Source organism: Pezoporus occidentalis, unplaced genomic scaffold, assembly GCF_034315485.1.
Source record: "Pezoporus occidentalis ecotype Australia unplaced genomic scaffold, CSIRO_AGI_Poc_V1 ctg34, whole genome shotgun sequence".
In the NCBI taxonomy this organism is placed as follows: domain Eukaryota; kingdom Metazoa; phylum Chordata; class Aves; order Psittaciformes; family Psittacidae; genus Pezoporus; species Pezoporus occidentalis.
In genome coordinates this window covers 929574-994336 of record NW_026915376.1, presented here as the reverse complement: position 1 = coordinate 994336, position 64763 = coordinate 929574, and the positions used below count along the sequence as shown (strand labels likewise).

General features: G+C 43.1%; 1 protein-coding gene across 1 annotated transcript; it reads left to right on the top strand.

Moving 5' to 3' along the window:
- Positions 1 to 25373: 25373 nt before the first annotated feature.
- On the top strand, positions 25374 to 50243 carry SRD5A2 (steroid 5 alpha-reductase 2). Its single transcript, XM_062629474.1, has 5 exons — positions 25374 to 25863; positions 45725 to 45888; positions 48264 to 48365; positions 49187 to 49337; positions 49904 to 50243. Exons 1-5 carry the CDS (start codon positions 25580 to 25582, stop codon positions 49968 to 49970), a joined length of 768 nt encoding a protein of 255 aa, XP_062485458.1. The 5' UTR covers positions 25374 to 25579; the 3' UTR covers positions 49971 to 50243.
- The last annotated feature ends 14520 nt before the right edge of the window (positions 50244 to 64763 follow it).

Genomic DNA, 64763 nt, shown 5'->3' with positions numbered 1-64763 from the left:
CTAAAGGCAAAAGCTCATGCTAAATGTTTTTAAACACATCAGAAGCAGGAAATTGGTAGTTTACATAATAAAACTCATCTGCACACTCATGAAGGAGCACAGAGGGACTGGGGTGCATAAACTACTCTGCTTGGGTTCTCTCAGGCCCATCAGCTGTCAAAGGCCCATCTCCACATGCCAGGGGAGCATGTGGAGATTCTCCACCAAGGAAAGGTGGGGAATCTAAATTAAGGACTCCAAGGAAAGGAGACTCTGCCCAGTCCCCTCCTAGGGCTGTCCCAGAAGGACCTCAGCTCCAGGGTCCAGCCTGAAACCCATCACAAGGTGACATTGGGAGCATCTCTCCAGATCTCCTTTTGGACTGTGTGGGTCACTGCTTGGGGCTGAAGGACACATTGTGGGGTGCTGGGGAAGAAGAGTTTGAGTTAGTATGAGATGTTTAGAGGAGGAACGAAAGGTGGGAAAAAGCAGAGATTTAGGTGACTTGGGGAGCTCTGTGTGCGTGTACCTACTAAGAATATATTTTCAGCCTCACTCTTGGTTTGACCCTAGGCATGGAGCTGTGGCAGCCTCACTTCTCTTGAGCTGTCAGATCCAGCACGATGTAGTTTTCTCTTTGAGAAACCAGCCAAAATTCTGCTGCACTGATATGATATCAAGGAATAAAAGGAGCAAGACAGGTGGCAGGCCATGGCAATAAGGTTAGCAGAAAAGCTTTGATGTCCATTGTGTTGGACTTTAGCCTTTATGTCAAAGAAGCTTCCTGAAACTGAAGAATGAATAGATGACCTCAGAGATGATAACATGAATAGTGGCTGGTTGGCAGGGCCAGAAGGTATTCACACCAGAATTCTGAACACAGCTACAATTCAGATATAAAGCCAGGAAACTACTAGTTGGATCTATAATCCATCCAGATGTAATACCTCAGCTGTGGTGCCACAGGAATGGAAGACAGATGTAACACTAATTTTTAATCCAAGAAACACATGCACAATCCTGACTTCCACTCAGGGACATGGCAGAGTCTAAGACTAGAAGTAGTCATATAGATGAACATGTCATGTTGGGAAAGGTCCCATACTGTGTAGAGAAAGGTCATATGTGCTACACTGCTTTAAAGCTTTTAAAAAAAGAATTCATTTGACAGGGGGTTAGAGGGAGATAATTTTATCTACTAATGACTGGTTGAATAATAGAAAACAATGTCCTTTCTCAGTGGAGAAAGGACATCAGTCCACAATCTCTCAGGAATCAGTGGTTGGGCCTATGCTCTTTGGCATAAAGAAGCAGTCAGAAGCTTGTGAACAGTGAGGCAACAAAGTCTGTGGATTATAACAGCTGTTCAGATGCACTATGCCCATATGAGTTCAGTCAAGGTTTTCAAGGCACATAATAATTTACAAGCAGATCCTTAACAGTAAAAATGCACAAAGTCAGAAAAAGTTCAAGATGTAACCAAAACAACCCAAGTGCAAAACATAGCAGCTACAATCTGGATTTATAAATAGTCTCATCTATGTTATTTTCAAGTAAAATCATATACAAACCTGATTGTAGTACTATAAATCAATATTATAAGAGCTGCCTATTGTAAATTATCCTGTCTCTTTATACTGGAGACTATTGCCACGTGGGCTGGCTGAAAACCGCTGTCAGATGTTAGCTGAAATTGGACAACTTCACAGGCTTCTAGAAATAAAGGCTGTAAAGGGACTTCTGAGACCAGTCAGTTCATTGCCTTAAGGCTGCCTCATGTGTACTTGAACCTTTCCTGACAGACTCATATTTCAAAGACCTGCAGCACTGGGTAACCCAAAAACTCCACTTTGTAACCCTTAATATTGTAATGTTTTCCTTAAGGTCTATCTTGAATATCCTTTGCAGTAACTAAAGCCTATTGTTTTTCATTGTGAATATGGGAAACAGATTATTCCTTTCCTTTATTCAACCTTACATGTCTTTTCTTAAGAAACATTGCATGTATGTAAGGATATAATCAATTTTCCTGACTTCTTCAGTCTTCTTTCCCTTTTTCCTTTGAGAACCCAGTTCATTCAGTCTTTCTCCTTTGGTTGTATTTTCAAGATCAGTAGTCATTCATGCTGCTCTTCTCTTGACTTTCTCCATCTGCAGGGATGTAAGCCAGACCAGCACAGGCAATATTCCAGCTGAGTTGTTACCAAAAACTAAGTATAGCAATATGGTCATTTCTTATGTCTTTCAGTCTATAGTCCTGCTTTTACAAGAACAGTATTTGCTTTATTGCCACCAGAACAACACTGTTGATACAAGTTCAGCTTCTTCAATTGCCTTAATCCTCTCAGACTGCTTTCTGAAGAATGCTTCCTAGTATTGCTAGCTATGATTTCTGACTCTGGAGACCTATTTACTTTTGGTTCATTACCTAGTGACAGAGCAAACCTGGAAGGGATTCCAAAGAAACTATCTCTGTATGATTTGCATTTTAATGTTTTGTACTGGCCTCATGGTAGTTTTGTGTAAACTACCATTCAGAAATTATTGCCTTTAGGCTTTGATATGAGATACCTTTGAGGGGTTTCTGAAATATAGCAAAGAGAAGTAGGTATTCTTTCAATAATTAAAATTTACTGTGGAGGACTGTGAGCTTTCTCATGGATCCACACTGATCTATGTTAGATAAGAATGAAAACCACTCCTTTAAACCCTGCTTCTCTAAGCTACAATGAGAGTATCAAAAGGAACAGCACTAAGGAAGGCCTGGCTAGAATTGTGGAATGTGGAAACTCCTGCTTTTGCTCTTTTCACATGACATGTTATCCTTATTGCAGAAGGAAAGTAAATTGGTTTCACATTATTTATATTTCACAAACCTATCTTTGCTGATACTCATCTTCTTTGTCACCCAGATACGGTTTGTTCAATGTTTTCCATCAAGATTTTTCCAATGAAAATTTCCTTTGTTCATTGATATTTTCCCATTTCCATTTTACTCTTTTTAAAGTTATCCACTGCATTTTCACTTTTTCATCTTCAGGCCACCTTGATTGCCCACTGTGGGTTTGCAGAGGTTGCATCATTCTGAGGTTACTTCCAACAGGTCTTCAGGCTGCAGTTTATCAGTCCTAGTCCACTTGAAAATGCCTACATTTTCTGAATGATTTCCAACTCACTCTTTGCCTATTTTAGATCGAAAACTTTTTCCTTTGCAGCTGGTACCGATCTTTCCATATACCTGCTTCAGATGGAGGCTAAAGTGAGCAAAATGAAAAGGCCAGAAAGGCAATTTCACAATATTCCTAACCAAAACTCAGTTAAAAACAGACTGTGATAGTTCAGTGAGAGCCAAGCTTTGTCTCATTTCCTAGGCATTATACAATAAATGAACATGGCAGACACATGCAGGCTTTACTCCAGAAGCACCTGGAATACAGACCAAGAACACTCAATCTCTATAATCAAAGCAGCCACCATCAACAGAAGTGAACCTGGTGGAAGAAATGGGTTTGTTTTAGGCAAAAGCTTCTCTCTTTCTCCAGAGAGAAAACCCAGCTAAGAACAAAGGAGGAATGATGAGTGTTCATAGCCAAACCATGCACAGTTTGCAGTTTATTTGTCAAACTCTTTGCCTAAAGATGACAGCCAGAGAAGAAGCAAAACCCTTCACTGCTTCATTCCCTAGAGGTTCCTCTATCTCTCCTTAAGCCCCAGGATAAAGGCTGTGTGATAACTAAGTGGCAAAACTTTTTCCCAAGCCACTTTCAAATGGCCTGAAAAAAGAGACTAACAGATCTTGCGAAACTCAAGTGGCAAACCACTAGTGCTGGGTGCCACCCTGGGAACCCAGCTGCTTGAGTCAAGGGTCGATGTGGAGAGACTCAGATGCTGTCCAATCCCCACAGGTCCAAAGCTGGGATACTGTGAGGGTCTTGGTGAGACCTGGTGAGTCACCAGTGGGCACAGACTCTGCAAAATGCAGGCCCAAGAAGAGCTGATCCCTCCAATGCCCTTGACACTGTCATTTGTCTTCTGTGTCCCACACTTTAGCCCAGAGCAAGGCAGTGGGAGCTGGTGTGGAAATCTGGGGGGGCAGAAGGGGGCAGGAGCCAAGCCCAGACCACTTAGCCCAAACTTCATCATCCCGCATCTCCTATAGGATTGGGTTTTTGCTATTTTGTACTCTTGGTAGTGCCGAGGTTGGCATTAAAAGGGTTTTTTGTTAGCTCTGTGGATCCCAGAACTTCTCCACATGGTGGCAATGACCCAGGGCTATCTAGTCTATGTGTTGCTTATAGAAAATTAATATGCACTTTCCTGCTTCCCAGCCTTGCTTAAACAGAGGAAAAGCCATCCCTCGAAGCAAACCCATCTCTTCAGGAGAAATCCCAACAGCACCACAGTTACATGTTTTATATAAGGTGAGTCTTAGAAAGTCATGGGAGGAAAAGGTTTGAAAGAAAACATGAGCTATGAAGTACCAGTTCAAACTCTTCTCCACAACTGTGTTGTAGACCCTCTGACAGTAAAGATAGAAAACAAATTATATGTGATTGCATCAAAACCTGTCCAATGGGCCACAAAGAGCGTGGCACTGAAGTACTGTGATCTATACTGTCTTTACTTGGGGTGGAAATGTCACCAAACATCAGCCAAGACTAAATCACTGAGCAGAGAGGATGCAGTTCCAAATGTTTCCTGTATAATGTCTAGTTAAGATTGTTTCAAATCACTCCTCCAGAATAAATGGTCAGTCATTAAACAATTTGCCAAAAGAACAAATTATCCCTATGGAAGAAACATAAACATTGATTAAGGAAAAGATTAAGTTGATCAAATGAGTAACTCAAACCACCAATAAATAACCTGGAATAACTTCCTGAACAGAAATCAAATCAAGCCAGAGCTGCAAGCTCTACATCACAACAGAGAAAAAAATTCTTCCCTTCTTCAGTCAGTGTAATCGTCTTTGCCCAAGTGCGCCTCTGGCACCAAACATAAATCTATCATCTCTTGGAGCATGCACTATGAAGAGTCTCTCTAAAGAGACACATCTGCAGAGACCCACACTTTGAATTGTTCACAGACATTTTTACAGAGACTAAAAAGATGCCAACTGTCAAGCCTCAGACAAATTACTGAAACTAAAAGAGGTGATAGTCCCTTATCCCTAGCTTCATCACTGGCCCAACACACACAGCAGTTATCATTCTGTTTAGCCTGTATCACTTTCAGTTGCCTGGCTTTAGGTATAGAGACTTGCCCCGCAATACATTGATTAGTCAAGTAAAACAAGACAAAATCCAGAAACAAATACCACCCCATCCCTTCTTCAGATTCATCCAAAAAATTCAACTGAGCATATCCTCCTCAGGGCATGATGAGACGAAAAGCAGTGCCAATTCCCTGCTCCCAAGCTCAGAGATGTAACCCTCTGCCAAGATGGTTGTCACTCAGACCAACAACTCACAACTCATACAGAAATTAGACACTGCGTGAGCACATGTGGAGAATACTTCAGTCAACATTAATTGCAAGAGAAGTTTCACAAGCAGCATCCTTGGGCCTTGCAACTGAAATCAGACCCCCTGCATCTCCCTGGGGAGTGGGAGGGAGGAGTGCCAGTTGCAGGGTTTCTCTGATGCACCCAACACCAGCTGCTTTTGGAAGCCAAGGAACTCTGGACCTTCTTCCCTGTGGCAATTTCTGCACTCCTAAGTAAAGTATTGAAGATCTGCTGTGGAGATCTAGATAAGACATGGCACTGGTTGTTGGCTAAAACACAAAGCTGCCACGTTGGTACAAGGATTTGCTTAATCAAATTAATTTTATACAGTGTCATTGCAGCAACAAGTAAATTAACAGCTCTTAAATCCATGCTCAGTGTAACTTTTTCTGGAATGGGTTTGAGAATGACCACATGCTTCAAGGTAGTCCCTCAGAAACACTGAAGTGAGTCAGAAAGAGGGAAATGTAAGTGCTGTCACCAATGCTGTTCCTCCTGCCAGCCATGACCTGTTTGTTGTTTGGATGATGATCCTTGGCAGATAAACTGATGTGGAAAGGTATTATCACATACAGGCAGGGAGAGTATTGATGAGCTCCTGATCTGGCACCAGGAGGCCATTATCACTGGTGGAGGACTCATGCTATGAAAGCATGAGGATTGGTATACGGCTAGAGCTTGGTGCAGATGGATAAAAGCCAAGTGGGACCGACAGGCACTCTAGAGAGGGAGGAAGACATCTAAAACCTATGTCTATTTGCTGTGCACAAGCCCATGAGGATGCTATGTGTAAAATGGCAGCAGACACCTATGTTTAAGGACCTGCATCCCAGCCTTCCTGGACTTCCCAGTTTCCTTTAACCTCAGGTGATATCCTGAGGTTATCCTGTTACCCCATCTCTGGGCATGGGTGACCCTCTCAAAACCCCTCTCTCACTCTGGCTGCACACTGTGACTGCCCCTGCTCTGTTTCCACTAGTATTTTGGCAGTAGATCAAGTCTCTTCCTAAGGCTATAGCTGTCAGGACAGCTATTGGGGTGCCTCTGACAGCTTTGCTTTCAGAAAACTTCACAAGGTGTTGTTGAGAACTGTTTGCTGTCACAAAGCACAGCGTTTGAGCGACATGAACTCTTCTGTAGAAACCTGGGATGAATTATTGAGACACAGCGATGCCAATACAAAAGACAAGCAGGGCACAGTCAAATCCTGAGGGTCTGAGCAGTCACTGCAGAACTGTGTTTACTTTTCAGTGAGCCTGTGTGTATCTACAGGGTGTGTAAGTGGGGCTTTACAGTACAGTGAGGTCTCCATCACAGCTCTTGCCGTGTCTCCTGTCTCAGACTGACAGACAGTGATGAGACCTGCTGTGGGGACATCACAGCTCAGGATATTTTTATGTATAATTTCCTATGATATTACACTGGCAAAGTCATCCTTTGTTGCACTTGCCTTGCATACATTTTTACTCTGTTATCCTAGAGGAAATAAGTCTTGAGATGTGTTCCCATGTATAGGTGGCTCTCCAAGAAATGACAGTAGGCAAGAAAGTCACTGTGTGACCTGTGCCGGTACTTTCAGTACCTGGGAGAGCTTGAATGTGTTTTTTCAAATCCTAAGGAAAGGCTGGCAGAAGATGCCCCAGAACTGAAATTGGGGATGAGCTATAACTGCCTTCCTTCTGCCTAGAAGCACATAGACCCTCACTAAAAGCTCCTCAGTGCAGCAGATGGGTATTAACCCAGGTTCAGGCAGCCGGAGATGAAGATAGTGCATCTGTCTGGAGACTGAGATGAACTGCCGTCAGTTCTTTGGAATACGATGTGTGATACAAGACCTGCTACTGTGATGATTCAGCTGTGATCAAATTCTGAGCTTGTGAAAGGAAGTAATTCAACCCCAAGACAAATTCTTGCATTTAGAATCTTGCTTTCACTCTAATTTAGGATGAAAAATCAAAATCTGAATGAATAAATAAAAGCTAGAATAAAAATTCAGAGAAAGAGAAAAATGTACTCAAAGACATAGAAACCACCTTATAACAGCATTTCTGACATAAAAAATGCCTGCAATGTAACAATGAAAGGGAAATGAGAAGGCTGAAAATAAATTGAGAGTTGGACTGCAATCTCCCATTTTGATTTTAAGTCATTCCAATTTCATTCTTTTGAAATTTTGCATCAGAATTTGCACATTCCCATTAAAAATGAAACTTCAGGGAAATTAATTTGTCATCTGTTTTGAAAATAGTGGAGAAATCACAGTCTTTAGTTGGTAATAAGTGATAACAAAGAGTTCTCACCAATCTGGTCTTCAAACTTGCATTTAAAAATACTGCATGGATGAAATAAACTCTTTGGGAGGAACTGATTTGCATTGAGCAAATTCCTGCTCTTGCCAGCTGAAGCCATAATTTGGGTCAGATGTCTGGGCAATTCACAGCTGGGAATAGATGAAGAATTGTTGAGATTTGCTTTGAAACGCATGATGGGGTGAATTTCAATTGTCAGATTCTTGTAAAGCTGAAGCAGGGTAGGTTCCTGCTGACTAGATATTCATGGCAAATAGCTAGCAGCAGAAGAATGGAAAAAATGAGTGGCAAAATGCAAACCAGGGAATATAGGAAAAGCTTGAACAGGAAGCCGAGTCCTTGAGAAACATTTTGACACCCAGAGTATGAGCCTATCTTCAGTGGGATCTGTTGTCCCCACATTGTAGGCCCTGGGCACTTTCAGAGCAGCAAGGGTTTTACTTTGTAATGCGTGAGGAACATGTTGTCGTTCCTTGAGGCAGCACTGTTCCCATTCTAAAAAGAGAGACACAAATGATTAGAGACAGTCTGGAGCCTGCAAATGAGAGATGGACAGCCTTTGCTGGAATGTGTGGTGACAGCTGAGTGCTTCTTGATTTTGTAATTGTCTGTGATTTTCCAAGGCACCTCGAGCGGTTAGGTAACCCGCTTCTCACTGGCATCCACTGGGGCTATGGCACGTTGCCTTCCTGTGCTCCTTTCAACATTGTTAATAGTGATGATCACAAAGAGGCAGTTCGTTTTCTGAGGGGGGGAGAATTGGTTTCCTTTAGACGTGGGAGGGAACATTGACTTGAAAATACTCTCATCAAAGAGGGGTAAAGCCACATGGGTCTAGACCAGCTCGGCACCCAGCGTGCCCCTGATCGAGGAGTCCCCAGTGTCCACTGGCCAGAACGGAGGGCTGTGGTCACTGCATTATCCCACATCTGTCCCTGCACCTCAGACCTGGGCAGCCCTGGGACCCCACAACCCCCTGGAAAGGTCACCCACTGAGAGGTTTGCAGGGAAGGAGTCCACAAGGTTGCCACCAGAGCCCACATGTTAGAGGTACATGTGAGTTGCTGCCCCAAGCAACAGGAATACAAAGCTGAAGCACATCAGCACCTCATCCCACACAGGTATCCCTGCTGGACTCAGGTCAGACTTCCTCAGAGTTTGCTAAGAATCCAAAAGAAAATATTTTGGAAAGCACTGTGATTCCAGAAACAAACAGAAGCTGTACAGTCATGCTGTGTTTAGCATCTGCCAGAGCTAGGAAGTCTTGTCAAGCCTTACTTCAGCTGCCTACCGTACACATCACAGCAACTACTGCAATTAGAAAAATTAGGCGTGCATAGGAGGAGGAGCTTGTTTAACATTTGACTTGTACCAGTGACAGTTAGGTGCCAGTTTCTCAAAAAAGGACAATTTCTTCGACACTTTTCAAATGAGCAAAGAGCATGGAAAAATACAAAAGGAAACCCTGCTCGGTCCATGCTGGCAGTGCTATGGTAAGAAAAGAGTCTGCACAAACCCAGAGTAAACCCAAGTTTATTTTCCAAAGTAAAACCCACTATTACCAGCCACTGTTACATAAAACAAAGAAATTCTTCCCTGAAATTGCAGCTGAATTTAGAACACATTTGAAATTTGAAATAAAAACAATTTAATTGCTTCTTTGGCACAACAGCCTTGATTTTCATCCAGTTCTTATTATCTTGTGAACCTTTCTGCTGCACCATTCCTTTACTGCCAAATCTGCTTTTCTTTCTTCCACAAAGGAAAATGCAGGAATGTGGTGATGTTTTAATTGCTTGCTTGTACTACTGACAGAAATGGAAATTCAGTGACACTATAGCTGAATATATGTAGAATTTGGCCTTTAAGAAATGATGAGAAAGCTTTGAACTTAACTGTGCTACAGCAGGTGCTTAGACCTGCTATGATTTGTTCTTACTAAGTTTTGCACCTAGAAAGAGAAAATGATTATTTGCCAACTGATCCACATCTTAAAATTAATATATCAATGATAATATATTTATCTTGAATGTTTTTAGTGTACTTTTGTGCTGTCTCAAAAGCTAATAGCATAAAATCAGCAACCCACACTGGCTGAAGTTGCTCAATACAATAATGTATTATAGAATTGACTGCTGTGTTTTTAAAACCTAATTTTGGTAATGTAGAATTATTTTTTGATGCTAACATCTATGTTGCTTTTTTACACAGAATCCTGGTAAGGAACTGTTATTAAAGAACATAGCTGAGAATAGCTGCTGCCCAAGCAAACAAGCACATCTATGTAAAATAGCATCTTCCACCTTGCATCTTTTCATCTAGATTCAAAACAAGTGAAAAAATCTTGTTTTTAATCTAAAAGGAGAGGTGCAGAATGAGACGAAGATGATAAGACGGAGTGTGCAAAAGTACAAAAAAAGGTGTTAAAGCTGAAACAAACTAAACAGAAAATGTCATACAGCAGCCAGCCTGAGAAAGAGCTGTACAAATAGTTGATTAGTGGCTTTTCTTCTTCAGCAGAACAAAACCTGGGCAGAATAGGATTAATTTTGTTTTAAGTTTGGGTGTTACACTGTCTTATACTTTGTAGATTTCAGCAGGTTTAGTATTAATACTATTTTTTTCAGATTTTAAATGAAAACATTCTTTGAAATGCATGATTGGCGCATATTGACTCATTTTTTCACTTCATTTGCTTCTCTAATATTGAAATGTTGAACTGAACCTGAAAACATGTTTCCAGATTCCTCTCCCTGAGTTGCTTTAAGCTACATGGTCTACGAAGTACTGGAACAGTCTCTGATGCCAAGATGTTTCAAATCTCATTTGGTTGCATAAATTTTGCTTCCCCCAGCACACCTTTCCACAGCCCCATATTGTAGACATTAAATGGTATGTTAATAATACTGTTATTTTGAGAGCTCTGATTTTATCTGCTCTCAGGGTGATTGACGTTTCAGTAAGTGGAAATCTGAGAAAAACATATTCTGAGCTACAGTCCCAATCACTGAAGAGTGACCATGAGTTCTGGAAACTGGAAAGAAAAATGGAAACGTGTTAGGGGATGGATTGAAGCATTCGAGAAACTTCTGCCTTGTGTTACCAATGCATATTGTGGTTTAAAAGTTTCTAAAGGCAAATGCCTGCTCACTGGGTGGAATAGCAGAAAGCAGTTTCTAGCAAATGGGACTGCTCAGTGCCTCCGTCAGCTGGGCAAGTGTGTGGAGGCACTTTTATCTTCAAAAACAGGGTGCAGGAGAATTAAATGTGTCCAATACCTCTCCATGCATCAATTCATAAAAAGCCTTCAACCCTCTTAATGAATTTCAATAGACTGATGTGGCACATTATTGATTTTGAAGCTGCTGTACATGTGTTGTTAATATGCTACGGTATTTGGAACTGAATACGACTTCCTGTGACATTGAAAATTTGAATGTCCATCCCAAAAGACATCCACATGTTTTATGAAGCAGAAGTGCATTTCAATAAAACTTTTAACTAAGAACATATGCTCAATAAACAAAAAGCTTTTATTGATTTCATAAATAGCGAGACAATGTCAACCCTGAGCCAAGCAAACTATTGCACAGCTTACTAAAGTACTATGGTGCGTGTGTAATGGAGAATGGTGGTTATATGACAGGGAGACCATTACTGATCTCCTTGTCTTGGGGCTGGACCAGTGTGACAGCTGTCTCTGCCCTCAGCTCTACATGAATTGCAAAGGATTCCCTGCACAGGAACAACAGCTATGGAGGAATGGGAACAAAAATGATCATGTTTTGCATCTTTCCTTCATGTCCTTTTCCTTGTATAGTCACTGCATAGATATTCTCTTGACAACTTTTCAATCATCCTGCTGTTCTTATGGTTCTCATCCTTTAGCGTGTGTCTTGTCTTCCAGTCTTTTAGTCATGTTTGCCATCTCCTGGGAATGACTCATGAGATCAACAAGTATTTCTGTATAGGCCATGCCCAGGCAGGGGTTACCAGAACAGAGAAACCACATAGTTACATGACATAACAATGTTAGCCAACTGCCAGCATAGAGAAAATGTTATTTTCCCTTAATTTTTGTCAGTTTGGGAATTTAATTTCTTTTTGCTTTTTGCCATTGTGGGGAGTGCCTGAAAATGGGAAGGCATTTTTCCAGTTAAATCTCCTGGCAAACTTCTTGTGCCATTGTTATGTGTCCTAATTTACACTCCTTTGTCAGATGGGTTCTACTGGAGATGTTCTGATGATGATGATTCGGTGGCATTATCCTTATTTTTCTGTACAGACTTAATGCAGTTCACAGCAAGAGGTGCATTTCAGGAGTGAGTATTTTTCCACATATAGTTTACTGCTCTTGATATATTTTAGTGTTCTGTGATTGCTGGGAAGATGATAATGGGGAGGCATGTTTCCATGGAAAGACCCTTCAATAAGTTGTTATGAGAGAGTCTCGTCCTCCGTAAGTTCCTCCATGAGCTCTTTGGCATATGCCAATAGCATTCAAAGAAAAGTGAGACATTCAGCCCAGGCTGTGCCAGAGCAATGGGACTAGGCAGGCCAAGCCTAGTACAAGCTAAGGCCTTGTGGAATGGCAGAGGCTGGAATAATTGCAGTAGCAGTTGCTCAAGCTTGGATATACATCAGCATGACATTTTTACATATTTTGCTTTCAACTCCTAATAAAGGATCAAAGTTCTTTCCAACTATTTTAAGATAAAATAAGGATTAAATTGGCAAAAAAAAAGGACAATATCAGTGAAAAAATCTTTTTTTTCTTACAGAAAAAACAATACACCGTTACTACTGTGTTCCTTTTTCATTGCCTGTAACACTTCAGCAGTATCTCTTCCCCATTCAAATGTTCATATTATAACACAGATGAAGAAAACCAATTTGCCTAAGTAAAATAAAATAAGCATAGTGAAAAAGCGGATAAACAGACCCAGCTTGTTTCCACTATTCCAGAAGCCATTGTAAGCAGTACTGATAATAGTGCCTCTGCTTAAAGCTGCTGACACTTCCTTATTTTCTTTCTTCCTATATTTTCCCTGCTTGGTATCTGCCTAAGAGTGATTAAAAGAATAGGTGAAATGTTCAGCCCTTTTGGGGGCATCACTCATATGGGAAAAACAATACATTTTCATCCACTTTTAGGAAAACCAAAATATTCTACTTAAAATATAGTAACTTAAAGTAAAATAATTTAAGAAATCATTTAAAGAAAGAGACCAGCCTTTCTGAAAGTGAGGCAAAGAGGAAATTAATGTCATCCCTCACAGAAAATTCTTAAAACTTGTTCATCAAGTAGAGAAAAAAAGCTCCATGTTCTAGAGTTGAAAGTTTTCACTTGGCAGTGATTTAACCAGGTGCCAATACCCACTGAAATATAGTGAAATGTGCCCCAATCTCACATTTTAGGTGACTTAAAGTCATCTATAAGACGACTTAAAGACTTTAGATGACTAATAGTTTCTATGGTCTTTAGAAACTACTTAAAATTTGCTGGCTAGTCCTCCAAACACCTTTCTGTAATGAGTATGCCTAGTCCCTCCCAGCAGGCTGAATGCACTGGATCTCCATCCACCAAATAGCTGAACAGCCTCCACCCCGTGCCTGAAATTAAGTAGGATCTTTCTCATGGAGTTTCTCAAACTTCTGTGGTTTGTGACAGCAGTGCGGGTGCCTCCATCCCTCCTCAGCAGGCAGCAGGTCAGCATTGAAAGCAACCTACTACTAGTAACACTAGTTCCACCATCTCAAGCAATGAAAGCACATTCAGTTACTGCGGCTCTTTAGGTCCTGATAGTGCTGAATGTGTTTGCAGCAGCTCAGCTCCATGTGAAAACATTTGTCTTTTTCGGTGTTCAAGTTAGAATGTGAGGTTTAAATCACATTTTCTTCCTGAAGGCTTCCAGTCAGTCTTTTCATTCCAGAGTAATGAACTGGTTAGAGTTCATGTTCTATACTGTGTGCGGATCAGTTCTCATTCAGTTCCTAATGTAACCAGAGCTATCTATTAGCTATGTGCATTAACTGAACTACAGCTGACATACACAGTCAGACAGCTGACTAGTGACTTAGCAGCCCTGCTGTGCCTGTCCAAGAAAAGTAGGTGTTTCTGTATCCAGTTCTCTCTTATAGCAAGGAAAAGGCATGGTTTCACACCAAGTCAGTACAGCAAGGCCACTGATCAGTCAGCCTGATAACAGTAAACAGATAAATTCAGTGGGACTAACGGGATTTATATTAAAAGCGTCACATAGAAACACACATTTACAATTTCATGTATGTTGAATTACCTGTGTATTTGTAAAAATATGTGCTACTTTGATATATAATATGGGAATTCAAAATGTTTTCCTACAATTGAAGTGTTTATTCTAGTTTTAGAAATACAGTTTTAGTCCATTTGAATTCATGTTCCACTTGTTATTGCAATTAGATATTTTGTAGAGTTTCTATTAAGCTGTAAGTAGACATTTGCTAAGTTTTAGAAGTGTATGAGTTCTATATGCTTGCTAATATATAGAACTAAGTTATAGGACTTGGCATATAGCTTAATTCAGGCAAGGCTGCTTCTCTCCTGTCACTCACACCAAATGTCCTCAGCTTGTTCTTTTTCTTTATGTAGGTCAGCACTTCAGCTATAGCTGTCCTTTAATTCTGCCAGAATCATGTTGATCTTATTCTAATTCTCTTAATAAAAGCCATAGATTTTGATTTTAGCTCTAGTTAATTATAGTAATACTTAACTTGAACAAATACACGTGGATCTTCAAGGGAACGGCAAACGCCACATTTCTGAAACAGCCTAAATTCAAGCATTCCTAAATAGTAAGTCCCTGTCTCCCATGGAGGAGATACAACTTAAAGCAAATGTTGCCAGAATACTCCTAAGAAGAGGTCACAACCTCTTTTCCTCTGGCCAATGCCAAGTCTCAGTGTGCTGTTGAGCTGCGTTTAGTTTGGACCAACTGTAGCTCATAGATTTTAGTGTTCAAGAAACCCATGGTCCTTGAACATGGAACACACCGGCCTTCTTACAAACCAGGGAATCATGACTTAATTAAGTGCCAAAATTGCCATTTCACAAACCACAGACTGAGGGAAAAACTGACTGAAAAACTTGCTCAAAACTACCTGGGGAATTTCTGGCAGATCGGAGAAGTGAACGCAGATCCCCCAGGTGCTGAGTAAAATAATGAACCATTCTTTCTCTTGCTAAACTTCTATTGTCTGCTCAAGCATATACTTAGGGCAACAGCAAAATCTGAAGAAATAATATGGGAAAACACATGTGCCCAGGGTCTCCTTTGAATGGTACTGATTGAATCTCACACAAAATGGTAGCCAATGACTAGTATAATATTCCCTTGATCTCTAAGAACAGACTTACACATATCCAACTTTTCTGGAGTCAAGACAAGTCTTTCCAAACAATCTCAATGAATTTTTGATGAGTTTGTGGCCGTCAGGTACATCATGTCACCTGGTGACCCTGTACCAAGCACTTCATGCCAGGTACTTCAAATGTTCTGCTTGAATCCGCAAACGCATTTAGTCATATGTTCAGTACACAGATGCTCTGGCCCCGCACCACGCACCATTTCTTCCTCACATTTACCCCTTACAGATCTAGCAGCCACTGCTCTCCGCACAGTCCATGATCAACACTCCTCATGTCTCCCTTCCAGTTCCTGTTGGCACTTCAGATGCTGGACTGTAGATCTTCAGTTGAAATGACAGAAATCTAATTGCATTTTCTAGATTTTTCTATAAAGGAAGGATCTGGGTGCCTTTTATTATCCAGATGGTGCGTCACCCGGATTCTTATTGTGACTGCCAGACACAATTGATTCTTATTTGGCACAATACTTTCCTAAGGGTCTATCCCCTGCCTATTACATTGACAGAAATGAAAGTGAGTAGGAATTGGCAAATAGTGATTCTCCAGTCAGGCTTTCAGAAGTCACAACACAGCAACATGTGGTGCTCTGCTACTAGATCAGTGCCAAACAGGAAATGAATGAAAATTAAACTGTGAGGATAAGAAATTACACCAAGAAGCAATTAGAAATGCAATCAAGGATATCAGCTTCTAGCAGATTAAGTCAAACAAGACTCTTCCCAGCTTCCACATGGCACAACCTTTATTGTCACCACTGCCCTATTTAAATTAAACACAAATTATTTACAAGTAGGTATATAACTGTACGCATGCAACAATCCACTTGAGTACCTGATCACAAAAACTGCCTTAAATAATCTAGTATCACATTATCTTTACTGTTGCTGCAAATCTAATTGAACCATTCAATGGAGTATATGAAAAGGGGAATGCTAGAGGCTGGGCTGGTAAGCGTATGTTTTGGTAATTGCATTGGTGGCTTTGTGCCTCTGCTTTCTCTGGCTTTTGCTAGAGAATCTCATCCGCGATCTGTATGACAGGTGGAGGTGGCTGCATGTCAGTAACATGTCACACTGCTCTGGAGAGCACTTTGTTTCTAGGCTGTATCCTGACTTCTGGAATAGCCAAGGAAGAGAACAATGCTTCTGGTATGAGCAGTGCAGCTTCAGAAGCTCATGTTCCTAACCAGAACAGAAGTGGATTTCATAGATCCAGCAATGGCTTATCCTTGCTTCTCCTAGATTCATTCATTTCAATTCACCCAATTCGCCTTATCTGAGTACCTAACAGGGGCTTCTTCATTTTAGCCAACTACCCATGTATTGAACGCAGCAATTAAACTCACATGAAGTAAAATTCCTGGAAATAGAGCCAATTTTACCTGAAAAGCATTGAGCAATGGAGAAGCAACTGTTTCTCTCTGCAAGTTTATTCTATGATAATTACCTTCAGCTTTAAACATATATGACTTTTTAATTGAGGTTGACTGGCTTTTCATTCCAGATACTGGTTTTTGCCACACGTTTCTCTTAAGTTGAAGAGTCATTTAGCACCAAGTATTTTACCCCTCTGAAGGTACTTTTGCATGTATAAAGTCACTTTTCAATCTTAAAAAAAACAAGTAATCTTAAAATACAGCTGTACGATGTTTTTCTTTTTCAGTCTTAGAGTAATTTTGTAGCTCAATTCAGCACTTCTGGGAATATTCTTTATAATAATTTTAATGGCAAATTCGAAACAGAATTTCCCTGTAACTGGCACCATCACTTGGAGTCAAAAGTACCCAGAATAACTCAGAGGAGGGTGGAAAGAGTTGAGAAGCTGAAAACAGAACTCCGCTCTGTTTCATGTGAGATCAGGAAGCGAAGGTCCTCACCTTACAAGGCATCCCATTAGGTCTCACCAAGAGAAAGCAAATTTATTTGAAGCAGTTGTTTACATTTGCTGTATAGAAACAAGTGAGATGCTGATCTCACATAGTTTGTGAAGACCAAACTTGCAAAAGGTGGTAAGAAGCCAAAAATCAGCAAGGAGCTATCTTGCCACGTAGGAGGGAGGATACCCAGGTTCAAAGAGCCGACTTAACAGATGGGGCCTCAGTGGTTCTGCAGAAGCTGAGGCTGGTATGACAGACACCCATAGTTATTCTTCTTGCTCAGACACATGGCTCAAGGAGAAATTTCCCTTTCACTATTTGCACTCTGCTGATTCGACTTACTAAGTTGTGGCTTGTCCTGCCTCTTTAAAACACAACAAGCAATAGCATATTGATTTTGTGACTATCCAATTTGTTTTAGAAACTGTTAATGGCTTCAGACTGTTGTGGAGAAACCTACTCTTTTATTAAAAATAAACACATTCTGGCAACCTTTGGCTGCATGTACTCTGCTGAATTGGGTAATGCCATGAATGGCACTATTGGGCAACTGCTTAATTGCTAGAATGACCCTTGGCGCAGTTTTGCCCTAACTAAATAACTCTCAGCTGGGTTTATAATGCATCCTTTGGCAGTTAGTGTTGGCAAGGGTCTGTTCCCTATAGACAGTTTGCATGCAAAATAGGTGCAGGAGGCTGCAGCCTGCCTGGAGTATCAACACTTAAATATACGACCTGTTCCATCCCCTCAGTGGGACAGGTTAGACTCCAAGCTGTACTTTGAGATTGCAATTCACAAACCAGTATTCTCAGCTGCTTAGCTGATGGTTATTTGGTCCTGATTTAGATGAGACTTATGCACTTGCTCAAACTTACATCAGCAATACAGCATTATCACCTAAGTTTTATTGCAACTGTTACTTTAATGGAGTTTGTCATAATGCCCTAAATATCAGGATCAAGAGATTACAGGAATACGCTAGTTTCATACAAGTCTTGGAATTCTGGCAGAGTAAACAACTGAAAATGGAAAAAAAAATAACGTGAAAGACAAGCAACTTTTATGTATAAATGTGATTATATATGCTGTGATTATAATCACAAAATGAAAAGGCACTGAAAGCACAAGTAAACCTATCCAGTTACTGAAATAAATGAAATAAAATACAGCATTCAAATAGTAAATTGTTCTCATGGTAACTTCCTTACCTCAGTTTAAAAGAAATCGCCACAGAATTTAACAGAATCACAAAAGAGCTGAGGCTGGAAGAGACTTCTGGAGGTCATCTTGTCCAACTCCCTTGCTTAAGCAGGGTCACCTAAAGCAGGCTGCCCATGACTGTGCCCAGACAGCTTTTGACTATCTACCTCTAAGAAGAGATACCTCTACAACCTTTCTGGGCAACCTGAGCCAGTGCTCAGTCACCCTCACAGTTCTTGATGTTCAGAGGGAGCCTCCCGTGTTCCAGTGTGTGCCCATTTCCCCTCGTCCTGTCACTGGGCACCACTGGAAAGTGACTGACTGTCTTCTTTGCATCCTCCCTTAGATACTACATACATTGATGAGATCACCTTGAGACTTCTTGAGGCTGAAGAGTCCCATCTCTCTTGTCCCTTCCTCACAGGACAAGTGCTGCAGTCTCATTTAGTGGCCCTTTGCTGGGCTGTGCCCAGTAACCCCATTTCTCTTTGACACTGGGGAGCCCAGAACACAGCCCCTAAACACAGCTCAGATATGGCCTCACCAGTGCCGAGCAGAGGGGAAGGACCACCTCCCTCCACCTGCTGGCAACGCTCCTGCTAATGCAGCCTGGGGTACGCAACATCAACTTGCTTTGTCGCAAGGGTCCAATTGAGAGCTGACTTGCCATAAAATAACGACAGGCAGAACACCAATATTGCTGCGCTGTTATGGTTCTGAGAGCTCAGGATACTCTACAGTAGAAGCAGATGATCATATAGGGATATTAATGACAATGGTCTTGTGCATCACACTGAATTACTGCAAGCAGCCCATCCTGTCTTTCTGTGAGTAATGGCTCAGGTTTGTCTCAGGCTTCCTATGGTCTCTATGGTTTTCTAGCATCTGAGGGTTGCTGCAGTTCAGACTCCATCTGTGGAGTGTCCTTAGATATGGGGAGCCTTCAGGAGGTAATTTGCACCCTGGAGTGGCTCAGAGAAGCCGAAGTGGGACTGCTGCCTCAGTGCAGTGCAAATAGGCTGAATAAAACAACTCAGCCAGCTAGGAAGGTGAATGCTTGCTGGTGAGAAGGAAAAGCTTTCCATGCCTCCCAGTTATACAAAACAATTGTTAGACATTTAGCAATCCACAGACCTAAAGTATTCATTAGATTTCCTGTTTCTCAACTTGCCAGCCGTCCTAAGAGCTCAGAACTCAAAGTCTATCTAATTTACATGGTTTGAAACAAATGCTAAACAGACTGCATAAGTATGTATCTACAGGACCTGGGTACTCAGAATTTACTACCCAGACCACTCTATGTAAGGATGACAGCCTTGTTATGCCCATGTCCTGTTCGCTTCCTGGACTATCCATTTATATGGAAGAGAAACCCAGTTGCATCAGCTGGAAGCAGGCCCCTGATTTTTAAGGAAAGGGCCTAATAGCTGCAGGGAAGGAATCTGCCCTGCAAGCCAGCATAGCTGGAGTTCCTAGGGCTCAGACCACCCATGCCACTGAGTCATGGGCTGGGCAGGCATTAACAGTGGTACAGCGGCAACCCCTGCTGTTGAGATACAGGCAGGGAAAGGCAAGAGCGCAGGGACTGCTCTACCTCGTTTGTTACTTCCGTACATGGCAGGTAGGGGGGAAAAGTACCAAAACTCATGAGCGGTGCCTGCATTTCCTATCGTTAGGCCCCATCTTACATTGTAACTTCGCCAGCTCTGACCATAGAGTCTGCAGCTCTCCAGTTTGGTGTCTGCTCATAAGTTTTTGCGAAAGGTCAGCCAACAATTCAACTGTTTCTGAAAGGAAAGTATCTAACCACGTTAAAATAACAGTGACATTTGCTTTAGCTGCTCTAGCACCCCCAAGCTTGGGAGCATTCACACGAAATTTGCCGGGAGGTGGCCTTCCCATCTGCGACATGCTAAGCAAGAAGTCTTTGGAAATATGTGGTTTACAATGATTTTGAGAAACATGTTCGCATTTATAAGCTAATTTCCCAGGAGAAACTGCCTGCAACGACTGTGTCCCAGCTTCTGGTGAGCACAGAAACTGCAGTTCTCTGCTGCGAGGGCTCAGTGCTTTGCACCAGGCACCAGATGAGGAAGATTCTCTTGTGCTCCTCAAGCTCCCCCTGCTTTTCATTCTGGGACTCTCTGGCTGAGCTTCAATGCACCAGTTAACCTGAGTGCGTTTTCTCATCTTGTAACGTTCAGTGGCGAAGATGTTTTATTGTTAACAAATGGAGTGGGGGGAGCAGTGTGGGTGTAAAGGTATCTTCCTTCTCTGCTGAAAGAACTGTGCTCTCAGGGATGAGATGTGAAAAACTGACAACACAGCAACAATGTCACTAGATAAAATAAGATTAATTAAAGGAGAGATCTGATTCCAATCTCGTGGCTGATTTATGTAAATGATGTTCAAGAAAATCTGAAGTGAAAGGAAAGCCAGCCTTAAAACATTAAGTCTCTATTGTTCTGGGGCTTTTGTCTGTCATAGTTTTTATATTCATCCCAGTAATGATGAAACCCACTATTAAAAATAACTTGCTGCAAAACTCCGTGTGCACTAGGTTAAAGGTAATCCTGCAGGAGATTTATTCCTCCGTCTTTACACACGCTAGAGCACTCTGCCCTGTCTTCCTCAAAACCTATTCTCACAGTTTCATCAGTGCTAGGAGTACACACAACAGCAGCAGCTTACTTTGTCACAAGTCAAATTAATGCACACTCGTGCAGTTCTAATTGCTTTTTACAGTTTCTTGCACACGGCACAGAGCAAGCCTTTAAAATGCAGTTTTACCAACCACGTGTTTGGTTCCTACCCTTTGTAATGCGACAATATCTTTGACTGAAGGAAAATGAAACGAATTTTCTCCTTTTTAAAATGGTTTAAGTTTCACCTGCTGGATCTAACGTGATGCAAAGTGACAGTCATGCAGCTTCTTACGTCAGTAGATGACAGTTCCTGCTCAGTAGTAAAAGGCTGCTGTGACTGAGAGGGAAATGTCTATATCAGATTGTTAACTCTGTGCCCTTGTGGCATTAAAAATTATATGAGGATAGATAGCACAATAGGAAATGAAACATGAGGAAATGAACTGATTTCTATTCAGTGCTGGGTACATATGATGTAAAACAAAGTGTCAACAGCAGCTGACGGCTCCATGACTAGAGATGGACTAGATGACTTCAGTCTAGTTACATTCGTATCAGCATTGGAAAAAGATTTGCTCAAAATAGCAGCACTGCACGTATAACTTCTGGGAGATCTAAGGAACTACCTTATGCAACTGTTCAACTTATTGAGCGTTCTCATTCAGAACTTACTCTTGCAGCCCCTTCCTGAAGATTATAGATGTGCAACTGCAAGGACTGTACACCTACTGATACTCTCTACACCCAATATCCAGGTCCTCTCAGTAAAAGTGGAAAACCATTTCTTCCACTGTGCTCTGATTCCGGTTTAGGGGAGCTCTCTCAGGTAAGAAGTTTCTCTGGATGGCAGAAAGTCAACCAAACAGAGCCATGCTATTCTCACACAGAGCAGAGACATACACTATGGGGTCAGGGGAGGCACAGGCATGTCAGATGGTGGCAGGTTGTGCTTTGGGAATGCTACACTCCAGCCATTCTGGGGTTCTGCACTGGACCATGCTGATTCTTGGCTGCCTCCTGAACTCAGGGAAGAGACCTGGAGCAGTACAAAACCAACGTGATTTCCACCTATAACTTTGTTCTGAAAAACCTATTAAATCACAGACCTCTAGACTTATAGATGACCCACAGTCTTTCTGCAGATGATTCCTATTTATGAATGTGTGCCTCTGACATGCCTCATTTTGTACCTCCTGTGCATTTGGTACAATTCAATTTGTCAGAAGAGTTGGATTTTTCTCTTCAAAAATAAAACAAGCCAAGAGTTCTGAAGTCTTATCAGATAAGCAAACAGGGCTTAGACTGTACATTTTCCCCCTCTCCCTTCAAAATCATCAGGCCTGCAGACAAGGTATTTTCTTCCAACAAATACTCCCACTGAATTACTTACTTTGAGACACAAAAAAGCATTTGGAGTATCTGTAATTTACTGGAGCCCAATGTTGATGGCTCAAGATAATTTCAGGGCAAGATTTATTACTGTCTGGTGTGCCTTTGCTTATGAAACAAACATCCACGTAGGCACCCATGGGAAAAAGTTTGGTTTAAAATAAAGCTTTGGTGATCCTATACAAATGGCACTCTTTCAGCATTGCACCTTGCCGCCTTCTCAGAGCCCACTGATGTATACAAAGAATGCTTCTGCAGCACTGCTTTCACCTTTCTCATCATGATCTCTGATGTGGTACTTAGGCAAGAAGAAAGAATCATGAGGGGAAGATTGGTCCTGTGGTTGAATGCGATGAATAAACATGCAGTGTTTGTTTTCAGCAATGAATATCTGTGCTGTGGTACTTAGAGGAGTGCCTGTCCACAGAAATTATTTCAGAGCTCTAACTTACAGAGCTGACTCGGACTCAGTTCTCCTTACACATTCGGCTAGACATCTTTTGGAGTCAAGGGAGAGAAACAGCCTTTTCTCAGTAATTTATCTGTTTTATTATCTCTCTGGATGAGATGAATCTCCCCTTAAAAGTGTCTCCTTCTCCCCGTGGACTGGAAATGGTTTCTATGTGAGAAGCTCAGCATTTAAACATTAGAATTCCCACCCCATTTGTCTTCCTCTGTAAATAAGTAGAACTAGCCCCCTTTGGCTTGAATCCAACCAACCAGGACGATGAGGACAATGACTACCTGAACCTACCAGTGCTGTTTTCTGGATCACAGCCCCCTCTAGTTCTTATGCTGTGCCTCCCTTAGAGTTCTGGTTTGAATCCAAAGCATACTCCCGAAGTGATTCCCACAGTCGTCCCCAGCTAGCTACTGAGCTTTGATTTGCTTCATGAAACAGTCTGAGTCCATCACTGGTTTTCCTTCAGATGAAACTAAGTCAGGAGATGCACTCCGTGAATGCCTCTAATGCCCTTCTAATTGCTAATGTGCGTTCAGTTCATTGTGTCACACTAGAGGTAGTTTGAAGTAATTCCCAAAGAATTAGTATGGATGCTGGGTCCTCATATCCAGCTGTTTCACTACAGAGCTATTTCTTTTGGGCTGCACTTCTTCCTAATCAGATACAGCCTTAGATTTCTAAATCTTTCCTGCAGACAGCTTCCTCCACTGGTGGTTCACAGCCAGGAGCTATTGCTTGAGCACAGGTGCCAAGGCCACTAGGCTGCTACCATCTCTACTGTTTCATGGCCAGCATACCTGGCACAGCTAGCCCTCTTTTACATGCAGCTGGGAGATGGTGTGTGCCAGAGACTGTCTCCATCAGGCAGCTTGGAGGTAAACAGGCACCTTCTGCGGGGGAAGAGTGCTCCAGCATGCGGCTGACAGCCGTAATATGCCACACATCTCCGAGGCCACAACAGCCTTGACCTGTTTTATGTACTGCAACAAACAAAACCTCAGCAGCTACAGCACTCTGCAGAGGATAAAGGAGAAGCTGTCCATAGGTGAAAGAACTCAACTCCTCTGCTTTAAGGAACTGCAGCATAGAATAGCCAACATAAGAGAACAAGCACTCCTGGGCTATGGATAGTGTGTAGCCTAGTGGTTTGGTCAGCCTCTGCAGAAAGAGAATACCTTAAACAGAGGAGGAGGTTGAACCCAAGTCTCCCACATCCTAGATCAGCGCATTCACCACTCAGACCTTGAATAAAAAACCCCAACAATTCCCATCTCTGCTCCACAACAGCATTTTGTGTGGCATTCAGTCCTTAGCAGAGCTGAATTGGCTGCTTTCTCAGTGATGCTGCAAAATGACACAGATGCAGCAGTAATTCATGGGCTTGAAGTGGTATGCTGTAATGGCCCATAACAATACAGAGTGCATTCTGTGAATGAAGATCCCTGAGGAAACAGGCAAAGAAAAGCCAAATTCCTGGAATATAGCTGTAGGTATACTGTTAAAACCACTTCATGTGGCTGAGACCAAAGCTTTTCTGATCATACCCCAAAGCCAGCATTTACATCAGGACCACCTTAACTGAAACTTGAGGCACTGAAAAGATCAGTTCTGGTGTCCTCAACATCAAAAGGACATGGAACTGTTGGAACAAGTCCAGAGGAGGGCCACGAGGATGATCAGGGGACTGGAGCACCTCCCGTACGAAGAGAGGCTGAGGAAGTTGGAGCTGTTCAGCCTGGAGAAGAGAAGGCTGCGTGGAGACCTCATAGCAGCCTTCCAGTATCTGAAGGGGGCCTGTAGGGATGCTGGGGAGGGACTCTTCATTAGGGACTGTAGTGATAGGACAAGGGGTAACGGGTTAAAACTTAAACAGGGCAAGTTTAGATTGGATATAAGGAAGAAGTTCTTTACTGTGAGGGTGGTGAGGCACTGGAATGGGTTGCCCAGGGAGGTTGTGAATGCTCCATCCCTGGCAGTGTTCAAGGCCAGGTTGGAGAGAGCCTTGGGTGACATGGTTTAGTGTGAGGTGTCCCTGCCCATGGCAGGGGGGTTGGAACTAGGTGTACTTAAGGTCCTTTCCAACCCTAACTATTCTGTGGTTCTATGATTAAGCATAGCCTGGCTATGCCAAATAGGAGCTGGAGTTGTCAGGCTTGCAGGATTTGGGCTGGGTTTCCCTAGTCCTGCCACGGGCGTTTGTTAGTTCTCACCCGGCCTTCAGCACCTCTCTGCTTTCACCCTCCACCTGCACACAAGCGGCGCGGCGCTCCCTGCTAGCAGCGGGCAGCTCAGCCAGTGCTTCCCACGTCCCCGGGCAAGCTGCGGCGAGGCGTGAGCAGCGTCAGAAACACCGCGGGCTGCCACCGTACCAGCGGCCGCGCCTGCCCGCGCCACACCTGCCCGGGCACAGGGAAGGAACCGCCGCCGCTCCCACCTCACCGGCGGCAACCGCCTCCTGCCGGGAATCACCCCCGGCACCGCCGGGATGGCGCCCTCGCCCCGAGCCGCTCCCCCGGTGGGTGCCGCCACCTCACCGACAGCCGCCGTCACCCGGGCGCGGGCTGCGCGACCGAACCGGGCCTGCAGAGGGAGGGCCCGGGTGCGGAGCGGGCGCCGCGGGGGCAGCTCCCCTCGGGGCGGGCTGGGGCGCCCCCGCCGCGCCGGCAAGAGGGGCTGCGCCCTCTGATGGGCCCGGGCGATGGGAGGCAGCGCGGCGGGGCGGGGTGACCGCCGCGGCTCTAATAAGGCCGGGGCTGGCGCTGGCCGAGGGCTGTTCGCCTCGGTGCCCCCGCCAGCCCCCGAGCATGCAGTGCTTCCCCAGCCTGGTGCTGGCGCTCAGCTCGCTGCTGGGCGCCCTGGCGCTGCTGCAGCTCTCGCTCTACCTCCGGGTACCGTCCCGCTACGGGAAGCACGAGGAGCGGCTGTGCCGGCCGCGGGGCCGGGTACCGGCGCGCTGCGCTTGGTTCCTGCAGGAGCTGCCCTCCTTCCTGGTACCCGCGCTGCTGCTGGCGCTGCGCAGCCCGCCCCGCCTCGAGCCGCTCGGCTGCCGCCTCCTGTGCTGCCTCTTCTGCTGGCACTACTTCTACAGGTACCGCCGCCGGGCACCGCTTCCGATCCCTCTCCCCGGCTCCCCCGCCCGCGGCGCCGCCCGGAGCCGCCCCGCCACCGGCTCGCAGCGCTCCCGGGGCGGGCGAGCGGCGGAGGCGAAGCGCTGCGGCCTCCCCTCGGGAAACAGGGAAAATAAAGGTGCAAGGAGAGCTGCGGGAATGGGGGCAGCCGGGGCCGGGTGGGAGGTGGGGTCGGCGCAGGTCTTGGTTGCAGCGTTACTCGCTCCCTTCTCCTTGCCAGACGCGGGCGGTCCCCCGAGTGATCGCCAGCGGGGGGGCGCGGGAGCAGCTAATCAGCACCCCCCCCGGGCTTCGATCGAAACGTAGGGGCAGGTCGGGCGGGCATCTCTTCCCGTCCTGGCCGCCGAGGGAAGGAGCAGGTGGTGCTCGGATGCTGGAAGCAGGGGAGAGGATGTATGCTTTGGGGTTTTATCTTACGACAAGTAAACAAAGAAAGAAAATAAATAGAATGAGGCTTCGCTAAGCTGGAGCAAAGTTTTGGATGAAGCTAATTCAAATGTTATGTAAAGGAACACGCAAAGTGCTTATTGCGGCAGGAGGGGAGCGCAGCGCAGGCAGCGCCGGGAGCAGCGCCGGCCGCCAAAGCAAGCCGTGGGAACACGCGTGAGGATGGCCCGAATGCAAAATCACGACAGCGGTGAGAGAGCAAGCACCGAGTGAGCCGTATTGCTGTGCACTGAGCACAGGAGAAAGCAAAGTCAATGCAGGCTTTCTGTTCCACAGCACGAAAGTTGGTCCTTTGTGCTCAATTCATCATTCTCACTTCACTACCAAAGTACCGATTTTTTTCTCTTTTAGAAACTTTGTCATATCAGATGTCAATGAATGCTGTAACTCTAATGAGTTCTGTGTTCACTAAAGAAAAAAGTAATTTTGACCTACTGATGGTGATAGCTTTGAAGTGACATAGCTCTGCAATTTGTCACCTGGTTCTGCGCTCAGTGGAACTTGGCTCTGGAGTACATCACCAGAGTGTACCTTCTGACATATTCAACTGAATGTATTTTGTCTTCTGCTCCAATCCAATTTTCTATTGAGTTCTTTCATAAGGAATTTGACTTTTGGTTTCCTGCTCATGGGGAAAAAAATGGCTTTTTACACGGCAAGTGCATGTGACTACTTTATGCCATTATGTATTAAAGAGCGATGTAACTTTTGAGGCAAACCTTTTTCTGACTTAGTTTGCCATTTTTTATCCCTAATTCTATTTTTAAATAGAATCCCTAATTCTATTTTTAGTATTTTTACTTTCTATTTTTTATATATAAATTAAATATTTTTGCTTCCTAGAAAACATTAATATAATAATTAATCAGAAATTGTTATTTGCAACTCAACCAAAATCAATATGTTGAAATTCCATCTGCAGTATTTCTGCAGACAGCTTAGGGATAGAAACTGTAGGCTGTTGTAGATAAATTTAAAACAGAGTGTGGATTGAAGTGCTAAACCACTGTGTTAGGGATATATTCGTTACCACTAACATTATCTTTTCTTTGCTGCACTAAGGTAGGTGGAGGATACCACTTACAACAAATTTGGCTCACAGAAAGCTGGAGGCATTAATTACATGCAGTTATACTAAGTTGAATTTAATGCATTCTGCTGTTCTCAAGAATTTCTGATCAGAAATCAACGAGCACCACTGGATGACTGAAATAAATGTTACCCTGCTGGTATGCATACATCTTTTGAGTCAATGGCTTCTTTTCAACATTACTACTCGACTTAGGCAGAAACACTGTGTTTTCATACACTTTATTTCTCAGATAATTTGGGGGGTCTTCTCATCTGTGGCTGGAGTATACTCCTTCCCTTGTAAAAACAAAAGCCCTCATTGTAACAAAGCCTGTATGGCAAACAAGTTTGTTTCTGATACTACATGTTCCTCCAGTATTATTATTGCAGGATGCAGCTTCTTCTCATGAAGCCGTTCTGAGATTCTACTGAATCAGTTAATATTTGAAATGTTGTGTTAATTATCAGTACTCTATTGTTACGTGAAAGAGCAACAACAATCACAAATTAGGAGGTTTTCTGGGTGTCACCTGAGGCTATGGGGACAGGCAGGTTCTTTGCGGGATTCTTGGTAGAACGACCAATGGCCAAAGGGTTGTGTTATAATTGGAGCTTTGTTATTACATAAAAATTTTAACAATGAGCATGGCTTATTGTTATCTACAATTTCTAGCATTAACATAGCTCATTTTTACACAGAATTTTTAGCAATTAGCATAGCTTGAGGTTAAACAGAATTTCTAATAATTTGCATGGCTTTCTTATTAACTAGAATTTTTATTTACCTGGAGTTCTCAGTTACCTGAACCCCCTGCAGAATGACAACAAGTGAATGACATGATAATTGTAATCTAAACTCAGACTTTACTTAAAAGAACTTGAGATCCTCACTCGGTCCTTGGAGGAAGAAGACAGTGTTGGTGGAGGCATTCCTGACCACCAGCGGGATCACAGGGTTTGCTGTCCAGCAGCAGAAGTCCACTTGCAGCTGTTGGATTTTACAGGCAGTCTCTCATGTGCTGTTACGCTTCCCTTTTCCATAATGGGTGCCACCACATCCTGGCAGCAATACTAGTGTGCAAATAGTCCTATTGCAGTTTGGAACAGGAGCAGAAAGAAGGGGGGTGGGGGGTGGGGGGGTGGGATCGTGGTGTGTGTGTGGGGTGTGATACATGATTATGTATTATGGCTGTTTGCCTTGTAAAATGGCATTGGTTATGCCAGGGGTTAGAAGTAGAAGTACTGGTCATGCTGAGCTAGGGCATTTGATCAGCATATAGTGTTTGAAAAGAGGTTTAGTACTTTGATAGAACAGCCAGACTTTATTTTGATATTTATTCAACCTATTATCTGTACTAGAAATAATCTAACAACAGTTTAAAATGTTTTCATGATTAAACTTGACCGCAAGTATAATGAGTAAAACATACAATGATCGATAATAAAATCACATTTACTTGATGGATGTCGCCTACTGCAGTTTTTCTGACTTCAAAATTTTGAAGTGAATAAACCCGTTTCGCTTTTCATTATAAATGTTTTGTTCATCTACTCCAACTTTTACTGCTAATGATCTGCCATCTGTATTGAAGCATTCTTTCGTGTTCGTGTGAAGCAGAAAAAAAGTTTATGCATATATTGTTTATAATTAGTGACTTCTTTCTCTCCACAGGGAAGCTTTTATCATTCCTAATTTTGTCTTACCTATTATACCAAACATGTATGCGGAAGGGAAGTTTTGATTAGAGGTATGCTGAGAAGGACAAGGTAGTCCATAATGGAGAAACATAGATTTTTAAAGGACTGCTGTTCTAGCTGTTCTGCCTTCCTCTGTGTTATGACCAGCTGTGCTGCCCCAGTAGCTTGTGCTTGACTGAAGCATGTATTTGAGAGTAACTTCAAGTCTTGGTCTGAAGACCCCAGAAGATGAAGAATCCATCATTTTCTATGGTGAATCCACTGTTTTATTTGGTAGTGTAGCCTTCTGAACTCCTTTACTATCGCTTAAACAACATATTTGAAGTGTCTTGCTTGAATTTGACTAGCCTTAATTTTTCTTACAGTGGTGCTTGCTATTTCTCATTCTGTGTTAACTTAAAGCACTCCTTAGTATACTTTAGTACTTTCTTACTATGATATCACTTATACAGTAATCAGATCATCTTTCAATTTGCTTATTACAGAAATGTCAGGTCCTCCATCTGCACTAGTGTGATCCAGATAATATAGAAGCAAGTGATCATATTTCTGATGCATTAGCTACTGCACGTGGTATTGTGTTCATGCCGAATTATAATTTTTATGGTGGATTTATGCCAGCTACAGGGAAACAGACATTACTAGGTCTGGCATAGAGCTAGAGTGATGCAGACACATGATACTTCATCCAGCATGAAGCTGGTCAGGATAAAATTACCTCTTCATCATACTAGGAACAGGTTTAAACCAGCACGATTAATTTGTACTGCTTTTGGACACGTGTCAAGTAGCTGCAACACTTTTTATTTGATCTGACATATCTTAAACCAGATTTTAATGTCACTGAACCCCAGCTGAAGGCCCTCAATGCAAGATATTTTCTTCCCTCAGCCCTCAGAGAATTTATGTGGCTTTTTTCCTCTCCTCTTTTCCTATGTCAATTTTAAATTGAAGACATCGGTGCTGGACATAGAATACAATACCAGAATTGTAGTAGCATGTTTAGAGACAATATCACCTTCCTGTTCCCATATGCTGCTCCCATGCTTACGCAGACTGGAAGAGTGCCTTCTGCTTTGGAGTCACTATTGGAAGCCCCATGTTTCCAGGCTACTTTGAGCACCTGGAGCTGGTGTAACCATGATTGTAACCAAGGTTACAATCTACCACTGCTTAGCAATGGTTTGTGTTTGTATGGCTGTATTTCTTAGATTTTAAAGTAATGCTTTCATATGGGCTTAGTGTTCAGTAATACTGTCCTACCCACACTAATAGTGACCAGTTCTCCATAATTTGTGCCATGTGCCAGCTTTTAATAGTAATAATTTATTGTGATGTCACTGAGGAATATGATGGAGTGTTGTAAGAACCACTCTAATCCTCTTCTGGAAACTCCCTGGCTTAGTGCTGATGGCTCCTCATTGACAAGGACTTTGAGGGACCTCTCTGCTTGCCAAATGGAGCCTCATGAGCCAGGTCTGGCAGGTGGTGCTCTCCCAGCCAGCCCACTGCTGAAAGACAAACGAGATGGCCATCTGGGTACCAACCCTCCCCTAGCGCAGTCCAGTACAAAGGTTTGCTGCCCGAGAGGATGCAAGACGGAGGTGGATGGAGCCAGGAGACCTTCCCTTCTCCCGCCTTGGCCCAGGAGCAGCAGTCCAGCGGCCCATGGTGGTCCATGACAGCAGCTCGCTCTCCGTCTTTCATTGCCACCACTAGGCAGCAGCCTTTCTCTCTCGATTTGTGGCAGGCACAAGATGGTGCCTTCCCTGAGGCTTTCATGAAGGGCTGAGGGCAGGCTGCTGCTGAGGGGAGGGAAGGCTGGAATCGCCAGTCCCACCCCTGCCTCTTTGCTGTCCTTAGTTAGCCACTTTTCATATGTCAGTGTGCAATGTATTACCGCAGCATGGTGCGAATTTAATCAAATCCAAATGCTCTATGGTGCTAAGGAAAACATCCTATACAATCTGCATTTATAACACCTGTTTTAAGTAAGCTCATAGCTGTATCACTTTCATAAAGTAGGGCCCGTGATGTCAGGACCTCCAAAACTAATGGGGTGGGAAGGCAGGAAAAGGAGGAAGAAAGTAAGGAAAGCACTGAGTTCCAAGCCTGCCATCTGTAAATGCAACCTCTGTGAAAAGCTGGGCATGAGCTGGAAATGATGAGTAGCATAAGATGTAGGTACAGGAACACTTCTTGTGATAAATAACTTGCACAGTATTTTGGTTTGAAATGTAGTTTGTAATACAGCCCTTTCTGCTGGAGGGGCTGTGCTGGTTAAGGAGTACAGTGAGAATGCCAGCTGAAGCTCTCAGGTGCTGAGGAGAAGCCTGTTTGCTGCATTTCCATTTTGCAGTCCAGCTTCAAAAACCAAAGTCGAGAAACAAAATATGCGGTGATGAGAGGAAAGTATTGTAATCAAATTGCATATGAACTTTAATGCTGTATTCCCCTTAGAAGTGTGAAAGAGCGGTGAGGGAGCAGAAGAGATGCCACCATGCATCGGGGCAGGGGGAAAGGGCTTGTCTCCCTGAGCTACAGAGCTAATCCTGAAGGTACTGGTCTAGAAGACAGGGTGCTGCATTCTGCCCCCCATGCTGCTGTCTGTAGCAGCTAAGGCACCAGCAGTTTAAAGAGGCATTTCAGTTCCGGGTAACACCTACTACCATTACATTTAGTTATCTATTTACTTCTCTTGCAAGTTTGTTTCCAAAACAACCCCTAATCTTTTACTCTGTTAGAGTATATTAAAACCCCATGCTGTTTTCATTCCTGACATGCACTCAGGTGATTCTGACAGACACTAAGTAGGCTGCTTTTTCAGACACAGGTGGATTCCCAAACCCCTTTGGTTGCAGGTGGCCCATTTGATGTGCCTGTACTCGGGTTTCTACAAATCGGCATCCTCCCAAAAAGCAGACTTTTACTGCAAAAGAATGGGAAGCCAGGAGCATATATCACCAGGATATATCCCCGTGTGAGTGTTTTACACTTCTTTTGACCAGCTCCCCTCTCTCTGAAACTATGCTGGGGGAAGAAAGAAGGCCACTCTGCGTCTCCCCAGGCTCTGCAGAATGTGGTTCATGGAGTCCAGTTTTAAGCCTGCCTGTGCTGCCTGGTTAGTCATGCAGGTGCAGCATTTACCTGGACATGGAAAATTAAGTAGGTTGGTTGGTTTGTTCGTTTTCTTACATCAGTGAGAAAAGGAGCTCAAGCGCCCAGGGGGATCCAGAGGATGTAGGCCCCAAATGAGTAATTTGGTCAAAACTTTTAGAGGTGTTTTGAATTAGTTCACAAGAGGTTTTAGTTATGCTTTTTGAAACATGAAGTGAATAAACAGAGAGATCAGGTTAAGTTTGAAGTATATCTATGTATATCTAAGTGGTACTCTCCTTGCTAATAATGAATATAATCAGATCCTATCGTAACCACCAGATTCAACCCAGAGATGATTTTTTTCCCTACAGAAATAGTTATTATATTCTTTTGTCATAGAAGGTCACCATCATTAAGTGTCAGTAACTAAAGACACTTGTATTACTGGCCTCATGAAACCTCTATTGTTAATCTCCCCGTACACAACATGCAGGTACTTGACAAGTAACAAATCCTATCCTCTGTTTTAATTCACCTTGGTGCCTTGCAGTAGACCCTAACCAGATTCCTTCATGTGCCCTGTGCTGGTATGGAGTTTGCTTGTTTGTGGTCTCCCCTAGCATCATTAAATATCTTGCTAATTATGCTCTCAGAATACTACCTATTTACCTTCCTATTAGCACAAATAATCCTATGTGTTCTTTTCCCATTGGAAAGTGGGCTAACATTACACAAACCTATAGTTTTTGCCCAGCCCAGAGTGTTCCCACAACATTTTTCCTGTTGTCTGATAAATACACAGTGGCTTGGTGGGTGCTCAGTCCCAGCTGCTCTCTAGAAAGCGGTTCAAATGTCAGCCCAAAGGCAGAGATCTGAAGTCCCATCCACAGGGCTGTCACAAAGGCACAAGCAGACTGCTCTGATCTCACTTGTGTGAGGTTTGGCCCACAGAGAAGTTACAATCCTTGATATCCTGGGAGTTTAAAGCCTTATTGGAAGATACATTCTGAGCACTGAGCTCCACAGACCTTTGATAAGAGTGATGAGGACATAAAGATCTAGAATTGCATTACCAGATTCCTGCTGTTGATATTGGAAACACAGGGTTATAAAAGGCTGTACTGAGAGAAGATGAAATTATATACTGGAGTTTCAGTAAGCATTTTTACTTAAAAATAGTAATGCTTTTACCAAATAAGGAAATTACTTATTTTAATTATGGGACGTCTGTAGTTCTTCCTTGTTGGGTCTGCTCATTTAAGCGGGAAATAGAAAGCAAGGGAAAAGTGTCAAGGCTCATTCCATATGCACGGTGTGAAATTTATTATGGACCACATAAATTTCAAGGTCCACAAATCTATTTGTTTGATTTCTTTCCATGTGAGAGGCTGTCACTATGGGGGAGGCAGCACTTTTTTAATGAGCCAATCAATACAGCTTGACAAAAGGATAAATCTCCACAAGCCCCTTTGTGTACTCCGAGCTTACACAATCAGGTAATTTCCCAGTTTTGGGGAGCTCAGTTAAGAGTGAAAATTTGTGAAACGATCTCCTAGGAGTATGATTATAAATAAATGCCTACCGCAGACACTGCACCTATTTCCCTTGGTTTAAGTTATATTCTTGCTATCTCCTTCACAAAGTCATTTTGGTCAAGAAGAATTATGATAAGGAAGAATTATGCTAAAGTAATACTTTTGAACTTAACTGAAGTTAAGTTCAAAGTGTCCTTCTCTCCGTCTAGATGTTGATTTAAATGTGCAGGTGAATTAATCAGTAGGGTGATTCTTGCTGAATTTGGTCAGGTAAATTAAGGGACATCTAAACCCATCTGAACATAAGAACTGTGTTAAACTTTGCTGACCACTCAGTGACATTGTAATTATTTTTTGGACATCTCAGAGATATAATAGCAATGAAATTATTTGGGGGAAAAAAATAAATAAATACTAAAAGTGGATTAAAACATTCCATGCAGAAAAATGAGAAAAGTCAACCGATAAGTAGAAAAATATACATATTTTTCTGTAGAGCCAAATTAATTTTAAGACTAAGCTAAATCCTATCTAGCTGTGAACTTTTGAAACATCAATTGCTACTATATTAGTACTTAAGGATGGGAAGAAAGTTTTACCATTCCTAGAAAGGTGAGTCAAAATGTGAACTGCAATAGCAATAAAAAAAGGTCATATTTGAAGGAAATTGTTTTTGAAGTCCTCTTTCTTAATTACTCTTTATAAGCATGCAATTACTCTTTATGAACATCTAATCTAACAGAGTAGCAACGCCCACAGTCAGCCCTTGCTGTATGTAATATAACATTTTGCTTATGACTGCTGGAGTTCGCCAACTTAATCTGTCACTTTCCATCCTGGCAGACTGCCTTGCAGAACCATCTTGGGAAAATGTCACTGTATCAAGGATGTCTGCAAAAAGATTTGTTGTCTGCTACAGGTTTGCCTATCAGAGATGTTAAGGGACGAATCAATTCCCAGGCAGAACTACAGTGGAGCAGTTCCCAGGGCAGAGTGATGACCTGTAGCACTTTGACATACTGGTAAAGATGGGCTGGGTGGCTTTCCCAGGATCCCCTTGATTTAGGCCTTCCTGTCATCATTTGGAGTGGGGCAGGAAGGCTAAAGAGAAGTCTGAATAAGCTAGCTGGGCTACTCAAGCAGTCTGGTCACATTAGTGCGCTCTCGTGCTAGAGATGCGCATGAAAATACCTCTGAACCCTATGGTCCTAAGCAAAACTTCCAGTCACTTCTGCCACACGTCTGGGCAGGATGTGCATGTGCATCTGTAAAACTTTTGCTACTCCTGAGAACAATGAAGGTGAGGAAAAGCCCCTTGTACTTACAGCATGCTATTGAGTTCTTTGTGTTTCTTTGCCTCTCTTTGAAACCTTTTCTTAAAAAAAGAATCATTAAAGTGTTTATGTTTTCAAACTTGGCCTGGGTTAAGGTTACTAAAGTGTAGACACGAGTCTCCGGCTGTTCCCAGGAAAAGCAATTTAAACTTGTCAGGGTTGTTTCTAAGAAATGTGTCTGTATCTGTTCAAACATCAAGTTTGTCAATTAACATTTTTAGAGTCTGCCTGTGCAGAGCAGTTCTTCTGGTTCATCTGAGGGTATATGAAGAACCCCAATGTGTAAGGCTGCAACCCAGCCAAATATTGTCTAGGCCAGCACTATAGGGGCAGAGCAGGACTTTTCATGCATTTCTGGCTGGCAGGGTACTCGAGGGAAGAAGTGGTCTCCGAGTCCTGGCAGTGTGGATTAGGAAAATACAAGTTGTCTCTAATGCAGAGAAATAAAAGAAACCCTGTGAGGCTTACAGTTAGGGCTAGAAGGTGGGAAGACATAAAAAGATCAGGTGAAAGTAGCACAGGACACAAGAGCACAAGTGGCACAAGAGAATTAAGCACTTGAGCACAATAGCACAAGAGAATTGTTAAAAAATAGCTAGGGCAGAAGTGAGAAGAAATGGAAGGGAAAAGGAGATGATGTGAGATGGCAGTATCCAGGCATCAAGAGACACTTTAATACTGACACTTTTAATACTGACACAGCAAGAGGACAACTCCTAATTGGAAAAAAAAAACCCACATGAAGAGGTGTTGAATGAAGAGCCGTGGAAGAGGTAAGAATCTGATGAAGGAAGGACAAAGAAAGGGCAAAGTCAGGAAGGCTGTAAGAGCAAAATGGAGACCGAGCAAGAGTTTTGGCATAAAAGAGGAAAAGAAGGAATCACTGGAGTGGAAAAAGCCAGTTAAGAGTATTTTAAAGACTTCTACCAATGTATCTTGCAACACTAGTTGCAACTCTGGAGTCTAGTGCATGTGGTTGGATACAGACTGACCAAGGCTTAGTTTTGGAGAGGTATAGCTTACCAAATGTCTGGCTTCCTTTGGTCATTTTCTCAGCTCCATGTGGACCACTTATGGAAAATAATCACTCTTTCTCTTGTAAGCGCAGTTGTAAGAGCACAGATTTTTCATCTGTAGATTTTGTACCATTTTTCATGCAGATGTGTTCTTTTGTTCTGCTCACACTCTCAGCCTCTGTGAACTCTATGAACTCCCTGCTCCAGTGGAGCAATGAGCTTTTTGAAGTGCATAGTGTAGTGTCTGTTTAAGTTACTCTGGCACACATTTCATGCTTTTGGCAGACACCCACAGTTTAGCAATAGGAACAAAGTGATCTGTCTTCATAAATATCAAGTAGTTATTTCTGGAGAAGAAAAGAGTGAGATACCTTGCTAAAATATATGCTTTGGCTGGCTAAGGCTCTGACACGCCATTGCTTAGATAAAACAACAAGCATAATCTCTAAGTACTACTGACCTTTAGATGCTATCAAGTAGTAGAGGTAATCATGAAGTACTGTGAGATCTGCATGTTTTTCATCATCATAGTCCATCTACTCATGTTGACCCTTGTCCAACCCTCTAATCCTCATGTAAATATAAATCTGGACCAAGTTTAGTTAGGGTTTCGACTGAGGTAGCTGTCCTGCCATTGCGTTCAGCCTGCAACCTGAGTGAAAGGTTTTGCTTCTGCTAGTTTTCTTGCTCAGCTAATTCCAGAACTCATACCTGCACTCCGGCTTCTTTTCAGAGCCCCTCTTTCACCAAGATTGCTCCAAGTTCCCATTTCCAGACAGTTCCTGGCCTCATACAGTCCTCCAAGATTCTTCTCACTCTTGATGGACATTTGTCTGGCCTGTCCTTAACAACTGACACTGATGGAGAATCCTCCAGCCCTTCAGTTAGTATATTCCTGTGCTTCTCTGTCCTTCCCTAATTTCTATACATCCTATATATATGCATTTTCTATACAGCTGTTTAGGCCTGTTGCTTCTTGTTGTGTTCCTGGTAGACAAGAAGAATGTTTTACTCCTCTCTTCTTTGCAGCAACTGTTAATACAGTTGTGCATTGTTATAATGTCTTCTTCTGTCTTCTTCTTAGTTTAAACAACCCTGAGTCTTTCTACATGTCACATTTCCTAGACCACAATGGTGTTTTTCTGGGCTGCTTCCACATTTTCCTTGTCCTTTTGTAGAGTGCAGAGTTCAGCTGGACAAAGTATGAACCAAGTTTCTAAGATTCCTATGATTTGCAAAGAGAAAGACTACTTCAGGTGTCTCTGCCAGCACTCCTGTTCTCACATTGCATTTTAACATTTGCCTTTTCCACAACAGCCTGACATCATTATCTCATGCTCAGTTTACCACCTATCAGCACTCCATCTACTGTCCAGCCTGTTCTCCAGCTTGTCTTTTGCATTTAGTCAGTCTTACCCAAGCGTAGTATTTTGCCATTGTCTTTATTGAATCAAATATACTGTTTTAAAACTATGAAACCACTACTTCAGGATTACTGTAGACTCTAGCCCTCATTCTTGGTGTGCTCAGCATCTTGCAGAGCTATGCCAGCCACAAACAGTAGGACTTTTTTTTTTCCCCAAGAGGTATATAATTTATGAAAAGTAGTACCAGAGAAGTCTTTTGCAGAACCTCTCTCAAACTATCCTTCTCGTTTAATAGTGAAAAATTGTTAACTATCCCTTGACATAATTTATCAGTCGATTTTGCAGCCACTAAAAATAACATTCTCTAAACCAGGAAACCCTAAGTTGCTTTGAAAATTGACACATGAGACAGTGTAAAGAATCTACTAAGGTCAAGACATGGGACACCTGCTACTGCTACCATCCCTCTCCTATAATATATCCAATTTATGTCAATTCCTTCACTCAACAAAACTATTTTGAGAAAATAGGATTATCCAAGTTAAATATAGAAATGAGTCCTGCCTCCTCCTGTTGTACATATATAGGACGCCCAGCAACTGGCCGTTACAATGCATTACAACTGTTAGCATTTGGCTTTTTGGACAAAAAGTCCATCATGCCATACACCCTGAACTCTGGTACTTGGCTGTTGAGTGTCTGAGGACAAACTGTGGGTCAGTATGGGATGGTACTGATTTCAACAGGAACTGGCACAGAGGACGCATTCCCTTTGCTCTATTAGCTTCACTTTACCTTCTTTGGCTATAAAAGAGGAAGACATTTTAAAAACAAAACCCCAGCTTTTGAACAAATTTTCTCATTTTGGCAGGTGATGATGAGAAAGTTATTAACAGCTGGTTCTAGGCTCTTGCTTCACTTGCCTTGGGCATCCAATCAATTTTTCCTAATGTTTATTTCAGCTGTCATTCAGATCTCCTTTCCACATTGCAAACAAAAGTGCAATGAAGAAACAAGTGATTAGCTAATAGCAAATATAAATGAAATAACATTTCATAATTAAGGGTATCTAAAACCTATTTGGTGTTCGTACCCCAAAATGGAAACATTTGAGAAACAAATACACCAATATAAATATATACTGAGCATAACTTGCTGATGAATTGTGACTTGCTGATGCACCAAACCCAGCAATTCTGGTCTTGGTTTCCCTTTAAAAAAGCATAATAATGTAAGTATAGGGTTTTGTTCCTATACCTGATAAGCCGCAGAACAATGCATTTCACAATTCAATGCTTTTTCACCAGTGACAAGGAAGAATTCTCCTTTGTTGTTTCTAACCAGATGTTGGCAATCGCTAGGAGATACCAGATTTTTTCAGTGACATTTTCAGAGATAATGGAAGAAAACCAAGAGAATTAAGGAAATAATTTATAAACAAACTTGCAGAACAGTTTTGAAAACTGGCTGCTGTTGTATTGAATTTAGAAGAGCAAAAACTTTTGTCCTGGAGTCAAGCCTACACAGTTCTTTACTAATTAAAACCAAATACCTATTCTTAGGTCCTGCTCCTTTTCTTCTCCTTCCCTTTTTTCAACCCATTGTATTTTAGTAAGCAGAGCATATCTAATAATTTCTGTATTCAATGTGAAAAGGATTGGGTTTCATCCCTAAACTGTATTTGCCTTTCCTAATTTGCTAACTGCATTGCACGCCTGAAATTTATAGCAATCAATGAGGCACTACTGACTAGTGCTACATGGTCAGAATGCCGATTTTAGGTGTTTATGGAGTTGGAACTGAGCATTACGTAGCCCAGATTCCTTAGATTTATCCAAGGTTAACTACACCTTGACTTTTTTCAGCAGAAGCAGCATTTTATGTTTAGCCATTCACATCAGATATACATGCTTTTACAAATATCTGTAATTTTTTTTCCTATAATGCCGCTTAATTCAAATGTAGCTGTAAGCCACTGAGGTTTTCTGACCTGGCACCAAGGATTCAACCTTAAGTTTGTATTTAACTATGTGGCTAGAAATCAAGTGCAGTTGCTGATCCCTTTGACTGTCAGTCTTTTGATGAAGTTGGCTTCTTCAAGTCCTGTCATCCATGGTGTCAGCCTTCCTTGGGATAGTGAGTATCACTCTGGAACTTTGCTCGTAAATGCTGGTGTTAAGTAATTGCTCATCTACTCTAGAGAGTTTATCATTTTATCTCTAATATGTCTGTTCGTATTAATCTCCAGTCCAAATTCAACAGCCCCAATGGTTCAGTATGGCAGCCTCTTCCATACCTCTTATTTTGCCACTGAATCTTACCGCATTTCTGCTATCTTTGCCTTAAATCAGTGCTGCCCAGACTTTCTGCTTTCTATTGCTCTTCTTCTCAAGAACTCCACAAACCCAAGTGCGGTGCCATCTGTCTTATGGTTTCCTCACTCCTTCTCCCATCCCTTGATCTAACATGTACCTGCATCTCTTGCCCACGTAAGATGAGTCTGCTCTTGCCAGAAGTCTTCATCCAACCCTAAACCTGAGGAGCCGTAAAGAAAGGATGTCCCTGTGAACAGGCTTCAGGTTGGATGAGTTTCATAAGTGAGCCACAAACAGCCCAACGACTGTAGACAGCAATTTGTAGATTGTAGATTGATAAGACAGAGTACTCAGAAATGGACCTGACATGACAGGTTTACTACTGTTTTATACAGCGGAATTGTAAGCTTTTAAGTAACATGTCTCTCTTTCTTGCTCCTTAAATTATAGGCATCAAAAGTTTGTCCAAAGATCTCTGGAGGAACACAGAAGTAGGATGCTTTGCACGCGGCTTGGAAAGGAGAGCTATTTTCAACTCTGTGTTAGTCATAAATGGATACATAGATCTGCATGATTAACATCAAAAGGGAGTTCTTTTGTTCCCATCACAGCCACTGGACAATGATTTAAGATGAGTTTACAATCTGGGCTGTGGACCAGCAAGTGATTACATTATCTTTTGGTTTCACACAGTCCCAGTGGTGCAGGACTGGGGCACAGAGCAGCCCCCTGCCCTGGCAAGGAAGACATGCCAGCTGCTGGGAGTCACCTGGTGGCACGCACAGCTGCTGTGCACCCTCTGCACTCATGGGCTCCACAGGAAGCTAGGCATCAGCTCCAGAAAAGAACCCCAGCTCCTGAACTTACAGCCTTCCTTACATCAGGAGATGGAGCATAACGGCAACACTGCAGTCAGGAGATCTGCCGTCTGTCCTGTAGCTGCAGTGGGCATTGCCAGAGGCATAACTGCCAGTCCAACAATGCCACCTGCCAGCATTGCTGGAATGTGTGTGACCTGGGTTGTAGCTCAGATTTTGTTCCTAAGTCTGTGCCAGAGCCTGTTTATGCACACCGTTTTAGAAAAAGGGATGTGATCCATCCAGCGCAGTAGAAATGGCTGCTAATAACCTACTTGCTTTCTATGTTTAAATATTCCTAGCTTGTTGACCTTTTGGGACTACTGGAGAGTCCACAAGAGTAAGTGGGGAACTTACATCTCAGCACAGGATGTTTAAGGAAAGAAATAGGAGGGCTGTGGAGGACCTACCGTGGTTTGTGATGCTGGGGCATATGTAGAAGTCATGATGAGGGAGGATTTAAAATGCTTTGTTTCACTTTTGAAAGTATTTTGGGGCATTTTGTATTACTTTCCCTTTGACCTGATGGCAGAATTGCCTGCCGCTTGGAACTGACATTTTAACTGTTACATTTGTTTAAACCCAATCTGGGATAACTGAAAAAAAATGAATTTGGCACAGGAAGATTAGGCTACAGATTGTGCCCTGATGTTGACTATACAGGGAGAATATACTTGACAGTATTCTCCTATAAGCATTCAACGAGAATCAGTGTAACTCAAAAATAGCAAAAGTTAAAAATTACCTCAAAGTGCAATCCACAAATAACTGACAGGATTGGGCTCAAAGAGAGAAAGTATGTGCAGGATTTAGCGCAGATTCTTCAGCAGCAGACATCATTTGACATTCATAAGTCTCCAGAATAATTAGGGGCTTGGTGAAGGACATCACAGATACCACAGGTAGAAGCCCATCTTGTCTGTGAACATCTTGAGCCTTCAACCAAGTGGTCAGGTATGCCAGCAGTGCCAGCAGCTCCCCAGCGATGTGATTTCAATAACCTATGGCAAAGACTTCTATGCTGTTCATTGTAGGTGCAATTAAAACTGGTGTGAAGTTGGTGCAATCTCCCCGTGTTTGGACACCAGTCTTCAACCTGTGCACGAGACAGACCAAAAGGAACTCCACTGTTCATATCAGGGAAGTCCTTTCAGGTCTGACTGGTCTGTAGTCAGTGTAACACAAATCAGTTTTGCTTATTACCTGGGGTACAGATATTTGTACAAACCAAGAAAACTGAAAGCATCCCCCTAAGAAGGGAGCTGCAGCAGAGTCTAGAGAGGTGTCCTCTGACTTAGAGAGGACCTTGGTTGAGAAAGTACCAATAAAGCAGTGAGAATTGCAGACAGCACCTCAGCAAGGGGTTTTCAGGGAGGGATTAAAGCAATACATGCTGTTGATGTAGCAGGGTGTCTCTCTGCTGTTGGAGGGACACAGCTTGTTCCCCTGCTTGACCCCTGCAACCATTGTGCCCATACCCACCACTTAGTGCAGTGCCTTCCAGTGCATGGCTCTAGCTAGCCATGGAGAGACCTCATTGTATGAGTGAGCTGCAACAGCCCTGAAGGTATCACCCTCATGGAGACCTGGCTACCTCATCTCACTTGGACCATCAGCTTACCTCATCTTTGGTATGTCTGGTGGGACAAGCAAGTAACTGGAACATGTGGAGTCCAGATCATGTGGAAATGGTTCTCAGGAACTATGCAGCTTGCCCTGACGCCCATCCTCCAAGGGCAGCCAGAAAATCTCTGCAGGGACTCTGAGCAGCCCTGGTCAGGAGAAGTCCATAATTCTCTTCTGGGAGCTGGCAAGGGTCATGGGATGGGCCAGGGCATTCAGATAGTGCCCCAGCGTGGATAGGACAAGCTGGGTTATGGCCAGCACCTGCCTTCAAAGAGAAAGGCACCACATCAGCCTTGCCCACCCTTGCAATATATATGATTACTGAACCCTAGTTCATCCCAGTTGGACTCAGGAGAGGGGCTGATAGCAGAGCGCTAGATGGGCAGATACAGCAGCAGATACAGGCCGGGAATGCACAGGGCGGAGGGAGTCAGGTGCCCCCCATTCTTAGCTGCCAGCTCTGAACCCTTGACCCAATTGCTCCAAGTGTAAAACACCTCATGAGCGCTGGAAACACCTTGAGTTTCTAGATGAGAAACCATGAGCTGCTACTGCATCTGGACCCAGGAGACGAAAAGACACAGCAGCGCATAAACATCTCCATTTAACAAGCTGTTGGAAGACTGAGAGGCCACTCCTCGTGGATTATGGAAGCATTCATGAAAAGATTTCCACCTTCTGTGAAAAGAAGAGCAAACTTATCATTTCCCCCCATTTGGGTGAGGGTCTCTGGAGTTTCCAAAGAGCTGGACTAATTCCTTTAGGATGAAGTTTGATGCAATGCCAAATGATTTTCTCTTCAAAACCTGTTCTTCTGGAAAATAAATGATGGAGAAGAAGATGAATAATTTATTATTCACTCATTTAAAAAGAAGCTGTTGCCAATGGTTTAGTCAGATGCAGTGCCTTTGGCCAGTAAAGATAATAAAGGAATAAAGGATTAGTCATCAATAGTGTACTGAAAGAAAAAGGTCAAATTTTTCATTGGTCTAAATCCAAAAGGCCAGGTTTTGTTCTGTTACTCTAAAACAGTGGCTGTTAGTTCCCCTTTGATTTTCATACTGCAAAATAATTCCAGCAGGGATGCAGACTCTTCCATGGAACCTATTATATGTCCCCACTCTATCTCTGTTGCTTGTTCAAGACCCATCAGGAATAGTTTGTACACCCTCAAGTACCTATGTAGTACAAGCTGACAAGTGCTGTATTAAAGGCTTAGGGCGTTGTTCAGACACAGAGAACTGAATCTGGCCTCTTGATTTACAGACCCAAGGAGATTTCCTTGGAGGAGCTGCTCCTCAGCAAAGATTCTTGGATGAAATCCTGACTTGGATTTTCAAACTGCTGTGAGTGGGATTTCAGTGATGCCAGGATTTCACTCCCTCAGCAATAACAAAAAAGCTGATGTCCCCTGACTCCTTGCAACTGTACTTACAATTTGCATGCAGGTTCTTTCTGTCCTGCTTCCACTGCACCCATGGTAGATAAACAGGTCTATGGCTGATTTTTGTCTTCCTTTTACTGCAGGGTAAGTCACCTTTCAAGGGCTTATAACCTTTCTCCTGCAACAACAGCATCAAGAAGCACCATGGCAACAATCAACTTTGCTGGGAGCTGAGAAATACCAGCTCATGCTAGAAGCTTCTGTTCGCATCAGCTGTAAAAATTAAGAGACTCTCAAACGTGACTGGTTTTGACAAAGGATAAAGCAGTGCAAATCCCATTCCAATCTGTTGTATAAATTCCCCTACTAAACTCACTTTGTGTGGGTTGATATCATCCTCTCTTCTATACATTTTGCTTCCCCTGAGTTTCCATTTGCAATTTTCCCACTTTTTCTCATCGCTGTTCAAGACCAATTTGTCAATATTACTTCAGCAGGCAGGTCGGATTGCTAAACGTGCTACTTGTACCTCCAGCATCCCATTCCCAAAGGGCAAACCAACGATTAATGGTAACATTATTCCAAAGAGCATTGCTTTCCACGCTGTAATAAATATGACAAATGTGATACCACTGTCTGAAAAATATTTTCCATACCCCTTAGATTTCACAATATTTAGAAACATTCAGCACTTCTATACCACAACTGTCTTAATTGCTGGAAATCTGCTTTACCTTGCTTTGGAACAGGGAATACATTAACACGTTGGTGCTTGTACTCTGCATACTCACTTTCAGGCATGCTTAGTATGATTTAATCTGAGTTTATAGTGCTATGACATTCTATGCCTCAGCTTGCTTAAGTTGGTATTGGCAACCCGGGATGTGGATTACTTACCAACAATACCTACATACTGGTATGATGGGCACCATCCAAAGCCCAAGAGGACAAATGAATGAGATTAAGAGTGTATATTTTAGCACATACAGAACCTAATTGGACAGGTAAGAAAATACCTAAAACATATGAACATAACTCTCCATTTCACTCTCCTAAGGATGATATGGGTCGTTCAAAGTGTCCAAAGTATCAAGGGGGATGTGACCCCTTGAACCAAAGATATATGGAAATTAAAAGTATACAAGCACAAATTATTTGCTCTACACACATTAATGGCAGTGTTGGCACTGCTTGTTTCCAAGGAAGTCTTTGGTGCTGGAGCTGCATGGAAATCTTGGTGTTTTGTATATTAAACTTAGGGCTTTAGCTCTTCTTATTTTAAATAAAAGTTTGAAAGCACGGAGGAGAGGCAGGGATTGGAGGCAGAGCAGCTCCCCCAAGCTGCCAACAACATTGCTCTGCCTCTGCATCAAAGTGTCTCAGCAGAGCTGCTATGTTTGGAGATGTGCAGAAGTCTCTGAGTGGAGCAGAAGACACTGGGAAAGGGGATTACAGCTCAGGCACTATACTGAGGGGAATGAGAGAGCCAGAGGGGTCTCAGCACTGCCTTCAACTCCATCTGCCATCATGGCTTAAAGCCCTAAGGAATTGGTCCTTGTAGTGGGATCAGGAATGTTTTCTCCATAACAGAGCTCCTCCTCAGTGCTTGTGGTATAGTGATACTCATTTGGGAAATCAATATTGCAACTGTACTGCCTCTCACTACTTTAGTTCGAACATTAGCATGTCTATGTGCCTCCTTTGCTCAGTCTGGCACATTACAGCAAGGTCTTCAAAAGAAAATGCTGCTTGTGGGCACAAGTTCCTCAATTTACCAATAAGGGAATGGAAGGCAGAGAGACATTCCTGAGGTGGTAGTGAATCTAGATGAGACTTCTAGCCTCCCACCTTGCGCGCAGTCCTGAAGGACCAGAAAAAAATTGGTATCTGCAGTATTTCTTGTTTCCACTAGTTGCTGATCTTACTTTGTTGCAGTTGTTCCATTTTTTTATCTTTATTGAGCTTTTTTATATTTTGTGTGTTGTTAATAGGTTTTTTACTTACAGCAGATAAATTGCAAATGCAATGTTATCATAAGTAACATGCTGACTTTGTTTTCTTATCTACCTTAGGACATTTATTTACCCCTTCTTCACTAGAGGCAGACCTTTCCCACTGCAATTGCTTTTCTTTGGCACGTTATTCTGTATCTATAATGGCTTCCTCCAGGGGTACTACCTGATTTACTGCGCTGAATATCCAAATGACTGGTGCACTGACATCAGATTTACATCAGGTAATTACAGCTGCAGGATTCCCAGGATCTAATCTCCAAGCAATTTGTAAACATTTTGAATTACGTCCTAATCTTCATTGCACATGTGAGTCAAATCAGTTGTGACGGAAATCAGCACAACACCAGCCTGCTGGCCCAGGCAGTAGAAATAAATGTGCAATTCTTTCTTTTGCTGCTAGGCGGTCACCTTTGAATGGGTACAATGTTATTTGTTAGTCTCAAATCACCAGCCTTGTTTTACTGACACCACTCCAGAGCCTCCCATTGCTACAGGCTATGGAGATGCAATCTCAGGCCTCAGCTGCATGGGGATGTGCCCTTGCTCAGCCAGAAGTGTCTACCCAGCAGCGGCTGTGTGCAAGCACAAACTGCCTTTCTCTTCCCCAACAGGGAGCTTTGCACTTGATGCAGCTACTCTAAGAGAGAAAAGAAGGGCAAAACCCCAGCATAAATGAGGCTTTAGAGACAAAGAGCTCTTTTTTCTCACGTAAGGCATATGGGAAGATTAGAGATCACGCACAGTCTGTTTGTGTGTTAATATGGTTCCTTTCCATTCTGTAACTTAACAGCCTAGCTGAATTTCACCCTGTAAAATCCCTGAAAGAATAACTGAGCAAAAGCAGCTAGGTGGTATTGTATATTAAGTGCTGCACAGAGGATGTTTTTTAAATCCACACATAGAAATGAAGATTAGCATGCAGGGCTGAGGAAATGTTTTGGATACAAGAAGTACAAAATAACCAAGGTAATTTTTGCACCCTGTTTCAGACTGTCGATGCAAGTTCAGTCTTTTCAGACAGCATCACATATTAAAAATCCCAGACATTGATTAGTAACAGCTCTCACATCACATAATTTGCATGATAAATAAAACATTTATTTAATGAGGAAAAAAATCAACATTATCAGTACTTGAAATAAAAAATAAAAACCAAATTATGTTCCTCCTCTACAGACTCTTACCAACCTTCTGTTGCTACCTGAAGTGTTGAGGTTTTATCAGCACTTAGTCTTTTTTCTATACTTCGTAGCTCACAATGCATCTATTTCTCTCCTTGTTTCCTGATCATCATCAGAGGGGTTTTCCCAGTGTCTAATGTGCCATGAAATGTAGGGCATGTCACCTGCAGAGTTTCTCAATAAAATACCTCTAGGTTTTCAGCTAAACTGGCCATACTGACAGCTTTCTGGCCAGAACCTGTCAGCATCCTTAAGTAACTGCTCCATGTGCACATCCATCACTCTGTCCAAGCAGCCTCACTGTCAGTGGACTGAGCTGCACTGAGATACAGGCTGCCTCCCTGGCTCTGGTGATGTGCTGCATAAGTTTGTGTTCTCTGTGCTCCTCTTTCCTCAGCTGTAAAATGAGAGGTATGGTACTTGCCTACAGCTCAGTCATCACTTTGCAGTAATGTCCACAGCCCTGGCTGGCTGCCATCAGCCATTGGTGACACTTGGGTACTTTGTGCCCTAGCTTGATGTTCAGTAAAGGGTGTCAATGGCCAACTGGGACGTTCAGCTTTTTCTCACACCACCTCAAAGTGCTCTGATCTGGTACTGCATTCAGCTCTGGGGCCCCCAACATGAGAAGGATGTGGACTTGTTGGAGTGAGTCCAAGGGGCCATGAAGGTGACCAGAGGGCTGGAGCACCTCTCCTATGAAGAAAGGCTGAGAGAGCTGGGAATGTTCAGCCTGGAGAAGAGAAGGCTCAGGGTGACCTTATTGCAGCCTTTCAGGTACTGGAAGGGAGAGGGACTTTTTATTAGAGCAAGTAGTGACAAGACAAGAGGATATGGCTTTAAACTGAAAGAGGGTAGGTTTAGATTAGACATTAGGAAGAAGTTCTTCATCATGAGGGTGGTGAGACACTGGCACAGGTTGCCCAGAGGAGCTGTGGCTGCCCCATCCCTGGCAGTGTTCAAGGCCAGGCTGGACGGGGCTTTGAGCAACCTGGTCTAGTGGAAGCTGTCCCTGGCCATGGCAGTGGGACTGGAGCCAGATGATCTTTAAGGTTCAGTCTAACCCAAACCATTCTTATTCTGTGGTCTCGCCAACAAAACAGTGTGCTCAGGATGGTCATTGTTTGCCCAGAGTTGCTCTCCACACTGAGGCTATCCAGTGCAGCTGATCTCAGAAGACTGTGATCCCACAACTGACACAGTGATACAGGGTTATTTGTCATCAGTCACCTATGCTTCTCCCGTTCAGTAGCAGCCTTCTCAGTAGCAGAGCATCTTTACATTTGAGAAAGTATCCACCCACCTCAAATTAGGTCTCCTATCTGCCTTCTCCAAAGATAAACCTCACATATGTGCTTGAGTAGCAATAATTAGGTAGAGCTGTCTTTCTAATCCATTTCTTGTTTGTTTCTTAGGCCTCCTCTTATTTTTGCTGGGAATGGGAATCAACATTCACAGTGATCTCCTGCTGCGCCAGCTGAGGAAACCCGGGGAAGTCACTTACAAGATTCCTCAAGGTATATTCTCACCCCCCACCCCCTTGGAGAAAGTAGGGCAGCAGGATAGATAATGTTTTCTGACTGAATTCACAGCAAAGTGACAATATCAGAGATGTCAGTATCGCACAAGTACTTGCTTCAGGTGCCCCTCTGAGCTGCAGGGACTGGCATGAGCTGCCTGCAGACAGTCCGCAAGAAGCAAACAAGAGTATGTGGAACACACAAGCTGTTTGGAGAGGTTTTAGGAAATGGGCTGGGTAATTTAAAGAAGATTTAAGTGGGACATAGAAAGAGGATTTTAGCCTTGTAAAAGGAGCCTGCACAGAAGGAAATATTCTTCTCCGTGCCCAGGAAGAAGCAGTGGGCTTCTTACATTGCAAAAGAGAGATTCAAAGCGTAATCATTAGGAGAAAAAAAAACAACACTGAGGGTGCAAGGGGCAGAATTTCCTTTCCATCTCCTTCAAAGTGGGGCTTGGTGAGGAAGAGTGGCTGTGGGCCAGGCCAGTGAACCAGGGCCTGAAGAGAGCTGACTAATGTTACTAATTTAAATTCAAATGTAATCATGGGCTTTCCTAAGTCCTTTCTTTCAAATGAAAATAGGTGATTGTGAAAGTGCTGGAAGCCTTTGGGTTCGAATCACCTTTGATTCTGGTACGGGAGTCTTGTACAAGACCCTCCTTTGGCATGATTCCACTAGTTTCAGGGCAGTGGGTTTAGGTTGCTGTTATGGGCTCTGCATAAAGAAAGGCAGCATATTCTGCTGCTGGCTTTACGGGAAAGAGCTTTCCATGTGCATGAGATGACTGTAAAAATTACATCTTTTGTCTGTTGATGCAGGGGGACTGTTCACCTATGTTTCTGGAGCCAACTACTTCGGAGAAATTGTGGAGTGGTTTGGTTTTGCCATAGCAACCTGGTCCTTACCAGCCTTTGCCTTTGCCTTTTTTACTCTTTGCTGCATCGGGCCACGTGCTTATCACCATCACAGGTATCAAATTGTTCCTTCCATATACTGCTGCTTGCTGTTGGGGTTCAGATTGCAAAATTCCAGGGAGGAGCAGAGGAGCAGGGCCAGTGTTCAAGATAAAAATTAAATTTAATAGTATGTACAAGAAGTATATTGGCTTGTTCGTGATTGAGTGAAAGTAAGGCAGTGGGCTGGAGCTTCTGTTGAGTCAAGTGGGCCTGATCGTCATTTAATCTGACATAAGATACATCACCATTGAAGCCCCATGTCGAAGCCCCTTTTTATTGAGCCTAAGGGTTTCCTTGCAACCTTTGCAGTCTTTTGGGGTAGATATGGTTCTCTGCTTTGAATTCCTAAGGTTTCTACTTTAGGTCTGATGATAGAACCTTAACAGTATTATCAGCTTCCACTCAGTTAAATAACCTGGTGTAAATACTTTTGGAACCCTCTTTTGCAGAGCAACACATATAGAGATTTCAAAGCAAGGCAGTTTGGAGGAGTTTTAAGGTTCCTCAGCTGAGCTGTATTAAAATTGTGGAGTTTCCTTGTATGTGTGCAGGTTCACTCTCTTGCTTATTTTCTTTCAGGTACTATCTCAAGACATTTACGGACTATCCAAAATCAAGGAAAGCCTTGATTCCCTTTGTTTTTTAATGATGAAAATATGGACTCTGTGTTCTGTTTTTATAGGGCTTTTTTCAATTCCTAGTTTTAATGTTAGGTCTGATTATAATTAATTGTACAAATGATAACCTGGGTTTGTAACAGACAATAAGGTAATTTGGAACTGAAGTTTACGTTTTCAGTTACAGGGGAAATTGCAAATAGTTGTGGGCAAAGGGACTCCCCAAACAACATGTTTGTTTTCAGTGGAGTTCTGCCTACAGAAAATGGATATATAACTGCACTGACATCAGACAAAAAGCATTTGCTAGAAACTCATGCAGAAAAGTATAAAGTAAGCCCATGACTTCAGAGAAAGTCTTCAGCAGCCACTCCAATGTATAGCACTTCTGCAGCTGCTTCTTCCTGCCTCTATGCCACAGTACATGTGCCCTTGCCCTGCCAGCACTGCCCTAGGTGTTGCCACACTTTAAACCAGAGTAGTGGTCTCCTTTGCCAGGAAAATAACTCAGAAGTTAATTTGCATCCAAAAGCCAGCTTAGCTGTCAAAACTATAATGCAACAAGAGGATACCTGTGCCAGAACAAGGCTGGGAGCGATGTGTCATGGCACAGAGGCGATGAAAAGTACACTGAGATGAAGGTATCTTAAGTTGGCACTCACAAGCACAATGTCTGTGTTCCTTGCTTAAGCAATACTCTCCTCACTGTCAGATGATGAATCTTCAGCCATCAGGTTTGGTTGTTTAAATGTACTTTGTTAAAGCAATTGCAGCTCCATTAGAATCTTTTTCTTTTACAAATCCAGAGCTCTTTTCAGAGTAAAAATCTGTCCACTCAAAGCCACCCAACTGTTATTCATAAGAAGACTTGAGATGGTGTTATATGACAAAAAATTGCAACAAATAAAAAGCTCTGTGTTGAAGAAAATATTCTCCAACACTGGCAGTACATTTTGTCTATGGAGAACATTTTCAGGTACTCACATTAGGAAATGATACAGAGATAACACTGAATTTTCAGAAAAAAGAAAAAACAAAACAACACCAAAAAGCAGCAAAACCCAAACAGGTTGTCTCTTCTTAATTTCAGAATATAGTTAGGAGTTTTCCTGAAAATGTCATTTACCCTAATGGGAAGAGATATTCCCACAGATGCTGATAGTTTTAGTTACCCTTTAGCGCATAAAATCCTGCTGAGAATTATGCTGAGTAGCTGGAAAGAAAAAGACCAGACCACACATACTAAAAATACAAAACATGCTGCCTGCTGCTGGAGTAAGCTGACTGACTGTACACAGTTTTCTACAAAATACAATAAAATTTATGTAAACCATGGAGCTGTGCTAGCCTGTATCTTACTGTCTGCAGAAACAAGTCTCTGTGATATTGCTTACCAAGGCCTGCTCATGCTGGCTTCTTCCTTCTGGGCAAATCCTCCCTTGCTTGTATTATTGATTGACTTCATTATCACAGAGCAGAGCAGCCAGCTGAGGCTGGGTCCCAATGCACTAGTCCCTGTACAGTGCACACAACAGCTGGACCCTTTGCCATGTGTAGGCAAAGGTGAGGAAGGGATGAAATGAGATGCAACCAGAATTGACATTGCATGGGTCATGTGTTTCACATCAGCACCACAAACATATTTTTCTTTTGCTTCCTTATTTAAACCACCCATGTGGAAACACACTGGGAAGGGGGTTGCTGGGTGTGAAGTCGGGGACAGAAAGGTTGGAGGTGCCAAGGATACTGGGTGGGAGGGTATGGCCTCTTCCCCAGGGAGCGGATGCTGAGTATGAGGAGCAGCCGTGCTTTCCATAGCTCTCCAACTCAGCAGCCCCTCCTTGACATATTCCTCCGTGTGGTTTTCTCCCCTCAAAGCCTAGCAAGTGATGAGAAAGCCCATGGGTGCCAGTGTTACTAGCTGCTGTCTCCTCCATCTATTTCTGAGCCAGATGGAGAGCAGGGACCAAGCTCTGCTTTATCCTTTGGACCTGAACAAGGCTTGTGCAGACTTCTCTATCCCTCCTATCTCCCATCAGAACAGGATTATTCCCTGCATTTATTTTATCTTGCTTAAAAATCACACCAGATGGACCACTACTGCCAGTGTCAGTCCCATGCCTGGATATCCACTGCAAGGAGCTGGTGGGAGCGCTGATGCTGGCCTAAGGTGGGAGATAGATTTTCTGGAGGCTGGGGGCCCTACAGCCTGTCACCCCTGCAATGGCTGAGCACAGGATGTCCAACGTGCTGGATGCCTTGTAAGAGCAGCTCCACTGTGTCTGTCATGGGCCTTGGACATATCATGTGGAAAAGAGCAGCAGGCAGGAAAGGAGCACATCTTACTTCTGCCCCCTCCTGTGGCATTTTTGGAAAGCAGGAGCAGCACACATGCTCTCTAAACCCCCTACAAGCAAAAAATGCAGTTAATTGTGGTGGAGAAAAGACACAGACACTCCCCATGTTGAGTTCCCCTGTGGGGCTGGTGGCTGCTGCCCTCCCAGCCTTCCCCACTGTGCACGGGAATGCTCAGGGCAGCACACTCGGGGCCACAATGCTCCTAAGAAATTTCTTTCACCATCCCTTAGTTTTATAAGGAAAAATGCATTCCCCTTGTCTCTGGAAGAAAAAACACAGCGGGCATTTTTCACTCAAGCCTCTGGAGGCTATGTATGTGGATGATACCAGAACTGACTGTAAAGTGATTCAAAAAGCAGCACTTTTCTGACTTTTTTGCAGTGTCCTTTTGTTTTGCCAAAAGAGAAGTGTCCTCCTCTGGTAAGCTTTTAAAATAATAGCTCATTCCTTTCCCCCCCCCCTTTTGCAATATTGTTTTTCTGCTTGGTTTCCCCCCATCATTCATTCACATTTTAGTTTTCATTTATCTCTGAGGAACGTTTATGTCTAGGTGCAGCTCCCTTGGAGAGACCCTTCCTCAGGACAGCTCTGAGTATTGCTGCTCTGCTAGAAAGACCTCTCTTACATGGAGCTGATAACCCAACCTTCATCCCCACTGGCAGCCTGCTGGGAAAATTAATCCTTTATACCCAGGATTCTTGTAATTTAATTATTTTTGTATTGTTCAAGTGCTTTTTCCACAAGCTGACTTCCCGTAAACATGCACTATACCGCTGTGGTAATACACAAATGGCTTAATCATGCATCTGACAGTTTCTTCTGTGAAACACATTTTCTGCACCTAAATTGTCAGACAGGCCACTTGCTGACACCAGAATTTAGATATCTAATCTCTTCTGACAACCTAAACCAGAACTAAACGTTGCTCACTGGGAGGTGAACTGGAGAACAATGGCACTTGCCAGCCCTCATTCCCATCTTTGTGCGCCACACACACTTCAGCCTTTGCCTGGCATTAGTCCATGCTTCAGATGAGAGGTCACTCAAGGCAACAGAAAACAGGCTCCAGGCAACATAGAACATTTGTAGCTATTGTTTTAAAGTGCATGTTTTACATAATACATTTACGAAAAGGCAAAAGACCCCAATTTTGTCCCCTGAGTGGCTGTCTTTAGCAAAAGCACCCATCTGGCAGCTGCACTCCTGCTCCCATTAGACTCCTGGAACACAAAGCCTCTTATGCTTGGCCAAAAGCTCTGACTGTTTCTGCAGAAATACCAAACTACAGTGTGTCCTGGAACCACAAATACTGAGGAGTTCTCCCTACGTAGGTAGAGTGCTCTAATGGTTTGGGCTCAAGAATATCTGGTTTATACTCTTGATGGTGTCACTGACTGACTGATGAACTTCAGCAAGTTACCATTCTTAAGGTTGTTTTACTTTCTATTTCTTCTCTCTGAAAATGGTCTTGAAGGCTAGGATTTGTTTTCATAGTACTTGGCAAAACTGTCCCCAAACCCAGCCTGTTGGATGTTCTAGGGAGACAGAGTTATTCTAATATTGCAGAATATTGTAAAGACATGTAAGATATCCAAATGCACTGAAACGGACCTTAAGTAGATACCACTCTGATAATTCATCACAGAAAAAGGCTAACACATGTCACACATTGAACCTTAGGATCATTTGCTGACAGGAGAGGAACTGCCTGCTTGTACTGGATTCACTTGTCAAATTAACAAAATCCTTTTAAATGCAAATCACCACAGGGTCTCATTTAAACCTAAGCACAGTCCATAAAGCCTCATATCCTCTCTTCTGCTACCTCTTGGGTCCACTTGAACTGGTCTAATTTCTCAGGGCATGCTTTTCTAGAGAATTCTCCTCTCAAACCCAAAACTGCTGTACCTGCATGAGTAACGTGATGTAGGAAGTACAAACATCTACTACTTATTCAGGGCCAGGGCCTGCTGGTTCCTCAGAAGTAGTACCACACTCTCTGAGTAAATGCATTGATGGCCACTGAGCTGGTCAAGAGTATGCCACTACCCACTACAAACTGTGACCACTGTGGGAGCAAAATCAGCAGGCAGACACCAAGAAGTGCCTAGTGCTAACACCTGGAAAAGGAAGACATTCAGGTCTGGTTCTGGTTCTGGTTCCCACAAGTTATAAATCCCTTTCCAATGAACTTGTCTTTAGAGCTGTAAGTGCAAAATGTAAAAGAAAAAGACACAGTTTTAAGAAGTTCATTAAATTAGCTCCTTTGCATATTCAGGAAAGAACAGACTGAACTTAACTGATACAATGTTTGGAATATTCCCACCACCATGGTGTTCAGCTGGGTGCTAAGCCTCTCTCCCCAACAGGGTCAGTGGAGACATTAGCTCCTCCAGGCAGTGATTCACAGCACCCAAGCTGGAAGCCTACAATTCCACACAGGAGGTAGGAATGCTAGAAAGTACACCCTAGTGAGCCCACATCCATCCATTAATGGCATATGCATTGCTTATGGCCAGGCGAGATACAGCTGGATTTGGGCACTCTGACCTGCAGTGTCATTCCCAGAACCTGAGTTATCCTACTTGAGTACTTCTCCTCTCAGCTCCTGCATCACAGGCACTTGCCAAGTTGCTTTCCAGTCTACTTGCCTACTTTTCCCAAATGACTCCCACCTCCCTGGCAAGAAACCAACTTGCAAATGATTTGGAAATCTGCCTCTGCCAAAATAGTATCTCTGCTGTTTGACCAGAAAATCTGTGTTTCAGATGTCTGCAGGAACAGAAATCCTGTCCTTTCACTAGTTGCAAACTTGAAAGGAGTTCAAGTAGAGGAAACCAAGAGAACGCTGTTCACAGTGGATTTCTAGAGATGTGGGAAGCTGGCTCTGGCAGGCCTCCAGACAATTTTAAAATACCAGCGGATACCACTCTTGGGATAAAAAGCTGGTTTGGAGGCATTAAAATACATTTGCACCTATGGTCGTGCTGATCTAAATACTCTCTTTCCTCTGCTGGGAATTTATAACTGGCACTCTGGTAGTAAACAGGAAAATGTGTATTTCAGCACTGAACACACTAATCCTGCCTTCTGTGCAGCGGATGAAACTTTAGCTTTGCATGCAACCTTGCACACTGAGCAATGTTTCTAGGGGTCTTAACTGAGCTATGTTGGGCAGTCCTCTTACATGTGATAGAACTGCAGCTCCACAGCCAGCGAGCTGGAGCCCGAGCCCAAGTGGCTGTTAGCATATCTGTAGAGAAAGTCATAAACAGCAAAATGTGGTGACTGTCTCAAAACTGAGATGGATGCCCTGGAGCTGATAACCCTGGGCTGAACTCAGGCTTGGCAACTGGTGCATCGCTGCACATCAAGTGGCGAAAGTCTCCCTGATCTCAGCAAGGCTCTGGTTTCACCCGCATTTTCTCTGTTCAGATATATTAGTGGCCTGTAGCCAGTGATTTTCAGCACTGTTCCTAACCAGCATCCAACCATGTGTTAGCCATAGCAACTTAGGCAAGCTTCTTTTCATAAAGCAATATTCTGACTGAATATTCAGTCTGAGTCCATTTCTGACTGAGATGCTGTTTCGCAGGCATTTCAGAATTTCTCCTCTTCCTACTCTTGGACTCTTAATGCATTACGTACAAGGGGGGGTAGAAGAGACTGACTTTGTACCCTTATGTCTTTCCCTTTTTATTAGTTATCAGAGTAATGCCTTCCGGTCTGGTTTAACTCAAGTAAGGACTTGACAGTCCTGCAGTCCAGCTGATAGTATCTGCCCTTCTGGCAGGATGGAGGCCAACCCACACAGCTCTTCTTCCCTCAGCATCCCATGACAGCAAAACCTTGCACCATTTGGTCCCATTTAATTAACTTACAGCTTGCATTGGTTTTCTCTTGTTCATGTGCCAAGAACAACCTCTGAAGAGTTTCCTGATGCCTTGAAAATGGGTGTCAGCCTTTGCCCTCCACTTGGAGGACTTGAGCTTAAGGCTCTCTGGAATGCTGCAGTTGGGATTTTGCCACCCTGGGAGGTGCAAGCCTGTACCCTACACACTTCTGTTATGCACCTAGCCACCATGCAGCCTACAATCTCAGGTGGTGAATATAAGACAGTGAAGGAAATAAAACTAACAGTTTCATGCTTTTTAAAGCAGGCGAAGTCAGAAGAGATCATAAGAGAGATAATTTCCATGCTTCAGCAGGTCATGGAGGAGGCAAATACATGGGTGACTTCCTTGTACCCCCTGGGAGAGAAGAAAGGGCCAGCTCCTGCACTAGGGTAGGGGGTCTGTGGCGGGATTGCCTTGCTCAGAAGGTCAGCCCAGGTCAGATGAGGAGCTCCATATGAGGTTCAATGAGAGTAGGTAACAGTGGACAACTCTGCATGTTCAGGGCATCATCCTTGCTCTGAGCATGGTGCTATATTCCATGAAGCAGGGTAATGATAGTGGTGAGTCCCCTGGGACTCTGTTGGCCAGGGCTCTGTTTAGACCCAGTCTGTCTCTGACTTATCCCAGGCTGGATGAATGACTCCTGCCCAGAAAGGTTACCAAGAAAAAATTTACTAACCTGGCTTCCTTTATGAGATAAGGTGGGTTCTGATAGTGCCACAAAGTTACCCAGTTGTCTAAATTTCTTCTGTTCTTGTAATCCAGACATTGTCTGGTTATATCTCACTAACCATTATCATTAATTTGCAACCAATGTTCAGTGAAACCAATCCACACCGCCAAGCCCTGGCTTTATGGCAGCTGGTGCCATAGTACCATGTTCCCCCAGTTTCTCTAGCTGTGAGCACAACTTGTCTGGGGTCTACTGACACTGTGTCTTTGCTGCTGCTCAGGGAACATGACAAGCTTTTCGTCAGTCCCAGCCATCCCTGCTCCCCTGGGTGAACCAGTGACTGGGAACTGTGTAAAATGGAATTTCAGTAATTGAAAGGAATGGTCTTGATTATGCCCTGAGCAATTAGTGGGTGACAGAAAGATCTTCACCACTGCAGCAGGACTGGCATCCCTCAGAAAGGCAGTGAGCGTGCGATGGCTCCTGATTAAAGCACCATGCTTACTCTACTGAACACACTTTTGTCTGGGGTCTTCTGCTGTGCTTAGGCTTTGAGAGGAGGAACAGGGATGACTCAGACTGGGCAATGACTCAGAGTGGAGCTGGCTCACAGGCCAGCTGCAGCCTGACAGCACAGGGCTGGAGAGTGGATGCAGGCAGTGGCAAGGCTGGAAGGCTCTCAGCATGCTCTTTTCATTAGCAACCCCAACAAAGGATGCAGTGACTTCTCCTTGGCAGCTTTTAGCACATTCTCTGCCAAAAAATGTCCCAAGTGTTTACCTGATTCCATCTGACTTATTCTTCCCTCTACATGAGTGACCAGGCTTAGTCTTGGGATTGCAGGTAAGGGCTCAATCCCTGACTTTATGTGGTAGCATCAAAGCCTACTGCAAATGCCTGTCCTAATGCATCTGACACTATATTTACCTTGTTTCATGTACGTATCACACTAGGGACTCATCAGTCCTGAGGCTGATTAATGCACCATGGTGGCCATCCCATGACACCTGATCAAGGGATCTCTGTGGGACTTGGAAGGAACTCATGTAGAGGCTTCCTCCAGCCTGGAGAACTGCTTCACTTTAGCAGCTGATCCTTGCAAGAAGCAGCTCTTGGTACCACCCTCCAGCCAGAGCTCTGGTAGGGAAGCTGTTGTGAGATCCAGGTGCACACTCACTCTACTGAAGTGGATGCAATGCCCTCCCTGTCCGGCTGGAGACAGTTCTTCTGTATGAAAACATGTTGCCCAGCTGCTACCATGGGAAATGGCAGGAAGAGCTAAGAAACATATTCAGAAGAGCTCAAAGAGTAAAGCAAACTCCTTCACCTGGGGAAAAAAAAAAAATGCACCCAAGATAGGACACAGATTTATTTCCCTCTCTCTTTCCTGAGTTGAGGAAGATAACAGAAGCAAAGATACATTATTCTGAGTGGAAATGTTGGAAGCAAAGTTGTTTTGGACTTGCTCCTTTCTGAGAAGCAAGAAGGTAAGAGGACAGATGGCTGGAAGAACAGCTCATCAATAGCACACTGCTTGAGTCAGGCCAGCTCTGAAACCCTTTGGTATTGCCTTTTATTTCTCTTCACCGGAAAGATTTCTCAATTGCAGCAACGTGTGTTTGGTGATGTCTTTGTCTCTCACTCTGAGAAGATGCTGACAGTCTCATTTCCTACCAACTGCAATGCTGCAATTGCTTAATGTAGAGTGTTGTTATGAGTTTTTCAGAAAGAGTATTACCTCCCATTCAAAAGATTTTATGAAAATATTATGATTCTTTTATTGCTATAGCCATAAACATCAGACACTGCACAAATTTCAGTCCAAACAGCCTAAAACCTTATTTACTTCAATAAAATTACAATGTCTAATTTGTATCTTTCCTTTTGAGAATGTGTTCACACCTGCAGGGAATTACCTGTTTTCAGATAAAATTAATTATTACCAGTAAATGAGTATTATTTTGACTTACACTAACAGTTGCTAATAATGCAGGATGGGGAGGGAGAGGAACACATGTCTGTACCAGCTGTTGTTTCACTCCTGTCTAAACAGCATGAAGAAGTTACTGGCAATCGTTGCAAAAAGATTTCCTTTCTTCCTCTTTGAGTACAACAGCTGCTGCCTCTGGCAAGTATAACTTTTGCCCTATTGATGCTCATCCCATACAGAATTTTATAACAGACCAAACATAAAATCTGCAAACAACATACTGGTAAAAGCTGTACAATGAATCAAACTAATGTTTCATGTTCGGCACCCAAGTGAGAAAAAAGAACAATCTGGCCACATGAAGATGTAATGGCCCTGGAACCAGACCTGTCCCTTTCACTAATGTGGGAAAAAGGGCAGCAGCAGAAGAAATTATCACCACTTGTCACTCAATGGTGAGCTGCCTCAGATTTGCTACAAGTCCTTTACTGTTGCTCTATCAACAGCTGTGCTCCTTCTACCTCTGGGCAGCAAAACACTTTCTTCATAGAAACTATTTATTTGTCCTACTTTGAGACATGAGAAAATGCCTTACCTTGGGACAATTAAATGGCGTGTTGGGGCTCCTCTGCTTGGGGCTGCTTGCCTGCTCTGCTCTCTGCAGACACTTCTGTCTGGTTCAGAAATACAACTTCTCCTTACCTGAGCTGATGAAGTGGATGGAAGCACATCATTTTGGTGGTGCACACAGCTTTTTCTCATAATTGTTCAATGTCACGGCCACGAGGAGAGTTTACTTAGGGGAAGCTCTGTCAAGGCAGCCTGGATAGCGCAGCAAGCAACAACCCATGTTGCACTACTAGAGGGCAGCTAAACCTTTGCTAAGCAAACCCAATCCCTATTACCATGAATCACAGAAAAAAAAAATCACCTTCTTAGTACAGGCAACCCCCAAGTCCTGATTTTTTTTTTTTTTCATTCAAGCTGCTCAGTTACTGTCTCAGCATCACTTCTGATTACCCTCAGTCTGTGGGGTTAAAACATGTGGGGTTTAAGACCATATGTAACCTTCACAGCATAATTCCTTGTTTCTCTCCTCTTCATTCTAAGGACCTTACCTTTGTCCCTCTGCCTGTCTTACTGGTACATTGCACTATATCCTCGTACTGTCCAAAAAGGCTTCAGGCTGAGGTGAAGCCATTTGGATCAGCTCACTGCAAAATAGTCTTGAAAGAGATTGACTAGTATTAAGGACTTTGAATTCCCATATTAAAAATCCAATGGGTTAAACCACAACAGAACTCCTAAGTACAAAATTCTAAGTGCTTGCCCAGAGAACCAGTGTATCAGTCTCCAGCGTTAAGTTTCTTGAGTTACAGCAGCACTTTTTTTTCTGGCAGACCTAATGGACAACGTAGACAAAGCAAATTCTAGACCTAATCCTCCTTCACAGGGAGCTGATTTTGATTAATAAAGTGGAAGGTGCAGAGCAGCCAGAATCTATCACATATGCAAGGACCTAAAATAACTATGATACTTTTGGACAAACCACATTCACTCAGAAGGGCAAGGGGCTGGAAAGGAGGATTCCCATGGTTTAACTCCAGCTGAAGTGAGAGGCACTCAGCTAGCATGCATACTATAGCAGTATAATTCATCATTCAACCAAAAGTCAAGATCTTGATGTGGAAATGACTAGGTAAAATGCAGTGATTTGTTCTCAGCAGTATAATTCATCATTCAACCAAAAGTCAAGATCTTGATGTGGAAATGACTAGTTTGAAACAGTTAATACTTGAACTATTTAATTTAGCAGTGTAATTTTGTGAGCATACGTCTTGAGAAGCAGCAGCCAATGGTATGAATAAATACACCTCCTACCCAGTTTGAAACAGGTCTACTTGAACTAGTGATGGCAAGAACGGGGATACTTGCCTAGCATTTCTGTCCCAGTATTTGATCTTTTGCATGAGTTTTAGCAAGACATTTCTCATTACAGCCATTTCCCTTTCAGTTTGTCAAGTCAGAAGCACTTTCTAAGACATGCTGAATATAATCCTGTTTTTATGAAGCCTAAATAGAACAGGTCTCTGATCTCAGCCTGCACATCCAGACCAAAACTTTGAACTTACTTTTTAAAAAGAAGGGCTCAGCAGCATGTTTGCCAAAAGCAGCAGAGCTGAGAGCACACTGAAGTGACTGGGAGGCTGCAAAAAGTCTGAGTCCTCCTCTGCAACTGCGGGGCAACTCACATGGCGAAACCAGGCAAAACTTGCTTTCAGTTCGATCCTTCACCACAACCCACTCAGTGACTGGTGCTGATTTAGACACTTGTGTAATACAAATGATTTTAAGTGAAATCATACAACTTGCTCACTACCAGTTGTGGATCTTACAACTGGCAATGTGTCTAACAGGACACAGGTACTGGCTTTTCTTCCTTGCTCTGGAAATCCCTTCCAGCCTTTAAATATTCAGTCCTTTTCCAAATCCTATGAAATTCTGGATGGCAACGACCCTTCCCTAGAAGAAGCTAATACCATATAGTCACCTGGCACCAATGTGCCAGCCACAGTGCTGCAGTATGGCCAATCCCATGCAGATGTGCTGCATGTGGTGGCACCCAGGAGGAGGAGCTGGCTTTGCTGGAGGCATTGGTGGCAGAGAGACAGCATCCAGCCCTGTGTCCCTCTTGAGCTATTAAAATAATTCCTAGATTCAACCACTGTTTGAAGCTTAGAGTGCAAGGAAAGGGCAAAGAAACAGGAAAATAAACTACTACTTTGTCAGCATTTTTTTCAGGGAACCCTGTATTTTTCCCCCGGATGATGCTAAAAGCTGTAGAACCTCTGGAAGAAATGTTTGCTAAAATAAGGAAAAAATTAGTAAATATACCTGTTTGTTTTCTCACTTAAAAGAAATATTTCCCTACAAACAGCAAAGGAACAGCAATACCCGGTGTTTTTTTTCCTGAAAGCTGCACTTGACTTGTTTAATAATCATAACACAAGCTGCTGGTGTAGTTTCTAATGGAGATGGGGAGACAAACCAGTCTACTCCTGCCTCAGGTGATGTGTTGCAACAGAGTTGCTGCTACATGGAAGCTGGGGCTCTCAGGCAGGGAAAAGACCCCTCCTCAGAAAGCCCCTGGGAGCCCCAGCAAAAGAAGTGGAGTCTGAGGCAGGTCAGGTAGTGCCAGCACTGGGAGCTGCCTCAGCTATGCCAGGGCCATGATCCCAGCACAAACCTATGCATGCAGGCAGGAGCAGCCAGGCAGGAGGGTGAAGTGTGGGGGAAAACCTTGGAGCGCAGGTGGGCATTGCCCCATGCCTGAGGCTGCCCAGGCAGGCCATCAAGCTAGTGGCACTCATTTCATTTCAACTGCACCACTTCCAGGAAAATATTTTCTAGCTTTGAAATGGTGGAGTAGGAGAAGCTAAAAAGCTAAAAGGACTATTTATTTACAGTGAATCTTTGCTCCAGCAGCTAATGAGCAGAGTCAGCAGACTGAGTGATGTCTCCTCTAAATTGCTCACACCAGAGGTCACACAGTAGCTCTCTCAAAGGCCCTGGCTTTGTGTTAGCTGTCTCTGTATGCAAGAGGATGGATAACCTTTACTTTTCAGTACTCGTGGGCTGACACCCCACCCCCCCCCAAGGTGCTGATCGCTTTCTGAAGGGCATCAAGCATCCAGTGACAAATGAGAAGTCTCAGCACCTCTTAAGAGGTGATCAGCATCTGGCAGAATAAAAGGCTGCAGGGCTGAACTACCCAGACAGCCCGCCCAGCAATAAATTAGACATCGCAGTTCCTGTGCTGGCAAAGGTATTAGTCACTCGCACTCAGCAGTGCTTCTCACACAGCTGGGCACATTGACATTAAACCTTACTTGCATGGGGAAATGGCTCTTTCTTTCAAATATTTTCAAAAGCCAGTCCGATTCATTTTCCTTTTTTCAGGTTGTATTTTCCATCATTCAGGTTTTTGTTACAGAAGTTTGCATTTGTTTGCTTCCTAGTTTTCTAGTTCACAACTTTTGGTATTTTGACCTAAGGTCACACACAGAGACTATAATCATCAAAGAAAATGCCTAATATCAACAATCGCAAATTGACCCCTTCCCAGCTCGAGTTGTGTTAAATTAGGGCACTCCAAATTTGAGCATGGTATAAACCATCTTACACACGCAGTATTTGAACTGTAGTCAGCAGGGTGATTTTGGTGCTAGTGGAACAACAGTCCTCGATTACTGGACTGCTTTTTTTTTTAGACCTCAGAAAGCATTTGCAGGCTAGTCTGCAGCACCTCAGCATGGCAACCCACTGCTCAGTTCCAGTGTACTGCCTGTTGCTATTGTGCTGCCTACACCGAATTCAAAAATCCCTCTGCACCAGAAATCATGGGAAAACTGTATTTCAAAGTTGTATTTTAAGCCTCACTCTTTGGAATTAATTTCTCTTTTTTTTTTTTTTTCCCCAAATGTGCAAACTCATTATTCTATTGTTTAAATAGGAAAGGTGATGGGGGTTTGTCAGAGCCATCAAAGGGACCAGAAATGCAACCTCAGATCTGAATAAATTATCTTTTTTATTTCATGGGAAAAAAAGTGATTTTGTGCTAATGACCATCGAGAGTTATCAGCAAAACCGTAGGCATAAAACCCACTGCACTTGAACAGGACAATTAATTCAGCCACACTGCACACGTGCTATGCAGGGACTTCTATTCCTCCCCTATGTAAAGAAGTATCTGCTGTTTACACCATTCACTATAAACACCAATTTTCTCAAGACGTGCAATGCAGACCAAGTGCTACTGCCAGAATGTGAATATCCCACTTTGCTGACTTGTGGGTACTTTCGTTGTGACCTTCATCAGGGTCATCAGTTACCAAAAAGGCAAGTGAAATGCTGCTGAACAACTTAGGAATTTCTTGTGCGCTTGGTTAATGAAAAAAAAAAGAAAAGAAACAAACTGCCTGCTCTGAATTAACTGGTGTAAGGTATATCCACCTTACCACAGCTTAACCTTTGTTTTGATATGTTGGTCATGTTAGGCTCACTGAAGCAACCACCTACCTTTACCTGCAAGAACCTGAAAAGAAAAACAAAACGAAGTGTAAACAAATGTGGGCCATGAGCTTCCCTATAAAGAACTGTGATGTATAATTATATGAGACTCCTGCATGTGGGATGAGTTATTTTGCCTTTCATTCCATGACCAGTACGGATAATTGGAAGGTCCTGGAGTAGTCTAACAAGTACAACTTACGGGCAAAGCTTGCTTTAAGGTGATTTAATTGTCTGTCCACTGAACAAGGTGTAGAAGCAGAAGCTTCCCAAACCTTGATGAACAGAGCGATTCTTCCCAGCTATCAGTAGCTATCTAAAAGGGCAGCACCCTTCCCTGCAATTTGACTTGGTTCCCTCTAATGTTAGAGGGAGACCCAGGCACCCCAGAGGGATATTCATGCTGACCCACCCAAGTGCCTCTCCTGCAATGAAGGTCTTCTGAAGTGCATACTCTTTCCTCCAGTTACAGAGGGAGTCCACTTGTCTTCTTTAATTTATTGGCAGTGCTGCTGTAGTTGGGAGGACGTAAGGTCCAGGGCACTGCAGGATTCTAAGTGAGGGAAATCTGACTTATGGATCAGTCAGTGTAGCTGAGAAAAAAAACCCTCTTTTGGGCACATTTAAATCAGATACTCATCTTTCACATAGCTAAAGTTAGATGAAATAAATCTTGTCATAATGACCAGTTAGTTTGTTAGAAGCAATCATCTCCCTTGAAGGTAAATCTGCATTCCTTCTCAGCTTTGCTATTGGCAGAATATTTATTTTGGGTTAACATGAAGGTTATTGCATTCTAAGGAAACGTGTATACTTGAGGAGAACAAACCTGCTTACGTGCCCAATGTAAAATATTTTAAATCCCTCCTTTCCTCACTTCTAAGCGACTACTTTT

What these genes read in the sequence shown, in the direction of transcription:
- SRD5A2 (XM_062629474.1), top strand. Translation starts at nt 25,580, where the DNA reads ATGCAGTGCTTCCCCAGCCTGGTGCTGGCGCTCAGCTCGCTGCTGGGC. An exon ending in TGCTGGCACTACTTCTACAG is followed by an intron (nt 25,864 to 45,724) that starts GTACCGCCGCCG and finishes TATCTACCTTAG; the next exon opens with GACATTTATTTACCCCTTCT. An exon ending in CGTGCTTATCACCATCACAG is followed by an intron (nt 49,338 to 49,903) that starts GTATCAAATTGT and finishes ATTTTCTTTCAG; the next exon opens with GTACTATCTCAAGACATTTA.